This window comes from Salvia splendens, chromosome 17 (genome assembly GCF_004379255.2).
Source record: "Salvia splendens isolate huo1 chromosome 17, SspV2, whole genome shotgun sequence".
Taxonomy (NCBI): Eukaryota; Viridiplantae; Streptophyta; class Magnoliopsida; order Lamiales; family Lamiaceae; genus Salvia; species Salvia splendens.
In genome coordinates, this window is record NC_056048.1 from 9,414,747 (window position 1) to 9,486,835 (window position 72,089).

The window sequence follows — 72,089 nt, forward strand, 5'->3', positions numbered from 1 at the left end:
TCCATCTATTTCTTTTGGATTTGGTTTTTGTTAGCTAAATCCATTTATCTTCTTTTGATCTTTGTAAAATCTTACATGTGACAAATCTTGAGAAACAACTAATAAATCAATAAAATTATTTTCAACCAATTATATTAAATTCAAAATCATTATTCTATATATACAACGTCAAACATAAATTCCACTACAATAATTTTTAAAAAAAACTAAAACATTTTTAAATTAATACTTTATCAAATAGTAATTTTATATTAATCATTTACATTAAACACAAATCCAAAAAAATATTTCTTATTCACTCTGGTTTCATACGTTTTAATTATATGTTTATCTAAAGTATACATTAACTCCACGTTAGTTCTTAATCAATTAAAGTTCATTAGCCTATTAATTAAGTTAGCACAATTAATAAATTCCATTAGGTTTTCGTTCGGTTTGAAATTCAAATTCTATTAAATTGAATTGGAAGGAATTCCAAATATTTTGTTCAGTAAAATGATATAACTGATGTGAAATTGAATTTGAAGAAATTACATGTAGTGTGTGCGGTGTGTGTACGTGATGTGTGTGTGTGCGTGCAGTGTTGTGTTAGTATAGTGTGGTGTGTGTTTGTATGTGTAGTGTGTGAAGGTGCTCAATTTTATAATTATTTGGAATTCCAATGATCTACTTTGAATTATGAAATTCAAATTATGGAATTGTGAGGAATTTGAATTGTAATTCAATTTCAAATCAAATTTTTTATAGTGCCAAACATTGGATTTGGATTGAAAGATCCAATTCCAATTATTTTTAGTGTCAAACACTGGATTTGGATTGAAGACTCCAATTCCAATTTTTTTTAGTGTCAAACACTGGATTTGGATTGAAGACTCCAATTCCAATTCTACAGGCCTAATTCTATGATACCAAACGGAGTCTTAGCAGAATCCATATTTTACTTAATTTAGTGACCAGGCCCAGTTTTAAACTGATTAATTCCAATCCATCAACCAAGGTTTAATTAATTTAATCGCCAAAGAGTGTACTACCTGTAGCTATTTAGAAACTCGAGCATGTAAATATTGTTGGGTTACAAACCCATCCCACATCGGATGAGTAGGGGAAGTTGGAAGGTGTATATAATTCATGTCCAACCCCAATTAGTTTGAGGCCTTTTGGGAGTGACCCAAAAACAAATCCGTGCGGGCTTGACCCAAAGCGGACAATATCAAACTAATGTTGCAGTCGACGATCCTAACAAATATGTAATCCATCCTAACATATTTAGAATATTCGTAAAAAGGCGAAATTATAAGTTTTAATTTATTCTGTGATAAGAGGCTCATTTATTCAATATATTCAGGTTTCAACCAACTTCCATTTCACCATATTTAAGTGAAGAGGCTGACATTGAATGCAATTTCTTAAAGATTTTGCATTTGTGGTGTACAAATTTTCCAAAAATTAATGTTTTGCGTGTTGATTTGGAGGACGATTCTTTGCTACAAAATGAGGTTTGGCGCAGGACTGGAGATGATCTTGTAGTGGATAAAAAATATGAGTAGAATTGTGGGTAATGAAAAATGTGATTTGAGTGACTTGATTTCTTACTCTATTCTATCTTCTCTTCTATACATTATATTCTCCCTCAAAATATCCTTTTTTTCATATATCGCGGAAAATATTTTTATTGACTACAGTAGGAAGGAATACCTTTTGAAAGCTTAAGGGCCCATTTAGTTTAGGCCCAACCCGGAAGTTAAAGCCCATTAAGGAGCGCCTTTGTTTTCTTAGAGAGGTATACTAGCAGTGCTTGCTGAGTGTTGAATGTTGATTTTTTTAAATCAAGCAAGCCGGAGTTGGGTTTTATTCTATATTTTGCTAATTTGTTGACTTGTTTCTCTAGCAAAAATTGATTTTTATTTCTCTATATTATTATCACGGCTTTAAATAGGAGGCTCAGGATATTTAGTAGCACAAGAGCTGTTAATTAAACCTTAATGCATACTGCAAATTGTCGTTGGTGTAAGGAACAAGTAGTTATGATCAATGGGCATCTGGCTCAGCCTATTCGACTGCAGAATCTTTTCCACTCACTTCTGCTTAATGTAAATAATCCACACTCTTATAATGCGAGGGCGTATTAATCACCAAGTTGATATGGGACAAGATTTAGACATTTTAACACGTGAAGAAACATCATCGATGTGGGCCAGGATGAACATCGAACTTCCACTTGTGAGGTAGATTAGAGATAAAGAGATCCGTCATCGACTTGGGCTGCTCTGGTACCATATTATAAATGAGTCACTCACCCCCTCATTAAGGAGAGTTATTCAGGATGACATAGGATTATTTCCAAGTCGATATGAGATCAGATTTAGAGATATTATAAGAGGCTGCTTTTAAAACACTTGAGAAGAAACAGGGCAAGGTTGATGATATTCACAAAAATACTGCCCGCTCTGCAGAAGTTGAGAAAAGAGAGGATTCAGTGGAAATGCTGAGTTGGACAGAGATTTTGTCTTGCTAACGAAACAAACTGATCAACATCAGATTGAGCTTTATTATTTTTTTCCATTCCATATTTTCATGTCTGATTCCTACATGTTACATCATTTTCATCCATAACATTTCATGAACCCTGTCTTGTAGTGGGTACAGACTACTGAGGAGAAGCAGAATCAGCAATTATCGACAACAAAGTTCTGTATGATGAATTATGGTATATAAACTCAATTATAGACTGAAAGAGAGCGGCTTGTAATGGAAAAAGGAAGCAAATAAAAATAAAACTTATTTGAATAAGCACATTGATGATCTTACATCCCAACTCAATTCTCTAGAATGAATACAATGGTTTAATATCTAGAAAGAATATACTCTCTCCGTTCTCAAATAATTTGTCCACTTTGATTTTGGAACCGATTTTAAAAAGATGTAAAGAAAGGTGGATTTAAAAAGTTAGTTGAATATAGATATCGCTTTTATATTTATTAGTTTTATAATAAAATGTGAGTGAAATGAGCTATTAGAATGTGAAACCTAATTATCATTTATGGTAAAAAAAAGTGAAAGTGGATAATTAATAAGGAATGGAGAAAAATGACAAAAGTAGACAATTAATAGGGGACGAAGAAAGCAATCGTTATGGCCCACGGGCTTATGGCCAACAATAGTGCATTTGGCATGTGGGCTTGGGATTTACTTGCAACACTTCGCTATATGCCCATACTAGAAAATAGTGGAGTACTACTATGTAATAGTCCCTCCGTCCACAAAATGTTGTCCATGTTTAACTCGACGCTAGTTTTAAGAAATGTGAAGAAAAATAAGTGAAAAAAGTTAATGGAATGTAGGCTCCACATCTATATATTAGTTTTATAATAAAATGTGAGTGTAATGAGTTGGTGGAAAGTAGGGTCCATTTACCAAAAATGAAAAAAATGTAAATAACATTTTACGGACGGATCGAAATGGCAAAATGGGACAATATTTCACGGACGGAGGGAGTGCTAAGACTTTTTTTGTAAATAACATTTTACGGACGGATCGAAATGGCAAAATGGGACAACATTTCACGAACGGAGGGAGTGCTAAGATTTTTTTTAAAGTATGAGTCTCAATTTATTATACTCATTTTGTTTTGATTAATGTGAATGATAGTGAGTTATATTCTATTTAAATTTCTGAACATAGATATATAATTGAGAATAAAATATAAAAAATGTCTAAATAGGAAAGCTACAAAATATGCGCATACACGCTGAATGACCGTGTATCTTTTATTTATTCCAATAAATATTGTGTATCTTCTTTATTGTACATCACACTAAACTAATACTCTCTCCGTCCGTGAATAAGAATCCCGTTTTTTTCATTTTAATCCATCCGCGAATAGGAGTCACGGTTCATTTTTACCATAAATGGTAATAGGGTTCCACATTCCACTAACTCATTCATCTCACATTTCATTTAAAACTAATATATACTAGTATGACTCATATTTCACTAACTTTTTTCTACTCATTTTTCTTAACATTTCTTAAAACTCATGCCGCCAAGAAATGAGACTCCTAAGAATATCCACAACCTCATCCCGGATTCAGGCCTCAAGTCCCCTCCACGTTATCATTCCCCTAAATTTCTGTGCCAGGCCACAACTCTTCTAACCCTGTAGTCCCCAACCAGGCCCCAACTATTAATTTGCATTATTCACAATTTAAAACTTATTTTACGCGTGAAATAAAAACGTTGAGCAATTAAAACACAGAAAATTCAATCTTCATTCGGAAATTGAAAATTACAACATAGAAATTTAAAAATTAAAAAATATATATTAAAACATAACATCAATGCTGGAAAACATTGGTTCGCGTCCAAATTTATTAAGTTAGATCCGCTTGGAGGCGAGTGTGTGCTTCTTCTTCGCGCATCGCAGCTCCACGGGCCATGACATTGCGCATGTCGGGAGGAACGGTGACAACGTGGTTACTGGCGGTGCTGGAGCTTCCAGCGACGCTCCATAACGTGACATTTTCTCCCTCTTTGTCAACAATAATGTTATGCATTATGATACATGCATACATGATGTCGGTGATTAGTGGACGGTGTCATCCACGGGCCGCTCCTTTTACTATATCCAACCGTGCTTGGAGGACTCCGAATGTATGCTCCACATCTTTCCGAGCTGCCTCTTGCTTTCGGGCGAACAATGACCTCTTCGGTGTTGTCGGACATGTGATAGTCTTCACGAACACGAGCCATCGGGGGTAGATCCCATCTGCCAGAAAGTATCCCATACTATACCGACGACGGTTGGCCGTGAACTCTATGTTCGGCGCTCGCCCGACACAAAGGTTGTTGAACATTAGAGACTCGTTCAACACATTGAGGTCGAGCCAGATCAACAATCGTTGGTCGGCAACGGTCTCCAACACGATCGTCGGATATGTGCCTTTGTGCCCGCTAGTATAGTGTCTTCTCCAAGCTATTGGACAATTCTTCCACTGCCAGTGCATAGAGTCGATGCTGCCCAGCATCCCGGGGAATTCGTGGACCCGCTCGTGCATGTTCACCATCATCTTGGTATCGTCGGTCGTTGGCTTTCTCAAGTATGCATTCTTGAATGTTTCAATGACTGCCCGACAGAATTTAGCTAGGCACTCTCGTCCAGTTTGCTCGCTTACATGGAGATACCCATCCAACATATCTGCAGTAGTTCGGTAAGCGACTTGACGTATGACAGATATGCATTTCTACAAAGTTGATATACTTTGCTGGCCAACAGCATTGGTGGTTTGTATGAAATACGAGTCACGAGCTACAACTGCGTTGAAGATGCGCATGAATAAAGGCTTTCGCATCCGTAAACCGACGACGGAACATCTAATCACTCAATCAAGGATCTCTAGAGAAATAATCTGTGAAAATCCGCAAATGAGCTTGTTCACGGTCTCGGTAGATATACATCCGAGTCTGTGGTACGCGGACGTGTTGTTCGTGCCATGCTTGAACATTAGCTTGGTGGCGAGCAATCTCGTTGTTGATTTCCTCTTGGATTGCGGGCATCGCCTACTCTAACATTCTGGCAATTTGAGCTTCGATTGCTCTTTCATCGTCACGTCGAGGAAACATTTTTTACAGATATATTTGCAAGTGATATAGTTTGAGAGGGAGAGAAATGAAGTAGAATAGAAATGAAAATGGGGTGGAATTTATAGAAAAAATTCGAATTTAAAAAAAAGTAAAAAATTTGCAGCCCGGGTTCGGCCCGAACCCCCTCCAAGGCCCATCCCAGGACCATCCAACGCCGAGCCGTGCCGCAACAGGGCGCAGCCCCGGGACGCCACTGCGTCACCAGACGCGGCCCAGGCCGCGAAACTCCTCCCTCCAACGCGTTGGCCGCAGGCCGGGACCCAGGTGCGGTCTGGTCAGCCTGCGTTATGGATGCTCTAATGGCAGACGGAGAGGGTACAATTCAAAAAAGTTTTTCTAATTTTGTGTGCTTTATTAATTTTTCTATTAAACTTTATATCCTTAGCAAAATTACTGTGTTTAAAGGATGATAATTTTCGTTATAGTACAAAATGTTAACTGCCACGATACATAATTACATATAGTTATCAAGGTATTCTAATATTTTATGCCAACAGCATGTCTCGAAGCAATAATTTGGTAATGGTCCTTGAACTAAGGTGTAATCACATTTATGGTACTTTTTCATTATTTATCGCAATTTTGCACCAAAAATGCCCCTGAGACATGAAGGGCCTTTTTGGACTTTGAATCTGGTAACTAGATATGATATTTTCTCTATCTCTCTCTTGAGTATAAGAAATAATATTTTTCATTTCACTTTTTCAATTACTTTACATCAGATGCTCTTCCTCTCTCTTTCTCTAAAACTTTTAGAAAGTAAAAAATTAAATAAAATGTATTAAGAAATTCTTAAATAAATTAATTAAAAAAATTAAAATTATAAATATAATTTAAAAATAAATTGTAGCAAAATTAATTTTGATTGTGATTCAATTATTTTTTAATATTAAAAATTTTGGATTAATTAAAAATAAAAAAATTAGTTACAAATTATTTTAATAATTAAATTTATAATTTATAATATTAATTTTTTGTTAATATTAAAAATTAATCAAATTACAATCAAAATTAAATTTAATTCAAATTATTTTAATAATTAAATTTATAATTTTAATTTGTATAATTAATATATTTAAGAATTTCATATTAGTATTTTTTATTTAAATTTTTTAATTTATAATAATTTAAGAGAAAGAGAGAGGGGGGGGGGATTTGTCATAAAGTGGTTGAAAAAGTGAAGTGAAAAATATCATTTTGGGTATTTAAACTATAAGAAGATATCATATCTAATAGTACTAAAGAGATATAGAAAATATCATATTCAATACTTAGATATAAATGTTAAAAAATGCCCTTATGCCTTGGGGTATTTTTGGTAGAAAATTGTGATGAATAATGAAAATATACCATGAATATGATTATATCTTAGTTCAGAGACTACCCATGATATTTTTAAAGTTCAGGTATCGTTTGCGTGCGAAACGCATAATTCAGGGACTATTAGCGTAGTTCACTGTTAAATTGATGGAGCCTCTCACATTACATATATTACAGAGGTACGAAGCGATAGTTTGATCGAACATAAATTAATGTAAGGGCATCTAAGAGCATGCACAACGGTGGACGGACGGCGTCTGTCTGTCCGTGCCGCTGGCAAGAACGAGGTCCGCCGCCGCTGGCACGGCGCTGCTCGCTGCATCTAGCATCGATTGGGCAACGGCATAGCCGTTGCCTTTGAATTTTTTTTATTAAAATCGGTTTTTAATTAAAAGAACCGATTAAAAATAAAAAAAAAATATTTTTTCACTTCCAAAAAAAAATATATCCTTTTTTTACCCTTTTTTCACTTTTTAAATTTTTTTCCCCCCCAAAAATACACATTTTATCTATAAATACCCCACTTTCACACCCAAAAATTCACACCAAACTATACAAATCTCATCTTCATACTCCCATATTCATTCTCCCATGTCCATTCTCATCTTCATTCTCTCATATCCATTCTCAATCTTTCTTCCACTCCTACATCATAACAATGTCCGGCCAAGGCGATGACCCCCCGCCCTCCCACGGTTGGAACCCCGAATGGTTCGGTTCACAACCGTTTCCTAGTCCGGAAAGTGGAATATTCGGCCCCTCCTCAAACCCAAAGTTCGGGCATTCCGGGTGGCTACCGACCATACCCAATCGACGACCAAGGTGACCCCGAAGGGCGATACGGGTGGACACCGGAGCCTAGGCCGACCGCCCCCTCCCAAACTCCGACTCCTCCTACTCGCGGTGTCCGCCCACCGTACACTCCGGCGGAGATGGATAAATTGTTCACGGCGTACTTGGAAATCTCCGAAGATCCGGTGGTTGGCACGAACCAATCCGGCGATCACTTTTGCTGGCGCATCGCTCGCCGGTACAATGAAAATCGGCCGCCGGGAACGGTCGAGCGCAACGAGAGTATGGTGCGCAACGCCATCTTCCGAGCCAACGATGAAATTGACAAGTTCAATGGCTATTTCCTCCAGGAAGAGCGGAATGTCGGGAGCGGTCGGAGCGAGGTCGACATCATCACTGCCGCGATGAGCACCTACCAATCCATGAACTACAAGCCGTTCAAGTACCTCAATGTTTGGCAGGAGACGCGGACGCACCCGAAGTATATGGGAGGCGTAACATCCTCCTCTAGCGTCTCCTCCAAATGGTCAAGGTCGGTATCCCTATCCGACGCCGGCTCCGAAGAAGTGGCTAGCCAACTCGCCGGAGCTAACTTGGGTAGCCCCGACGCCGGCCCGAGCGGTTCCCAACGCCGACCGCAAGGAAGGAAGAAGGCGGCGGCCAACCGCCGTTGAGCCGCGGCTGCAACCGCCGATGCTCCAGTTCCCGTTCCCGTTCCCGTTCCATATGCGCCACCTCCACCCCCCACGAACTCGTTGTGGCAGCTTTTGGCCCAACTCAATATGGCCGATAGGTCCACTATGACCCTCTCGCAACTTCGATCGCACGAGACCATGATATTGGGCCTCCAAAGACAATTGGGGGTAGTGCCGCCGGATGAGTAGTCGTCAACGGGGGTATTTTTAGCTTTTAATTATGTAATTTTTAATTTTTAGGAGTTTAATTATGTAATTTTTAATTTTTAATATTTTAATTATGTCATTTTTAATTTTTAGGATTTTAATTATGTCTTTTTATTTTATTTGTAATTTGTAATATTTATTGTGATTTTTTTAATGAATTTTAATATTATGGAAATGTTTATGTTTAACTGAATTTTAAATTGAGTTGTGCTCGTCCTTGCGGAAGAGCACAACTGTGGGTGTTGTGCTCTTACCAGAGAGCAGGCAGAAAAAGTGGGGTCGGGCCCACAACCATGCTCGCTGGCAAGAGCACGGTTGTGGATGCTCTAAGGTTATATTTTAGTCACATTTTCAGTTGAAATAAGTGCAAACTAATAAATTTTTGTGATTTACATTCTGATTTGAACAGTATGATACAAATCTGACTATTTTGTGATTTAAGGTTTCATATGTAATATTACATTTTTTTTCTATAAACTAAAATTTATACTACTATGTATTTAAAATTATAAAAAATTATAAAAAACAAAAAATTAATTAAATGATTGAGTTTATGTACATCCCAATGATTAATAAAATAAAAAATAAATATAAAGTACTATTTTAAGCAATGATTTATGCATCAAATTAAACATAGCAATATTGATCAAATTCATAAACATAAGTTCACTTTTAGCATAAAACAAGGTTATTAATTAAGAGAAAGAAGTGAAACGATAAGAGAGAGAAATTACAGAAGTGAGAGAGGGTGATAAAAACAAAAATATGGAGTATATGGTTAAATTTTACCTTGAGGCTAAAAAGGGCAAAATGAAAAAAGATAGCCCAAAAAAATACTAATAGTAACTCAAATTAAATAAATTAGAAACCTTAGCTTAAAGAAATCTGATACATTTTATTTATATATTACTGCAAATATGCACCATGTATTCACTACGTACCAAATTTACAATTCATTCTATTTAATAAATGAGTTTTTAAAATTAAAAGTTACTCTATCTATCCCTTTTTAACTGAAACATATTTTTAGCAAGAGATTTAATACAATTTTTGTTGTCAATTGAATGGTGAAAGTAAAGTAGAAGTGAAAATAAAATAAAGATAATGATGTTTTAGTTTAAAGAAATTTGTGAACAATAAGGATACCTTGCGAGAAGGAAAATAATCCCACATAATATATAACCGTTAAATGAGCAATGACTAATGGGAATATTGAAATTAAAAGCAATAATAAAAGTAATATGGAGTGGTTGGCCACAATATCACGGGAGAGCGTATCAAAAGCTTGAGGATTCCAGACTGTCATCCGCTGTCCCAACAACCAAATATACAAAAATTATTAGATACAGATTACACAAAAATTTACAAATAGTAATGTCACATCGACATTACTACATGATATTGCATTTTATAATAATTGAATGCCTACTCACATGGAATATTTCATACGCGCTGTGCAAGAACTTGAAATTAATTATTTAATTAGAATTATTAAGTTTACACAAAATATTTATGTACCAGATGATGGGAGGTGATGTAACTAATGAGAAGATTAAACTGGAATTACCCTTCTTTAATTAGATGAGAAGGACATGTTACCCACCAAAAGAATCCAAAAGAAAATAACCTCAAAATTAAGAATTTGTAGGCCTACACATTTTGGAATATATTCAACTAACTTAGAAAAAATAGCAAGATTCCATAAGATTTCCTTGAAGCTTCATGGAAATTGTGACACAGAAACAACTCAAAGTGGGCAAAGTTGCAATCCTTTTTGACAAAGTTACAGCTCACTATTCTTCAATTATTCTATTTTATTTCTTCTTTTTATCAACTTTTTTAGATGCCTTTGTTATTTTGTTTTTTTGGTTACATATTCTTATGATTACACGTGTAGTGCGTGTCTGTGTGACGAGGGTTCTTGTAGTGAAAGTGAAGACATGGAATACTACACGAAATTGAACATTGTGCAATTTAATTAAATCGAGTTAGTATGTCAATCTTTTTTAAGTATTTTCTAGCCCCTTTTGGCTATTTTATTGTAATGTTAGTTAATTAAATATAGTACTAGAATGCTTTTTCGTGAAGGGCAATAAATTTATGCGGTTTCTGAAAACTTACATAAATATTATTGTTTCTTTATGCCTATTTTCATATACTCCACAACAAAAGAAACAAATTATAGAAGTTTCTGATAATAGTTCGAAATAATTTTTTCCAACTTCTTAAATTTTTTATTTTGATCTTTAGTGTAATAATAATTTACGACTTACTCTTTCAACGATTTTTTTCACTTTTGTTATTTTCTTTCTTCTTCCAAGAGATCCTTCTAGAATTTGAAGAATTTGTGTATACATATAGTATATTGTTTTCTTTATTTTACTTTCTCCATATTGTAATTTGCATTCGGTCATTGTTAAAACTTTGAAGTAATCAAGTTTAAGGAAACATTATTTCACTCCCATCCCCAAATATGAGATTTCCGCTAATTAAAACTATATAGTATCCCCTAACAAGTTAACATGTCGATGTTTGATTCAAATTCAATATGTAAATTATGTACTATTTCTTAGAACACATCATCATCACATCAAGCGTTGAGGAGTTCCAAGGACGTGCAATTGCATATAATTACCTTGATCAGGTCAACAATTATAAACATATTAACCAAGTCATCCGAAATACTTAGTTGCTCACCACTACACAGTTTCCATACTAATAACCATATCAACAGCTAGTACAAATTAATACGTCATTATTATTATACAAATATTAATAAAAATTTTAAGATAAATTACCGAAAAAACCATCAGTTTTTTTTTATCATTCTCGCAATTTTAAAAAAATTATCAATTATACCAGAACTTTTAACATTTTTTCAGTTGTCTTTTGATGAAAAATTTAAGTAATTTATACTCTTCTGTTCTATAAAATTATGTACACTTTCCATTTCCGTCCATTCCACAAAAATATAAGCATTTCCATTTATATAAAGTTATCCTCATTTCATTAACCATATACATCAATTTATTTACAATTTATACCATTATGGTCTACCTTTACAATTCATTGAACACTGATAATAATATGGGTTCTCACTATCCACTAATATTATATTAACAATTCTTCTCCCTCTTTTTTACTCTACTAATTATGCATTAATTCTCATATAATTTTAATTGTTAATATCTTTATAGGATAAAAAAAGTATGTATGAAATTATTAATCTGGCATGTAGATATGTAAAAGTTAAAAACACGACCATTATATGCCACCATAGGACGTTTTATATGCATAGTATTTTTCATCTTCCATATCATATTACTTCTCCCCAAATCAAAGATTATGAAATAATAAAAAATTAATAAAATTATGACATGATTAGATATATTTTGAAAAATGTAGTAATAGATCCAAAATTAGCCGAAATCGGTCCGTTTGGCCAAAATTAAAAAAAGAAGACGACTTCTCACTTATTCACACACATTGTAAAATGAATGAGCTACACATACACATGCACTGCTCTGTCCAACTTAATTATTTAATTCCTCTTCACGGAATCTCATCATTAGAGCATCCATCATAGGGGCGGGCGGGCGCCGGCCCCAGAACCGCCGCCTTAGCTAACTATAGCGGGAGAAGCGTCCGCTCCGATGCAGACGCTTTTTTTGGGGCGGAAGGGCGATAGGCGACTAGGCGCCGAGGACGCGCCAGGCACAGTGCGTCGCGCCGATAGGCGCGCCAGCCTATAGTGCGGCGCGCCGATAGGAGGCATAAAAATTTTATTTTTTTTTCGTTTTTAAAAAAATTTATTTAATTTACCTATAAATACACCTCATTTTCCTCATTATTTTCACACCATTCCAACTATTTATTCATATTTTCTCTCACTAAAATTGTGGATTCCATTGGTATTAAAAATGGACGCTTTGTGGAATGACGCGTTGGAAGCCGACGAGGAGGATGCGGCGCAGGCGGCGGAATTGGCAGAGGCCGCGCTCCGTCGTGCGATTACTGATCGTCGGACCATCCAACGAGACCATAGCGGAGCGCACCAGCGGCTAATGGCAGACTACTTTGTGGATAACCCCCGTTACCCACCCGAGATTTTCCGTCGGCGTTTCAGAATGTCGCAACGACTCTTCACCCATATAGCGACGAATTTGGCGGAGTGGTACAGGTGCTTCATCCTCCGGAGTGATTGCACTGGCCGGATCGGGCTGTCTACTTTTTAGAAATGCACCGCTGCAATTAGGCAGCTTGCCTATGTCGAACCGGCTGATATGTTCGACGAATACCTATAGATGGGTGAGACGACTAGCCTAACGGTGCTCAGGCAGTTTTGTAAGGGGATCCGGAAAATCTTTGGTCCGGAGTTCCTACGAAAGCCAACCTCTGATGAGTGCCAGAGACTGCTAGATATGCACGGTTTGGTGCACGGTTTCCCAGGGATGTTAGGAAGCATCGATTGCATGCATTGGGAGTGGAAAAACTGCCCGGTGGCGTGGAATGGCCAGTTCACTACTGGTTTCAAAAGCAAAGGTCCATCGATGATTCTGGAAGCCGTTGCTGACTACCGTTTGCGGATCTGACATCTGTATTTCGGTGTTGCAAGTTCGAACAACGACATCAACGTTCTGCAGTCATCGCCTCTCTTCAATGATGAGTGCCGGGGGGAGGGTCCAGAAATCAGCTTCGTAGCCAACGGAACGCAGTACCACAGGGGATACTATTTGGCAGATGGGATATACCCTCGTTGGCCCGTATTCGTCAAGACAGTTCGCCCACCGGTTGGACTGAAGAAACAATATTTTGCACGAAAACAAGAGGCTGCTAGGAAGGATGTTGAGCGAGCTTTTGTTGTGCTCCAAGCGCGATGGGCCATTATACGGTGTCCGGCACGAGTTTGGCACGAAGATGATGTCGCGAATATTATGTTAACATGTATCATATTGCACAATATGATAATAGAAGATGAAGGATTTGCTGCAGAGCGCGATGGGCCATTATACGGTGTACCACGTAGTAACGAATATTTACTCCAACGTTTCACTGATATGCGCAGGAGCACAACACATGCCACACTCCAAGCCGATTTGATTGAAGAGGTATGGGCACGTATGGGGAGGGGGCACAGCGTGAAGAACATGTGTGATTTTCTATAGATTAAATTTTCATTGTATAATTTTTCCATTACTTTAATACGACGAAAATTTTGTGTTCAATTTTAATTTATTTAATTATAGCCATTTTTTCTAATCATGTGTAGTTCGATAATTTTAATTATAATTGAATTAAAATATAAAAATTAAAAATTAAAGTGAAAAGTGGCTAAAAAAAGTGTCCACTATTGCCGCGAACACTTTTTTTGTGGGCAAAAAAAGTGGCGGAGCTATTGGAAGTGTCCACCTTAGTAGTGGTGCGGGTGTCCCGGCCAAAAACACCTCCTGAAACGTCATCCCACTGCGGATGCCACCTCATACGGACATCCCACTACACAATGACAGACATCTCCAAGGACATCCTGACGGACTTCCCACAATAATAAAAATTCACAAATTCACAAATTAAACAATTTCCGAAATTAAACAATTTAAGCAATTAAAATTTCGACACAAATAGAGAAAAAAAATCCATTAAATAAAATTTACAGAAAGAGCGGACGATGCATCCTAAAACGTCGCCGGAACATGTTCTCCCCATATCGTGGCTCCGGAGCGAAGTAATCCTCGTACAACCGACGGTGTGCAGCGAGGTGGTCCCGGGGTACTATAGATCGACGATGGATGGGTCGAGGTACCGCCGGCTCCAAGGCCGCTTGTTCCTCCCTATCCGCTGCCTCCCTCACACGTGCATGAATCAGCCGCATCATGTATTCATAATGCCCACCACTACCACTACCACTACCAGCCGTTACAGATATATAAAAGAAATTTAGAGAGAGAGAAACTTGTTAAAAAAATTAAAAAAAAATTAAACAAAAAAACGGGACGTCCGCACAGACGTCCGTCGTGTCTCCGTAATGGCTGACATCCGCACGGAACACCGTGGAATTCTGGTGTCCGCAGCGGACGTCCGTATCCGTCGCGACCTTGTACAATGGCAGACGTCCCGCGCGGACGTCCGGCACACCGATTGGACATCCGCCGGGGCAGGCGCTATTGCTGATCCTCTTAAGTTACGGTGAATGCTCTTATTAGGCCATCCGCAATGGGCGGACGATGGCACGCCCGATGGCGCGCATCGTCCGCGCCATCGATCGTCCGCGCCCATTGCGGATACGGACGATAGGTCGCGGACGATCGTCGCGGCCGATACTAAGGGCGCGGAGGATGGCGCGCCCGATGCCTATCGTCCGCGCCATCGTCCTCCCCATTGTGGCGTACACGGACGATGGCCGCGGACGATAGGCATCGTCCGCGCCATCGTCCTCCCCATTGTGGCGTACACGGACGATAGGTCGCGGACGATGGCACGCGGTTTGGTTTTCTATTTAAAGAGCGTTTGTCATTCATTTGTGCATACCTCTACATATTCTCTCTCACAAATCCAACCAATATGAATCCCGGCGACGACACCAATAGTTCTAGTTCCTCTGATGAGTCCAGTAATAGCATAGATATAGCATTAAATGCAGTCGTTGAAACGGCGATGACGCATTGCTATGCGTTGATGCAGCGCCAGGCGGCAGCGGCAGCGGCCTCTGAGCAAGTCCATAGACCTATTCGACATAGGTCGTATATCCGACGCGACCACGCGGAAGCTCACACACGTCTGGTTGAAGACTACTTTGCCGATCAACCGCGATGGGGCCCGGCTGTTTTTCGGCGCCGATTTAGAATTCGCGGTACCTGTTTCTCAGCATTGTTCGTACATTGTGTTCACGTGAAGAATACTTCACGTTTCGGGAGGACGGCATCGGGAAACCCGGCCTTACACCATTGCAAAAGTGCACGGTTGCACTCCGTCAGTTGGCCTATGGCACCACGGCGGACCTTTTCGACGAGTACCTCCACTGCGGGGATTCTACAGGCCGCGATTGTCTGAAGCGCTTTTGCCGGGGGATAGTAGAGGCTTATGGCGACACATATTTGCGCAAGCCGACTGCCACTGATTGCCAGGGTCTGATGCAGATGCACGAGACGGCGCACGGGTTTCCTGGGATGCTCGGGAGCATCGACTGTATGCACTGGCAGTGGAAGAATTGTCCGACGGCGTGGAGAGGCCAGTTCACAAGTGGATACAAGGGCAGCCACCCGACGATGGTCCTCGAAGCCGTCGCTGACCATCGGCTATGGATCTGGCATGCTTACTTCGGCGTAGCCGGGTCGAACAACGACATTAACGTCCTCAACTCGTCCACCCTCTTCACCGATCAATGTAATGGCAACGGCCCGGCCATCGAGTTCACTGCCAACAGACGCCAATACCATATGGGGTACTACTTGGCCGATGGCATCTATCCACGGTGGCCTGTTTTTGTGAAGACGGTTAGCTGCCCAATTGGTGAGAAGAGGGTTTTATTTGCGCAAAAGCAGGAGTCGGCGAGGAAGGATGTCGAGCGGACATTCGGCGTGCTCCAATCACGGTGGGCAATTGTGAAAGGGCCGGCTCGTTTCTGGTTCAAGGATGTCATCGCCGATGTCATATATGCGTGCATAATCATGCACAACATGATAGTCGAGAATGAAGGCGGAAGCATCACCGATTGGAATGAAGATGATCGTGCATCTAGTTTGGCCGGCGCGTCGACCGAGCCACCCGATAGAGGGTTACCGTTAGGCTTCAACGAGGTTCTATCTAGACAGGCCTCAATGCGCAACCAACAGGATCATGCGCAGCTCATGAACGACATGATCGAAGAAGTGTGGGCTCGCAACCGCCGTTGTTGAGTTCGCGTTTTTTTAATTCGCATTGTAATGTATTAATTTTTATTCAATGAAATGAAGTTTTTGAAATTCGTATTTTAATGTATTAATTTTGTTAAATTCGTATGAGTTTTGTAATAAATATTAAAAAAATGATGATGTGGCGCGCCATAGGGCGCGCCTTAGGGCGCGTCTTAGGGCGCCCCATTGAGGGTGGGGGTAGGAGGATAAAACTGCTGACGTGGCGCGCCATAGGGCGCGCCTTAGGGCGCGCCTTAGGGCGCCCCATTGCTAATGCCCTTAGTTATTCCCCACTAATCCCTCCCCCTCCCTCCCTCCATCCATCCTCCCTTTATATATATCTTCACTTTAATTGCTCCCTTTGCCCATCCCCAAACTTCACATTCTCACACTTCTCTCCAAATACTCCCATTCTCTCTCTACTAATGGCTTCCTCAACAGGACTCAAGCTCTTCCTCATCATGGCACTAATTGCCACGTCATGCATGGCCCAATCCCCTACCGGCGCCCCAACCGTCTCCCCTACCGCCGCACCAGTGGCGCCGCCCACCCCCACCCCAACCACCCCCGCACCCACCCCAGCCCCTGTCGCCGCACCAACACCCTCCCCCGCCGCCCCAACACCCTCCCCCGCCGGCGGAGAAGCCCCCACCCCAGGCGCTGCCGCACCGACCTCCCCCGCCCCCGCCGGCCCCGCTGCCGGACCAGGTGCCAATCAGCCGCCTGCCGACAACGGCAACAGCGGATTCGTGAGCACGGCTAGCTTCGGCGGCGCCGCCGTGGCGGCGGTGCTTGTGGCGGTGGCTTTGGCTTTGGCTTAGAGCTGCCACGTGGACGGCGTAGATCTGTTTTGGATGAGGGGTTGTTAGGTTATTTATTTTGTTTTGTGTCTGTAATTTTATTCGATTTTTGGTGAAATTTGTTTGTGGTTTGTTTAATTGATTTGTAGTGGGGATCATTTGTTTTGTTGTGATTATTATTTGGGTGATACTACACATGACTCTTGGATTATAGCTCGTGGACGTATTTGTTATCTAGCGGAGTCACATGTACATTGATGATCAGATCCATCCCTAATAAATTTTATTATTATTCTTTTATATTGTTTTTCTTCAATTGGTTGTTGGATTGTTCATTTTTATTGTTATGTAAATCCTTGAAACTCGATTAACCAAAATTCATTGCGAGTATACCAAGTACTACTACCTACTAAAAGCATAATAAAATAGAGTATTAAGTAGAACATAGTACTCCAATTACAGAGCTCTTCAAAATATTGTGAACTTAATTATTTTTTGAACGTCAATTGAACTTGCTAGCGCATTGATGAGAACAATTCGTTTGGAAATTGAAATATAAGGTACGTGCTATATTATCGTGATGTTTCATTTTCTATTTTGTTCCATCATATGGTATTTTCCTTTTGATTTGACCTAACATATTTGTACTGTTTGTACGTGTTAACTAAGCTCAACTCTAAGTAAAATTATGCTTTCGTAAAAGTAATGATATTTATCATAAATTTATCTATGACTAATTAAGCTAAACACTAATTAAAATTATGTTTTCGTAAAAATAATGACATTTATGATAAATTTATCTATTTCCCGATATGCAAGTTTAATGTTTAAGGTTTGTGTTACACGTTCTGCACGTCTTATTTTTAATGTTTTGGTGCGTTAAATAAATTAACCAAGTAGATAAATTAATTAAGCTACATTGAAAATTCAATCAATTATGATAATTAACTTAAATTAGTTTATTATCATCAAATTATTCACCCTTTTCATTTAATTGAGATTTGCTAAAGGTATTTTTGTATAATTATAATTCAAACTTAAATGCAAACTAATTTATCCACGCCCATTTGAAGGTCCCAAGCCTGCCCTAATCAAGACCAATGATATGTCGGTTGCACGACGCCAAAGCCCCACAAGTTCGTTGACTCGCGAAAGAGGAAGGAATACAAAAGTAAGAGGTATGGGAGCGTGAAGATGTCGATTGGAGTTCGAGCAATGGACTTGGGGGCATAGGACAACCAACAAGGGGTGCCTCCCGACCGGGTAGCTCGTGAGATGCCAAACCACCTAACCAAGTGCCCTACGCTGGATGCGTGCTTTGGCACACAACTGGATACCACAAGGCGACTCATCCTACTTGGTCGAGTAGGATCGACGGATGACCGACAGGGATGTCTACCCGACCGGGTAGACTTAGGCACATAGCCCCACTCAGCCGAGTTCTTTATTTCCTTAGGATTCACATTGCACACGTCATTGCACACGTCATGTATAAATATGATTTTTGAGCTCATTTGCTAGATTATGGTGGAATGAAATGAAAATAGGAATAAAATTATGGCGCACGAAATATAAGATGAATGAAATTGACATTCGTAGATTGATTTAGTTTCCATGCTTAGTAACAAGTGATAAGAGAAATACATTGCACAACACACACAACATACAATACACGCACACTACACACACAACCACATACATATAGACATACATAATACACACATACACAACATATAGATGGTAAAACACAATTCAGTTCGTAAGATATTTTCCCTCTAACTAATAGTTCGTGGCTTCAGTCACCTAAGAGCATCATTAACGCGCGGGGCCGGGCCGCAATGAGCGAGTCCCGGCCCGTGCGTGGCGTTGGAGGCGAGAGAGTTCTGGCCCAGGCCGGTCCCGGGGTCCGGCCTGGCCGGCGTTAAGTGTGCCTGGGCCGCAACGAACGCCTCCCGGCCCAGCGTTAGATGCTCTCCAGGCCGGGCTGCAAGTCTCCAAATTTTTTTTTCGAATTTTTGTCTATAAATACTGAACATTTGTGCACCATTCTTCCGCACCTTACCCATTTCAATCCTCTTGTATTCCCATATTTTCGGGTTCTATTGAGTGGTTTAACAACAATGAACGTCAGATGAACGGGTTCGTCAACGTCAACAATTGGTACGTGCTGTCATCACCCCCATCGCATACGACACCAAAGTTTCCGCCGCCGGAAACTACTCTTCGAGCGAAGGAGGTCCGACGATCGACCTCAACGTGACAGACGACGACGTCTTCTTCTCATCCCCTAGCACTCAAAGTCGTCCGATGGGAACAAAGACTGCAAAGAGGAAAGCGAAGGGGAAGGCAACTGCGAGCTACTCTGCTATGCCGCCACCGCCGCCCAATCAGTCTCTAGATAAGATCTCCGACTCTATGTCGGAGATGAGTATTACCTGGCGGATGAGCCAGCTGACGGAGTTGACATCGAGGGATACCTCGACAATGTCGGAGTTCGATCTCGAGTTGCACCATGAGATGATCGCCTATCTTCGCGCGCAAATGAAGAAGTAGAAGTTTTATCCCTTTTAAAAAAATGTATGACTTGTATTTTCATTTTATAGGATTTTTAATTTGCTTTGACTAGGATTTGTAATTTTAATTTCTACTGAACAATGTATTTTCCCGGTTTGAATTGTTCAATGTATTGCATTTACGAGTAAAATAGGTTGAAGTTGTGAATAGTGCAATTTATTAGTTGTGGCCCGGGTTGGAGCCTGCAGGGTTAGAGCAGTTGTGGCCTGTGACTCAAATTTAGGAGAATGATGACGTGGAGGGGACTTGGAGCCTGAATCCGGGCAGAGTTAAGGATGCTCTAATGGTTAAATAAGAAACCATTATTGACCATCTTTGAATAAAAAGAAAAAAGATCATACACAACATACATATATTGCACTCTCACACACGTATACACAACGCACACTATACGCATTCACCGCACACCACAAATACACACTACACATAATTAATACATACAAAGTTACAAACAATATACACATACACAACAGATTACACATCAATATATATTAACATTAAAAATGCTTGATTATAGAACTGAAAAAATGACAAAACTTGATAATCTATTGGAGATAATATACTAATGTAGTACATCGTGCTTCTTATTATTTTCACTAGTTTGTTAATAAATTTTGCTTTGTTAATATTAGGTAACTCAATGCTCCCTCCATCCATAAAAAATAGGGCAATTGGTGTATGACACGAGTTTTAATGTAGAATTGGTAAAGTAAGAGAGAAGAGAAAAAAGTAAGAGAGAAGGAGAAAAAGTAAGAGAGAAGTAGTGTTAGAGCATCCACAGTGGGACGGATGTCCCAGCGGACATCCCAACGGACTCCCAAAAACACCTCCTGCCACGTTATAAGGACATCCCACTGCACTGCCACGTCATAAGGACATCCCACTGTACAATGGCAGACATCCCCAAGGACATCCCGACGGACATCCACAATAATAAAAATTCAAAAATTCACCAAATTAAACAATTTACGGAATTAAAATTTCGACACGAATACAGAGAAAATACAACCACTTTATTTAAAACAAAAACATACATAATTATTAAAAAAAACATAGTTAAAAAAAACCTCAAGTTTCGACAAATGCGGCCCCCGTCTCACTCCTCGTCGTCCCCGCTGCCAGTCCCGTCGTGCCCGTGGCTGGTCCCGGTGTCACTCACGGGCAAGGATGGCATCCCCAAATCGCGCCGCATACTGTCTATGACATCCTTCAGAATCAACTTGTATAAGGGCTCAGTCGCTGCATACCACTTCTCCATGGTGTGTATCAAGGTCTCATACTGCCGATTGAACCTCGGGGGACCCGCTGGCGCTTCCCCTAGCCATCCGCATCGCGGTCTTTTGCCCAACCGGGCGACAGCGGTGGGAAGACGATTGAGGGGTCGGGAACTCTGCCTCGGCATCAGGGAGTTCGTGGGAACCAGTACTGCTACTGTACTCCCCGGAGGCGTTGATCTTCGTCTGCTTCGGCCAGCCAGCTTCAGCACCCGAACTAAACTTGGCGGAAGTCTGCACCACAAGATAGACCTCCTTAATATTTGAATTCCCTGAAACCCAATTCACTGTCGGGGAACTGCTGGCGAGATAGAAGCTTCACATCATCGGCGGACATGCTGCTGGTTGCCGTGCGGAGGTTGTTTTGGTAGATGCCGTCAAATCGGCTAAGCTGCCTCCTCAGCCGCTCCCACTGTTTCCGGCATTGCTCTCCATCGTGAGGCTTCCCACCTGGCGGTTTGAATTGGAGGTAGCTTTGGCTAATGCGCCACCACATTCTGTCGATATGCTGGTTAGTCCCGACGTAGGGATCCTCGACTACATTGATCCAGGCCTTCGCCAGCGCGACGCACTCCCATATGCTCCAGATGGTCCTCTTTCTCTGCCAGCTTCCTCCCCCTCCTCCTCTGCCCCCACCCCACACTCGTTCCCCGCACGCGAGGACGAGGTAGTGCCCTTGCCCTTCCCTCTCCCTTGCTTCTGCGTCCTCCCTGCCGCTAGTGGCATCTCAGTGGGAGACTCCCTGACCGGAAATAACCCCAGCTCCTCAAAAGAGAAAGTCTCAATGCCGGTGAACTGAATCTCCAGAGGAGTACTATGGGGGAATCACTAGACAATAAATCCATGTAGGGGCGATAGACATTGTCCCAAGGTGATTGGGCCCCCCCTGCCTGCTTCTTCCCCCCTCCCCACAGCGGCAGACATGCCCTGCATCATCCCGGGCATTTGGGGCATCATCCCCGTCATCGCGGCACTCATCCCCGGGCATTTGGGGAATCATCCCACACCAAGGGGGTACATATTGTAGTACCCGGACATCATCCCCGCCATTTGGGGTTGGGGCATCATCGACGCCATTCGGGGCATCATCCAGGACATCAGGGACGAAGCTAGGAAATTATACTAGGAGGGGCAAAAATATTAACATACAAATAAATAAATATAAAAATAATATATATACATTAAAATAACATATTATTATTTTAGAGGAAGATAAGCCTACGTGTATGTCAGGAGAGGAGCATGTAAAAATTATTTTTTTCTAAATTAGGGGGGTAAATTAGGTGAATATGTATATATTTAGGTTTAATAATATATATATTTACATGGTTATAAAAAAATGAGGTGGGGCATTTGCCCCTTCTCACCATATTATAGGTCCGTCCCTGTCGGACATCGGTGCACTTCCGCCGACATTTCTTCCAACTCTAACGGAAAAAGTCGATGTTTGTAACTCGCTCGTGGCGGGGGAATCACTATCGTGGTGCTCCATTTATCTTCAAAAGAAATGAAAGTAGAGAGAGAAACTCGTTAAAACAAGTGGTGCGAATGAAATGAAGTTCAACGAGCCGTATATATAGAGTTTTTTTTTAAATTAAAAATCAGGTCGTCCACCGGGACGTCCGTCGTGGCACCGCAATGGCGGGCGTCACGACGGACGTCCTCGGAACGGCCGCCGTTGCGGATGCTCTTAGTGTAAGAGAAAAAGTTATAATTCTAATGACATAAGTGGTAAATAAAATAATATGTGGGGATATTATTTTGTTGAAAACTTTCCATAAATGAATGTGCTCTATTTTTTTTATGGATGACCAAAAATGATAAATGTGCAATATTTTTTTTTGGAAGGAGGGAGTACTTTCCAAACCGACAGCATTATTGCGGAGTAGTAGTACAATTTTATTTTGAATATGACGTCTTTGACAAAGTACACCGCCCTATATTATTAAATTTCTATTTCTATAACTAATAAGCACCTTCATTTATACTACTATCGTAATTGTCTCTGAATTTATGTGGTTTAGAATGCTATTTTAAAAAGAATACAACGTAAAATGTAAGAAAAAGTAAATCATAGTAATATTTAGAAAAAGTAAATTATAATTTTACCTCCTTGAAGAATTGACTTGTCTTAACTTCTTCGAAAGAAGTTGATTTTTATTTATTTTGTAGAATTACAACATCGGATACCAAATAAATGGTTTGGTGGTCCACTATCTCAAAACAATTCTTTATGAAAATGCCGTGTACTCCAATACAAAATTTTAAAGATTAAAGGAAAATTTAACTGATTTTAAAAAGGAAAAGTTATTGTATACTATAATATTTTCGCAGTTCATTTCATTTCATTTCATTATTATTATTAACAGTAGTAATTGATTTGTTAAGGCATGAAGTCAGCTACCAGCAGAATCTAGCACGTGACCAACCAACTGTTACGCCGCTCAAAAAGAAATAGGTGTAAAGAGAACGCGCTTTCGTCTTCCTTTTTTTTAAAATTAGCGACTTTTATATTCGAATTAATAATCGTGTAACGTTCATAAAATGGGACAGCCTACCAAGTTTCAACGTGTATTTCAATTTTTTTCTTTCTGCAAAATTAATAATTTTATAGTTCAAAATTTGGAGCTCGGGACCACTAGCTAGAGATGCCCAAAGTTTTCGGTTCCGGCGATTAACTTTTTTCGGTTCCGCCGGTTCCGGTCCCGAAACCGGAACCGTGACTTTTTTCTTGAACCGGAACCGCCATATTTTGAACCGCGGGCCGGTTCCGGTTCCAAATTTTACAAACCGAAACCGTGCCGGAACCGCCGGTTCTGGACGGTTCCAAACCGGAACTGTGAAAAACCGTCGAAAAACCGTGAAATTTAGCTTGAACCGCGAAAAACCGCCGAAAACAGGCGGTTTGGAACAATGAGAAATCGTAAAAAAAAGCACAGGAAAACCGGCGGTTCGGAACTAGAACCGGAACCGTCGGTTTTTGAACCGAAACCGGAACCGTGAAATAGCCTCACGGTTCGGTTCCGGTTCAACATTTCTCGAAACCGGAACCGCCGGTTTACGAACCGTGGGCATGTCTACCACTAGCTAGAAAAGATAATTCGTATGCGTCTTCGAATTTCAATTTCGATTTAATTGGTAGATAATGAAAATGACCGTTATACGATTTAAATACATTAAATGAACTTTCGAACAATTAGTTCATGTATCTTATTTTTTTCCGTTAAAACTAATCCATCCATCATGATATTATATTTTCCATGCTCACAGTGAACATTTTGCAGAAAAAAAAAATGCTAAGTTAGATGGATGACTAACAACAGAAATAAATTGAAATTTCTACCACTATTAGGGGTCGTTTGGTTATCAAGGTGGGTAAAGTTTATAAACCTAGTTACCTTTGGTGTATAATCTGTGCACGTTGTGACTAATTACCATTGGCTGTTTGGTTGAATAGAGGCCAAATTAAACACAAGGCCAATCTTATCGTTTGGTTTACCAGTTAACAATCCGAAGCAAAGTAACCAGAAAATTAAATATAGAGTAAAAGCCAAAATTAGTCCTGAACATATGCTCATTTTACGATTTTGGTCCTAAACTTTATCTTTTGAATTTTTGCATCCTGAACATTTCAACTCGGATCACAATTGGTCCTACACTAACAATTCCGTCAATTTTTAAACGGTTTTAACCCGATTTTGACCGATTTTGATGGTTTTAATAGTCTCAATCGGGTTAAAGCCGTTTAAAAATCGGTCAAAATCAGGTTAAAACCGTTTAAAAATTGACGGAATTGTTAGTGTAGGACCAATTGTGATCCAAATTGAAATGTTCAGGACCAATTGTGATCCGAGTTGAAATGTTCAGGATGCAAAAATTCAAAAGATAAAGTTTAGGACAAAAATCGTAAAATGGGCATATGTTCAGGACTAAATTTGGCCTTTACTCATATAGAATATAATCAAAATATATTTTAATAAGAGCCTCAGAATTACAGAATATCATCAAGGGAAATCTCAGTCCCGAAAGATGGTGTTCTTTGAAAACTGAGGCAATCAATAAATCAAATTTAAGATAACAAAAATGAATGTTTTCCTCATGGCCAGTCCCAAGAGGTAATGGCGGCAACCCGCTCCACAAGGCGACAGGATATGACAACGCTCAGCTCCGGAAATCTCCGTCGAGGCCGGAAATCTCGACAGAGTCCAAGCTTGTAAACACAAGCCGAATCATACCGAGTTATACGAACATGGAGAGTTATTCGCCCCAATTTTCAATAAAACGTCGCAAAATCAAATTCGAATTAAATTGGAGAAGAAAGAACCATCATAGACCAAAATTTATCCACAAAAGCTTTGAGCTGATAGAGAATGGGCAATTGGGGAAAAAGGGGTGTTAATCCGGCACGCAGATCAACGCCGGGTTATAAACACCCAAAAAAATCGCCATTCTACCGCGTCGAATAATAAATCAATAGTGCGGGCCTACCACTTTAAACACGGGCCACGGAAAAGAAAGATATATTAACCAAACACTATGTATATTGCAGTTAAAAATTATAATCTGTCCGAAACCTAACAACCAAACGCGCTCTTAGTGTTAGTAATGTGGGAGTATTATATTTTCCACTAATCTCGATAGATATACTCAGTCATAGTTACTAGTCTCATTCAAATAAGAAAAGTATTGACAAATGTAAAAAATGTGCTTCAAAAACGTTTGTGAAACCCAAGTTTTATTTTACAATATTTTTTTTTTATAATTTGTGAGTAGAACAAAATAGTGAAATATTAGACCTATACTAACACAAGTGAAATGAGACGGACGTCCACAAAAGAATAATTAAGATTATAAATTTGATGTAAACATCCTTAAATATAGAACCGATAAAATAAAGATTATGAATTATTGTGAGTTTTTAGACCTTGAGTGTTACGTTCAATGAAAATGAGACTTAGAAATTAAAATTGGAGAATTAAACTCCAAATATACTAGTAATTGGTAGCGTAAAAAATATTTTTAATTGAAATTAAATTACAAGTCTAAATCCTACAAAATTTAATTACAATTTGAATATTATGATAAAAATAAGTACTTAAAATTCTACACTGCACACGCATACACACAAGACACACATCTCATTGACGTGCCATTTATATGACCGGTGACTTTTCACTCCTTCGGGTTCTGACCCCGAAATTGACCTGGTCGATGTTGGATGCGCACAACTTTGAGTTATATGGCGCTCATGCTTGCATCAATATTCTCTACTTTCTCAAACCGATGGGATAAGTTTAACTCACTTTAAGCTGATTGTAATATGGCTCTTTTTAAAATAAGGACCGCTCCATCTACTAATATGTTTTGCATTATAACGTTTTATTTTGCATTATATGTATTATGTGGCAGTATGACGTTATAAGTTTAGCTAATTTTTTAAGCACTCTACTTTTATAGAATGCCGAATGCTCTATTTATATTATGATTACATGGCACAATATTTTCAATTTATGCTATTCACTAAAAACCCAAATCGGTCCACTTCAATAATGGGTCTAGTACCAAGTCTCAAACTGAGTGGGCCGTTGGCTGGGGCTGACCTGGACATTTGACACAGCCCACAGGTAAATAAGACATTATTCTCATGGATAAAATTTAGTGTTCTTATCAATATATCTAATATTATGTTCCATCAAAACTTGACCCATATTGTAGTTAAAATGGAGTAATACTTAGGCCCTTCTTAGTATGGTGGAATGGAATGACAGTCCTACCTCCATTCCATTCCTTTGCTTGGTAAATATTTTTGTTAGAGCATCTCCAAGTGAAAGGGTAAATGGAGAGGTAAAGAGAAATAACTAACATATTTACCTCTTCTTCATAAAATTTCATGCTCCAATGGAAAGGGTATTTGAGGAGGTATTATACCTTCTTTCATTTAGAGAAGGTATCTTTACCTCTTCTTGATAGAAAAGGTAAAAAGTTAGTTATTTTGTTTGCCTTTTCAATTTACCTTCTTTCCTTGAAGTCCATTACTCTTTAAGAAGGTATAATAACCTTTTTGAGATGGTAAATGAGAAATATATACCTTCTCAATATACCTTTTCCTCTTGGAGATGCTCTTAGGAATCACCATTCCTTTGGAATGGCCATTCCATTCCACATGGGAATACCCATTCCATCCATTTAGCTAAGGAATGGCCATTCCATTCCATTCTATTCCATTTTCCTTTTTTCTTATTTTAAATTTGAACAAAATTATATAAATATTATTTTATAATATAATTAAATTTAATATAATCACAATTTTATAATAAAATTAAAATTTAATTTTTTTTAATAATTGAAAAATCCACACACTACACACACTTCACAAATTTCACACACTACATTTACTACACACATTTCACTCACTACACGCACTTCACATACTACACGCACTTCACATACTACACACACTACACGCACTTCACACACTTCACACACTTCACACACTTCACACACTACACACACTACACGCACTTCTCACACTACACGCACTGAACACACTGCATACATTTCACACAATTCACACACTTCACACACTACACACACTATACAAATTCAAAAATAGGATGATTGAAATGTGTGAAATGTGAGTAGTATTTGTAGTGTGTGAAGTGTGTGTAGTGTGTGAAATGTGTGTAATGTGTGAAGTGCGTGCAGTGTGTGAAATGTGTGTAGTGTGTGAAATGTGTAAAATGTATTAAGTGTGTGAAATATGTGTAGTGTGTGAAATGTGTGTAGTGTGTCTAGTGTGCGAAATATGTGTGAAGTGTGTGAAATGTGTGTAGTGTGTGAAATGTGTGTAGTGTGTGTAGTGTGTGAAATGCGTGTAGTGTGTGAGATGTGTGTAGTGTGTGTAGTGTGTGAAATGTGTGTAGTGTGTGTGAAGTGCGTGTAGTGTCTGTAGTGTGTGAAATGTGTGTAGTGTTTTTTTTGTAGAATCACATATTAATTATTCATATTTCATTCCATCCCATCTCTATATTAATTTGTAGTTATCTGACAAACACGGATTTTGCATGTTTTTAAGGACTATATTTGACTTGTTTTAAATGTCAATCATACAAATTATGTTCTTAAATTGCATATGTTATACATTTGGTATTTTTGACGTGTTTGTTGATAAATGATAGAAAAAGATAGAAAAAGGTGAAAAAAAGGCTAAAGTGCAGCAGCCTCTGTTCGAGACCATTCTGCCAGCGATTTTGAAGTCCAGTCAGTGCTTACTATATGCCATTCTCTTCGTCTTCGAAAGAGGTTCGCGTGGATATCTCGCATGTCTCAATCGGAGTTCTGTGGAGAAAGTTATGACAATTCTACGAACGTTGCGCAGTGAAGTCAAATCTGACGAAAATTAGGCGGAAATTCACGGAAGAAAAGAAATTATTATATTGTGAAGCCAAATCTCTCCTATTTATTGTAGGGCACGAAATTTATCAAAAATAAACATTTTTCTAGCTTATAAATACTCATAACCTAAATTATAATCTTCATCTCAGAGCCTCCAATCCTTCTCCCTCTCTACACTTCTTCCATTCCATATTCCACCCTTAAATTCATCCATCTTCCATTGGAGCGGAGCTCTGCAGATTCAGGCAAGAGAAGACTGAAGATTGAAGATTCAACCTTGGCTTTTATCAATTTCTTTCATGTCTCGTACTTTAATTGTAATTTTTACTTGTCAATGAGTAGAACATCTTTTGTAGAATTTTTAGTAAAGATATTCGATTGATTTTCCTTGTTAGCTCTTGCAGTTATTTGATTTATCTGGTGCTTTCTATGTTCAATTGACTAGCTACCTCTTGAATACATGTTAGAGTTGATTAGAGTACTCGGTAGACGAAATAGTTGACTTGGAAAATGGATAATTCACACTTTAATTCTATAGAACTCGGGAGAGTTGAGGTTTTGAGTGAGGTCTTTGATCTTATATGCTTTTAGGAGTTAGGGGTTTAAGGGTTAGAAGGGGACTTCAATCCTATCACATAATCTACAGGTTTCTCACCTCGGGAGGGGGTTTAATCTATAATTGTGATCGACTTAATAGCTCCGGTGACTGTAATTCAAGGAAATCGATTGTGTTTTTGTATCCTAAAATTCTAAGTACATTCTTAAGCATGCTTTGTATTATTTCTTTTTATGTTTTCCATTTTTTTGTTTGTTTCTTTCAGTCTAGTTTAATTAATCAACCCAAAAATCACGTGTCTCTAGATAGCATATGACGCTTAGTATATGGTAGTCAGTTGCAATCTTATTCCCTGTGTTTGATATCCGGTACTGACCTTTAGCTATACTAGATCTACCCTATAACTTGCAGGTATTTTTAGTGCTAATAAATAGTGCATCAAGTTTTTGGCGCCGTTGCCGGGGAATATTATTGCTTTAAGCTGATATTGTAGAACGATTGATAATACTAATTTGAAGTGTAATATTTTGTATAGTTTTGTTTTAATTGTTTTAATTGTATTTGTTTTGCAAGGAGCACGAAGCACAACAATAGATTACTCTGCGCTCCTATGGAAGATGCAATTATCTGCTACAACATTTGATATACTCCGTAGAGCGTGGGTGAGATATAAAATATGCTTGCTCTCTTGTTTTTTTTTCATTTAGTTTTCTCCTCCGTAGAGCTGAAGTTTTTCTCCATAGAGCTTAAGTTAAATAAAAAAATATTTTCTTTAAACTTTTTTTTCTTTTCCATTTGAATTTTTCCTTTTCTTTTTTTTCTTTTTCCTTTTTTTAAAACTTCTTATTCTTCGTTTTTTTTCACGAAAATCTTTTAAAAAAAATAGAAAAACTAGAACCTCCTTCCTTCTATTTTTATTTTATTTTATTTTCTCCACATAAATCACTCACACCCACTTCAAATTCACATCACTTAAGCAAATTCTTTGTACTCTACCAATTATTCATGTGCTTAGCTGTCAATCAACACAAGGTATGTTCTCTTTTAATTTCTGAGCTTTGATCTTGAATTCTTTCATTGAATGGCTTTGTTGTTGATATATATATATATTGGGAGTTTGGATAGGAGTTTGATGAGTGATGATTTAATTGGTATTTATTCTTGGTGAATTTGTTAGTCTTGGATATTTGCGAGAAATAGTTGTTGGGTGTGCTTGAGTATGTTTGATCTTTGGTGGATGAAAATTGAATATCACTTTGGCTTGATTGTTGATACACATAGTTCATGTTCATAGCATTGCGATGCTATTTTATCTTGCATGAATTGTGTTTTTAGGATCTTAAATTGTTTTGCGTGATCTTGGTCTATTGTTGAAAATTTTTGCAATTAATTAGGGGATAGAGAAGATTACGGAGGATGAAAAATGATCATGTTAAGGTAGATAATTTGATTTGCATATTTTATGCCTTGATATGATTAAAGTTTAAGGGATTGCCACATGTTATGCATTGTACTCTACTATAATTTTCTTCATTCTATGCTCACATTGCGAAATTTTAGGTACATAAGGCATCCCAAAGAAAATCCCAAGAATGGGGGATAATTTATGAGCTTCAAAGAACGTCAAGCTAAAGACGTTAACCAAGCGCTTGTTGGGAGACAACCCAACATTGGTATATTTTTTCATATTTATTTTGTTTTCGTAGTTTACTCACGTCCCTACCGACTTTTCAAATTTATTCTTAACGTAGTTTTGAATAAGTTTGGGGGGATGAAGTGGTGGACCGTGAGTTTAGTTGTTTTTGTTTATTTTTGTTAGTTTTTTTAAATAATCCCGAGGTGAATCTTGTCACGAGCATAACATAGAAAATTTAGAAATACTTATGTTTAGGAACATCAGACCGAGTTGCGTGTGATAAAAATTTCGTTTATGTGTTGGTTTAGTTGACTTGATGCATTGATTTGAAGGTTTAGTGAAAATGTGCATAATTAATGAATTGCTTGTTTACCTTGAATCATGCTTATACCTTGTGAGACTTGAGCTATATGTTCTTTCTTGTGTGATTTATCTGCATTCATGTATTTGTTTCTAGAACTTGCTCCTAGTCTGCCTAAGTCTACATAGTGTTTAAATGATAAAAGAGGACGTTAGGCCATCCTTCTTAGCTACTTTACATATCCAAATTTATGATCTTATTCAAAATATTTTTCCCTAGCTAGCCACTTTGAGCCTTTAAAGCCTTTTTCTTTGGAAGCTAAATAAAGGGGAATATCCATACGCTCTTTGGTGAATTTTAGTTTATATTTTGTGAAAAGAGTTGGAGAGATAAGGTAGAAAGAAAAGTAGTGTGCTTACTTGTGAAAAGTGCGTAGACACATGTGGTTTGAATGACACATTTGGTTGTGCATAAAAGAAAAAAAAAGAAAAAAAGGATGTACAAAAGAAAAAAAATGAAAAGAAAAAAAAATCAAAGGAATTTGGGAAGTGAGAAGAAATTTAGACAAAGTCTAGAATTTACTGAGATTTGAATTGTTGGTGGGGTGCTAAGTTTGATGTAGTAGAAATTGATCACTTTTGCTATGTTTGAGTTTAGTCACTTTATAGCCATATTTCCTCACCTTACCAAAGAGCCTACAGTATAACCTAAAATAAAGACCTTTCGGATTTTTGATTTTAATCACATCAAGTAGAGGAGGGATTAGACTTCGAGCAAGCCTATGGTAAACTTTGCATGTTGCATGATCTGAGAGCATATACTTTTTCCAATATACACTTTGTGAGTGAGTGATAAACATACTTCTAAACACTTGTGAGCGCATGTACTTCAAGGTGATCAACGAGCTAGTAATTAAAATGCACTAATGAGCTTTGCTTGATTTGATTTGTATTATTGTCGAACTCTTTATTTCTTGTTACAATTTTTGAGGCAACTATGAAATCTAGTTCTTAGCATCCGTGTTTCTTTATTAGTTTTTCTCTTGTTTTGTTTGAGGACAAACAAATAATTAAGTTTGGGGGAGTTGACAAACAAGGATTTTGCATGTTTTTAAGGACTAGATTTGACTTGTTTTAAATGTAAATCATGCAAATTATGTTCTTAAATTTCATATGTTATACATTTGGTATTTTTGACGTGTTTGTTGATAAATTATAGAAAAAGATAGAAAAAGGTGAAAAAAAGGCTAAAGTGCAGCAGCCTCTGTTCGAGACCATTCTGCCAGCGATATTGAAGTCCAGTCAGTGCTTACTATATGCCATTCTCTTCGTCTTCGAAAGAGCTTCGCTTGGATATCTCGCATGTCTCAATCGGAGTTCTGTGGAGAAAGTTATGACAATTCTACGAACGTTGCGCAGTGCAGTCAAATCTGACGGAAATTAGGCGGAAATTCACGGAAGAAAAGAAATTATTATATTGTGAAGCCAAATCTCTCCTATTTCTTGTAGGGCACGAAATTTATCAAAAATAAACCTTTTTCTAGCTTATAAATACCCATAACCTAAATTATAATCTTCATCTCAGAGCCTCCAATCCTTCTCCCTCTCTACACTTCTTCCATTCCATATTCCACCCTTAAATTCATTCATCTTCCATTGGAGCGGAGCTCTGCAGATCCAGGCAAGAGAAGACTGAAGATTGAAGATTCAACCTTAGCTTTTATCAATTTCTCTTGCCTGGATCTGCAGAGCTCCGCTCTAATGGAAGATGGATGAATTTAAGGGTGGAATATGGAATGGAAGAAGTGTAGAGAGGGAGAAGGATTGGAGGCTCTGAGATGAAGATTATAATTTAGGTTATGGGTATTTATAAGCTAGAAAAAGGTTTATTTTTGATAAATTTCGTGCCCTACAAGAAATAGGAGAGATTTGGCTTCACAATATAATAATTTATTTTCTTCCGTGAATTTCCGCCTAATTTCCGCCAGATTTGACTGCACTGCGCAACGTTCGTAGAATTATCATAACTTTCTCCACAGAACTCTGATTGAGACATGCGAGATATCCAAGCGAAGCTCTTTCGAAGACGAAGAGAATGGCATATAGTAAGCACTGACTGGACTTCAATATCGCTGGCAGAATGGTCTCGAACAGAGGCTGCTGCACTTTACCCTTTTTTTCACCTTTTTCTATCTTTTTCTATAATTTATCAACAAACACGTCAAAAATACCAAATGTATAACATATGAAATTTAAGAACATAATTTGCATGATTGACATTTAAAACAAGTCAAATCTAGTCCTTAAAAACATGCAAAATCCTTGTTTGTCAACTACCCCAAACTTAATTATTTGTTTGTCCTCAAACAAAACAAGAGAAAAACTAATAAAGAAACACGGATGCTAAGAACTAGATTTCATAGTTGCCTCAAAAATTGTAACAAGAAATAAAGAGTTCGACAATAATACAAATCAAATCAAGCAAAGCTCATTAGTGCATTTTAATTACTAGCTCGTTGATCACCTTGAAGTACATGCGCTCACAAGTGTTTAGAAGTGTGTTTATCACTCACTCACAAAGTGTATATTGGAAAAAGTATATGCTCTCAGATCATGCAACATGCAAAGTTTACCATAGGCTTGCTCGAAGTCTAATCCCTCCTATACTTGATGTGATTAAAATAAAAAATCCGAAAGGTCTTTAAAAAAAGGTTATCTCTCACAATAATATAAATATTTTATTTTCTCTTTCCACCTAACATACAAAACTAAACCTCATAAACTCATGTACCGTCCGACAAGTGTGATATCTTTTGTGTGACGGAGGGAATATAAAATAGAAAAAATAGTTAAAGTTAGACGGGCCGGTCAGACCGCTCACACTGGGTACGAATCGACACTAAAGTGCAAATCTGCCATCTTCTTGCGAGCTAAATCGGCTATTTTAAACCGATGAATTTAGACATCGAATTCTTAAAATTTTAAACTCTATTTACTTTCAAATCGTATAAGAACTACATTATTCAGCCACATAATCGTCACTATCCAAACTTGAAAACAAATCGAAAATACCAAAAACATGACTTTGCATAAGTACATTAAAGTACCATGGCCCATCCTAATATTGTGTACCAAAACCCTTCAATTAATTATTATCGGAAAACTGACAGATCATTTATTTAACAAAAAAAATAATTAAGTATTGTGGATGACCAAATAGAAAAATAAAATTACGTATTGTGGACAGAATATAAAACCCCTGCCAATATACCTATTTTATTCTTTAATTGCAAATGAACATTTCCTCTCCTCTTGTTACGTCAACTAATTTGTTCAGTATCACAAATCACAATTTAAAATCATTTTAATATTTTCCTTGTAGCATTTTTATGGTAAAATAGAAAAAGGAGAGAAAGCCAAAACCAAATCGATTGCTGGTATTCAATGAATACGAAGACCGACAGGCTAGCCTTATATGGTTTTAATTTCAGCACACAATTTTAACAAGCACACATATTTTTCTTTACTTCAAACGTTGTTACGTAGTTGATATTTTCAGAACCGACACATCACACATGCATTAATTCCTCTCTCACTTCAATGACCTCAATCTTTATTAATCACACTGTTTATGATATTCGAAAAAAAACTGAATAAATAAGCAGCAATAAATAGGAGTAGTTCACTGAACAAAGCACAAATCAATCAAAAGCAATCTAACAAAGAAGTAACAATCCACAATAAGACTACAACACTTCAACATCACTATTCACGACAAATAAACACTAGCAAAGTTACGTCAAATGAAAACTCTCCGGGATAAAGAAAAACAAGACCAAAAAGTTCACAAAAAAAATTCTTATTCCTAATTTTATCAAAATTTCGGAATGGGACACCCCCGTCAAGTTCGCGAATGTTTATATATATTTAATTATATATGTGATAGGGAGAGTTCAAATAAAACTCTTAAATATAGTAAGAATAGAATACAAATAGTCGATATCCACTTAAAAGGTGGATATATCTTCTTAAACCAAAAATAATGAACCAAATAAAAAGCAAAAAAAATATTTTTACTCCCTTCATGGAGTGTACTTACACCTTATTAGTGCAATGTTATAAAAAAAATGAATACTCCATTCGTTATTCATGAATTGCTTCATTTATGATTGGTGCAGATTTTGAGAAATACTAAGGAATGTGAGAGTAGGGTTGTCAATTTTTTGCACGACACAAATCAGCACGAAATTAATGGGTATGTGTCAAAGCTTATTGAGTTCATGTCTTTATTGTGTTGACACGATAACGACACAAAAATTTCGTGTCGTGTTCGTGTTACACGTTAAGACATAATATTATAATATCATTATTATTTTATTTATTTTAAATTAGGTTTAGTCTAATGGAGCACTTAGTATTAGTATAGTGTGGTGTTCGTGTTACACGTTAAGAAATAATATTAATATAGTGTCGTTATTGTGTCGTGTTATATATGTGTTGTTATCGTGTCGTGTTGACCCGAAGTAGTTCGTGTCGTGTTCGTGTCTGAGGGTAGCGGGTCCTGTTCGTGTTCGTGTTTAGAGTTTTCTTAACGGGTCATGTTCGTGTTTGTTGTTATCGTGTCGTTATCGTGTCGACACGATAACGACACAACACACACGATTTGCCACTCCTATGTGGGAGTCTATGCTAGTGGGTTAGCGACCTCCTAGCTTGATCATTTAAATTGAATATTAGTGCCTCTTTAAAGAATGGGTCGGGTTATGCTTTTGTGTGAGGTTTGATTAGAGACGTACGGGATTATAGAGGTATGGCTTTGTAATTAATATTGGAGTTTGTTCTATTTTGACTGTAGAGTTTTGGTGCTTGTTTCACGGCCTACAATTAACGAAGTCTGTAGTTATCCACAAGTTGGTGATGGAACATGACAGTTTTGTTGGAGTGACCATGATCTTGGGACACTTTGAAACTTCTATCAATTGAGTATGTAGGCTATCCAGGATTTCAATTTTGTGGTCCAACAACATGTGCATCAAGTACGAAACTTTGCTGCTGATTTATTTATCGCATTATGTTTATTCTTATCATACAGATGTTCATGAGCTCGAGGTTTCTCCGTCGGGGTTCTCTAGATGGATGCTACATGATATACTAGGCGTTTCTTAGATTTGTTAATTTTGTCTTGTGTTCGTGCTTTCCCGCTTTACTTACCTAAAAAATGTTAGTGGAATGTGCGTCTCATTTTATATAATTACTTTTTGCTATTTCATCCGTCCCCAAAAATTAGTGAACTTCCTTCTTTTAAAAAACCTTTTCACTATAAGTTAAACTACTACTGATGTGAGTTTAGACGTCACCACGGTTCGGAACCGCCGGTTCCGGTTCAAGATTTGGATGAACCTGAACCGGCCCGGCCAAGGTTCGGCAGTTCCGGTTCGTGAACCGTGAACCGCCGGTTCATGTGAACCGCCAAAACCGCCGTGCAAATCCGGTTCCGGGCCGGTTCGTCCGGTTCGGCGGTTCAAATTTTTTTTTAATTGTAAATTTGAAATTCAAGTAAAAAATGTAAATATATTTGCATAAATAAAATTAGAATAAAACGATGTACAAATGCAATTTTATTGATACACATTACAATTTCAAAATTACAAATTACAACTTTAAAATTACAAATTACAACTTAAAATTTACAAATTACAACTTTAAAATTACAAATTACAACTTAAAAATTACAAAAGACCTAAAGTCTTGATTACAATTTACAAATTACATATTCGAAACAAATGGGAGAAAAAAAAATAAAGGAAAAGGACTCGAGCTCAACTTAAATTTAAAATTTAAGTTGAGATGCATACGTATCCTCAATGCTCAATTGCATTTTGGAATCAAAGTCCACGTAGTTCTCTTACCTTGCTTACCTATTTGGCTTGATCGGAGGAATTGGCGGCGCGGCTACTCTTCTTCGTCGGGGAAGTAGTCTTGGTCGGGTTGTACTACTTGATTGTTCCAATCCGGTTCTTGGTCTCTAATTTCGGCGGAGCACCAATCATCAAGTAACATGGTGGCTTCCATGTTTTGCCCGGTGAGTCTACTTCTTCTGTCGTCCAAGACGTTGCCTCCAACACTAAAGGCGGACTCGACGGCGACAGTGGAAGCCGGAACCGAAAAGATCTCCTTGGCCATTGATGCAAGGATGGGAAAATCTTTCTCGTGTGATCCCCACCAATCTAGGACGTCGATTTGTTGGGGAACGGGACCTCCTTCTTCCTCATTGAATGAAAAGTGTGAGTCAAAATATAAGTCTAACTCACTTGTCAAATTTGCCGTCCTTCCTCCGCTGCTGAAGCCGTATAGGTCCGCCAATTGGGATTGGGCGTTGGGGTCATCAACTTGGAAGAAGCCAAAGTTATGTGTTTGGAGGGGGGGGGGGGTCTAGGTCTCACTTGGTGGGTACGGTTGTACTTGGCTTCGTAATCGTGAAAGAGAGCCCGCAAGTCGAACTCAAAACTTATTTGGAGGCTTGGGAGGTGGGGGATGTTTATTTGGAATGTTTGGGCTAGGTTTATGTAGTTGTCGTCGTCCTCGTCAGTTTGCAAAGCTCAGAGTGGTTCAAGATCAATAGAAGCCAAATTGTTGTAATAAAATTCTAAAATTTTGAAAGTACCAACTAGTTTCCACTTTGGATCCAAAACTTTGGCAAGCAAAAAAACCGTGGGGATCTCGTTGAAATACTTTAGCCATTTTTCAACCATATAATATAAAACACACATTAACTCAAGATTGTTTGTAGAATTTTTCATTGCAGTTTTAAAACCAAGTGATATGATCATGCAATGTTCTAAAACACGAACGGATGTGCAATAATACACACCCGATAACTCAATAGTGGCATTTCGAAAACCTTTGAATAACTTAAACAAGCTCATGCTTTGATCCCAACAAGAAGATGTTAGATATAAATCATCAACAGGGTAAGTTCTATAAAAATCAACTAAATATTCTATATGCTCCAATGTAGATTGCAACATATCATATGTGGAGTTCCATCTAGTAGACACGTCTAAAGTAAAAGTTGTGTACCTTATTTTCTTCGAGTGGCAATACTTCTTCCACGCCTTGCCAATTTGAGGCTTCCAGTGGATCAAGGATACAACTGTAGTAATAGGTTGAATATGTCTTTGCCATAAAGACAAAACATCTTGTACACATAAGTTTAAAATATGACAAATACATCGTTGGTGAAAATACTTACCACTTATCACCGGGGAGCAAGCCGCAATTAAATCGGCTATACTTGCGGTGTTAGCGGTTGCGTTATCAAAACCAACCGAAAATATCTTGTTGCATAACTCATACTCATTCAAAACTTGAATAATTAAAGATGCAATTGCTTGTGTGGTGTGTGGGGAAGGAAATTGTCTAAAACCAATTAAACGTTTATTTAAAGACCAACTATTGTCTATAAAATGACATGAAATTCCCATGTAAGAATTTCGTTGGAATGAATCCGTCCACATATCGGAGCAAATATTAACTTTGTGCCCCAAGGTGGAGAGGAATTTTCCAACCTCTCGTTTTTTGTCAAAAAACTGACGGTTGTTAGATCTTTGAGCAATAGAGGGGGGAATTCTCTTTGTAGCAATATTAAAAACGGTTTGCATAGTAACTTCATTTTTTTTGTCATTAAAAAAATTGAACAGCAAATGTTTCATTGCCGCCCATCTTACCATAGCATCGGTAACATTTTTCGGATCATATTTAAATAGCGGCGTACCTGTTTGAGACGATGAGCCGGCGAGGAAGTTTATTTGGCTTTGGGACTTAGTATGCCCATATTCCACGAGGTGTTTTGACTTCAAATGGCGATGGAGAGTACCATATCCCCCACCGATAATAAATGGATAGACTTTATCGCAATAGTTGCAATATGCTTTGAACTCACTTGTCTCCACGGTAGTGGTCGGATCATTAGGATTTGAAATTACCACAGGGACCTTCTTGAAATGTTTGGTGAAAATCTTGGATTTCAACTTGGGAGGCATCTTTTTCTTTTGTCGTCCTGCGGAAGGAGGAGGATCGGCCTCCTCCTCATCATTGTCGCCAACTTGGCCGGTGCTAGAAGGGGGGAATTGATGCGATCCATCATCGCCTTGTCCGACGATAGATTCACATCGTACTCGAAACGCGAAGCCGAATGTGAATGCCCCTCTTGTTGGTCGTCGTCGGCGAGGGCAAGTAACAAGACCGCATTTCGATCTTCTTCCTCCTACAAAATTATACAACTAAGTAAAAATACTAACACAAAAATAAAACACATAGACACATAGATGTTGAAAAATGAAATTATGAATTTAATAAAAATGAATTAACAAAAAATTTAAACATATTATAACTTACTTGAGCTCGAAGAGCGCCTAGCCTTCCCACCTCCTCCGCAACTTGTGCTCTAGAAGGGGCACGTCGACGACGAGTATCACTTTGACTTTGATCTTGGGCAATTCCCTTGCCCCGATCACCACCACGACGAGATGAAGACATGATATAAATATTTATGGAAATTGAAAGTGAATAATAGAGAGTAGTGTGATTGTGTGAAGATGATAACGTGAACAACGTGAGAGTAAAGTATGAGCGCAAATAACGTAAACAACTTGAGAGAATGAGGATGGAGAATAGAGAAATTGAGATTGAGAGAGAAATTCTTATTAACACAAGAATGTGGTGTGTTGAAATGAAGAGGAGGGGGGTATTTATAGGGAAAAATTGTGATTAAAAAAAAATTAATATTTGAAAAAAAACGGCCGAACCGCCGGTTTACCGCCGGAACCGCCGGTTTTCGGTTGGAACCGGCGGTTTTTCATCAAATTCAAAATTCAAATTTTTAAAAAAGCCGTTGGAACAACCGGTTTACCGCCGGAACCGGCGGTTTTTCAGCCGAAACCGGCGGTTTCCGTCAACGGTTTCTGCCCAAACCGGCGGCCGTGGGAGCGGTTTCTGAAAAGGCTAGGAAGTAGGCCTGAAAAGGTGTCGGGAGGTGTCGGGAACCGCCGAACCGGCGGTTCCGGCGTGACCTGCGGTTCGGAACCGCCGGTTACGGTTCTTCAAATTCTGCAAACCTGAACCGGCCCGACGGTTCGGGCGGTTCCGGTCCCGGTTCAAACCGCCGCCGACGGTTCCGGCGGTTACGGTTCTTCAAATTCTGCAAACCTGAATAATTTTTAAAAATATCTGCAAGTATACATGGTAAAAATAGTATAGCTAAAGATCAGTACCGGATATCAAACGCAGGGAAAACAGACACAAATTGTCTATCCTATACTAAGCTTCTTCCACTATTTGGAAAACCGAGAGAAAATTGAATTTTTGAAAATAAAAAGCGGAATGAAACAACTTTTGCAGATAAAACACAGTTGAAAATATATGAGATAAGGGAATTCCAGGGATGTGCGTTCAAAGTTATGATTATACAAATTCCAACTATAATACCCTAGCACAATTCTTACTTCAGTAGGACGAGTAGCCTAAGTTATGCTCATGCGATACAAACGTAGATTACTAACACTAGGGTTGTCAATCCTAGATCCGTAACTCCTAGAAGCTCTTAAGACCCTTGAAAATTCCCCACTCTCAATTAACAGTGTCGTTTTAAGGGAAGCTAATTGTAGTGTCTACTAAGCAGATCTAACTCGCCAACCTCCTCTCACGATTATGTAGCAAGTTATATTACATCATCACGGAATGTGTCACTCAAACGTTAAGCAATTATCCAATACTTAGAAAAGAAACGAAGTAAGAACAAAACGGATATTAAATAGCAAAGGAATTGTATAACCAAAGTCGTTACTAACACATCCCTAGAATTCTATGAGTTTAGTTACACATGATAGAATAAGCAAAAAAACATAGTTTGTAGGGAAAATAAAGGGAACATAAGAACTAAAGCAATAAAACCCAAATGTTGAAACCTTATAGCCTTGATCTTCTCTTGATTCCTTCTTCAAACTCTTGCACTTTGATTGACAAAGATGAACTCTCAAAATATATGCTCTAGAATTATGTAGCAGAAAGAAGATGTCTCTTTGAAGAGGTTTGAGGGGGTATTTATAGCCATACTTTCAAGCGGCATCAATTAAGGCAAAAAAGGCTATGTATGGTAAATCGTGCGCCGCGTTTTCCCAGCAGGCTGCTGCACCTTGGCTAGCGGTCGCTGTGGTTTGATCCGTAGCTTCTACCTCTCGAACAGCGGTCGATGGCAATCATCCCGTAGCTTCTGGATCGCTTGGAGCGGTCGCTGCGCACACCCTAGCGGTCGCTGGGCGTGTTCATCTTTTCAGCACAACTTTCTCGGAGTGGACCGCTACTGGCTCAGCGGTCGGTGGCTGCCAACGGTCGCTGGCTCGGTTGCAGCGGACCGCTGGACATCTCGAAATCTCCAGATTTCCATCTTCGACTTTTAGCTATCTTTTTAGGCTCAAATATGCACATTTTCCACAAAACACGTCAAAATACCAAAATAGACAAAATATGCAATTAAAGGACGTGTAATGAAACTTTGACACTCAAAATAAACTAAAAGACGGTCTTAAAACAATGCAAAATCCAAGCGTATCACTGTCTCAACTTAAATTATAGCACTCAAATCATGCATCATGCAAAGTTTACCATAGGCTTGCTCAAAGTCTAATCCCTCATCTACTTGATGTGATTAAGCATCAAAAGTCCAAAAGGTCTTTATTTTTTGTTGTAATGTAGGCTTTTTAGTAGGTGAGGAATATTTGGCTAAAAAGTGACTCAAAAATAAAATATCACAAGTAGAGTAAAATTGACTACTTTTCTAATAACTCAAGACACTTTTAACACTTATTTTTCTCCTTCAACTCAATTTCCCAAACCTTTGATCTTCTTTTTTTGATCTTCTTTTTTTTTCACAACCCTTTTTTTTCATAAGCATCCTTTCTAGATCAAGCACACTTTTGCATTTTTTCCTATTTCACAACTTGTACTTTTCTCCATTCAAGCACACTACTTTTTATAATTTTCGCAGACTAGCAGTAAGTTCTAGAAACATATACATGCATGCAGATAAATCACACAAGAAAGAATTTAAGGCTCAAATCTCACAAGGTATAAGCATGATTCTAGGCGAACAAGCAATTCACTAATTCCTCACCTTTTCATCAAACCATCATATCAAAACGTCAAGCCATACTTAATCAAAGATGAAAAGAACTTCATATCATTGGCAACTCGGTCTAACGTGTCTCTAAACATGCGTGTTTCTAAGTTCTTCATGCTATGTTTATGACATGGATTCACCTTCAGGATTTTAAAAACAAAAACAAAAACTTAAACTAAAAAAAACTAAACTCACGGTCCACCACTTCATCCCCCCAAACTTATTTACAACAAAGTGTAAAATAAGTTTGTAGATTCGGTAGGGACGTGAGTAAACTACGAAAACATGAAACATATCTTAAAATTTATAGCGTAGAGGCTGGACGGGGCAAAAATTCAAAAAATTACGGCTGGAGTGCGGTGAAAGGCCAGCGGGCAGTTGTAGATCTCCAGCGGTAGCTGGGAAAGGTCAGAACCGTTCTAGTGAGTAGCCAGCGGACCGCTGCGCGTGCCACAACGGTTGCTGGGAGGAGTCCAGAACCTGTGAAAAATTTCAATCAACACAAAAACGAAATTAAACACAAAAACTACTTAAAACCTTAAGGAAAAACTGTTCAAACATAAAAATAAAAATTATCTTCCAAACAAAAAGTAACTAAAATATGATACAAATGCTCATTTAAAGTCATGAGCTTGACTTCTTCAAAATTCATTCTTGAGGAGGAGGGAAGCGAGTGTTTAGGTCGTCGAAGGCGCCAATGAGATAGGCAATGTCGTTGCTCATTGTTTGGCGCTTCTCTTGAGTCTCGGCGATTTGTTGACGTTGATTAACATCCGCTAGCCTTTGAGTCTCTCAAAAATCTTGTTCCGCCATCTGCCAATCACCTTGAGCCATTTAACCTTGACGGTTGAAAGCATTCTCTTGTTGGTTCTCCGCCCAACGGTTGTCCCAAGTGTTGGACATATTTTGCATATAGCAGAACATCTCTCCTAAGCGGGCGAAGGTGTTGTCTTCGAATTCCTGATTGGTGTTTAGCCTTCTGCAATGGCGGTTGGCTCGATCGCAGTTGCGGTGGCCCTCTACGTCTTCTTCTTCTTTGTGATGTTGCGGTGCCCCACTCCCATGAGCATGTGAATTCCCATCGCCTTCATGATATTGATCAATAGCATCAAAGACGGAGTCCTCCTCGGGGTTAAACGTGGGGATGTGCAACGGGATGTTCCTCTTTCTAAACTCCCCTTGAATGGGGTTTGCTTCAATGGCTCTTCGGTGGGCGGGAGTGTCGAGCTTCCACGTGACTTGGTTGTCCCACGTGTCGACCTTGGTCAAGTATGGAATAAGAACGATTAAATGATTCCGCTCTACTTGGAGGAAGAACACTTGACCACTAGAATCGGTCTTTAAAAGCCCAACCGAGAAGAGCACCTCATAAGTGACGAACATCTCCCTCATATTCCCGGTGAAGTCCGTAGTCGGGATCACAATATGTTCGGCAATCGACGTGATCAACCTCCTGCAACAAATTGCACTTCCGTCCTTCTTGGAGATGCGGTCAACGTAGGTAGTGAAAAGGATCCCAAAGTTGATCCCCTTCTTGGTGAGAAGACACCAAATCACGTCAAGCTCGGTTTGGGACACTCCTCCACCGTCAATCTGAGCAAACATCGATTGGGTCATAGCTCGGTGGAGGTACCTCAAGACGGGGTTGCGGATGGAAGAAGACTTGGGGTAGGACGAGATTAATTCTTCCCCTTCCACGGTCATTGCTCCCCAAATATCGGAGTAGTCATGCTCAACTTCTTCACCTGGAGTAGGGTTGAAGCAGTGGAACACCTTGTAAAGATCCTCCATGGAGAATGTGTGGTTGTGGTTGCCAAGGCAGAAATCGATCCTCTCGGGGATGTGGGAACAGTGGTTTTTGTGCACCTTTAGTGTGATAAGGAACTCAAGAGTGAGTCTCCTATATGATGGCCATCTTCCTTGGAACATGTGGATGAGGCCGTTCCCCTCCTCGATGTTGCACAACGGCCAAAAATCTTCTAGTATCCCCAAAGTAGTGAAGGGTAACTCATGTGGTTACCGTGAAGGCACCGTGTCTCTAGTCAAGACTCTCTACCACATTGGTTTGTGGTCATCGGTGAGAAGGCTAACTTCGTAGCTCTTCGCATTCTCAGACTTTTCTCTTGTTGTCATTTTCCTATAAAAGAAAATCAAGCTCTTAATAGAGCATCATCAAACAATAGACAAATAAAGGTTCCCCCAAACTTGCACCCAACAAAACATACCTCAAACAATAATCAAGAAGGGTGTGCAAGTTTGTAACAAATAAGCATTCTAAATCGTAGCATGTGAACATGTAAAACAATATCAACAATTTAGAACAACAATAATCCATCCTCCAACGTGAATTAATCTCCCATGCAGAGACGTATCAACATAATCAATACAAAACAACAATCTCTGTAATCTACTCATGTATCACAATTCATGGAAGTAATAATAGCCTCACAATGCTATGAATATGATTGAAATGTATAATCAACAAAGAACAAGAGGGAAAATCACCAACAAAAATCAACAATTCACCACCCTAAGATTTCTACCATGAATCTCAAATAAAAACATCATCACAATCATCCCCCATCCTAAAACATGCTTTTTCATCCGAATAATTCATCAAGAAATAGCAAAATCCTTGAGGCTCCGTTTGATACACGGAATTGGAATTCTATGGAATTGAATTGGAAGGAATTGAATTATAATTCAATTCCAAATCCTATGTTTGGTAAAATGAGAATTGATATAAAATTGAATAGACATGTTTGATAACTATACACACAGTGCTTACTTTACTGATACGTTCGGATTTTGCACGATTTTAAGGTCATTATTTGGTCCATTTTGAATGTCAAAGTTGCATTACATGTCCATTATTTGCATATTTTATACATTTTGGTATTTTGACATGTTTTGTGAGAAATGTGCATATTTGGGAGTCAAAACGCGAAGTAGGAAATCTAGAGTTTCTGGGAGCGACCAGCGACCGCCGCAACATTACCGGCGACCGCCATATCTGTAGCGGTCCGTTTTGGAAAATTTGTGCATAGAATGAAGACACGCCCAGCGACCGCCGGGCAATGCGTGGCGACCGCCACCCAAGAGTCAGAAGCCTCGCATCAATGCATGGGGACCGCTGGCCAAGGTGCGGCGGTCCGCCACAAAAGAGCGGCGAGCAGATTTGCCCTAATTTTTCTCCAAGATTTACCATATTTTGTAACCCTTTTCCTTATTTGAGAATAGGTGATTTCTCCACTATAAATAGCACCTCAAGCTTCATCAAAAGGATCCTCTTTTTGCAACATATTTTCTAGAGATTAAAAGTTAGAGTGCTTCATTGTGCAAGGAGTTGAAGAAGGATTCAAGAGCTTTAAAGCTACAAGGATTCAACCCTTAGGTTTTATTTTCTTTAGTTTTATGTTCCAATTGTTTTCCCTTCAATCTATGTTTTTAGATTATTCTACTATGTGTAACTAAATTCATAGGATTCTAGGGATGTGTTAGTAACGACTTTGGTTATACAATTCATTTTCTATTTATTATCCATTTTGTTCTTAATTTGTTTCTTCCTTAAGTTGTTGGATAATGCTTCACGTTTGAGTGACACATTCTGTGATGAATTAATATAACTTGCTACGTAATCGTGAGAGGAGGTTAGCGAGTTAGATCCACTTAATATACACTACAATTAGCTTCCTTTAAAACGGCACTGTTAATTGAGAGTGATGACTTTTCAAGGGTCTTAGGAGCTTTTAGGAGTTACGTATTTAGGATTGACACCCCTAATGTTTGTAACCAACGTTTGCATCGCATGAGCATAAACTAGGTGACTCGTTCTATCAAAGTAAGAATTGTGCTAGGGTATTGTAGTTGGAATTTGTATAACCATAACTATGAACGCACATCCCTAGAATTTCCTTATTTTTATACTTTTTATCTCCGTGATTTATTTGCAATTAGTTGTTTATTTGCTTTCAAATTGTTCTTTGTTTTAAAAAATTCTTCAAATCTTTTATTTTTTCAAATAGTAATTGAGTTTTAGCAGAGGGTAGCTAGTCTGTGATTGTTTTCCCCGTGATTGATATCCGGTACTGACCTTTAGCTATACTATTCCTACTCTGTATACTTGTAGGTATTTATAGCTCTAATAAAAAGTGCATCAACTACACACATTTCTCATATTTCACATATTTCACACACTAGACACACTTCACATATTTCACACACTTCGCACATTTCACACACTTCACACACTACACACGGTACACACTACACACACGTCACACTCTACACATACTACATACACTACGCATATTTCACACATTTCACACACTACATACACTTCACACAGTTCAAATGTGTGGTGTGTGTAGTGTGTGAAGTGTGTGTAGTGTGTAAACTATGTGAAGTATGTGTAGTGTGTGAAATATGTGAAATTGTGTGTAGTGTGTGAAGTGTATGAAACATGTGAAATGTGTGTAGTCTGTGTACTGTGTGAAATGTGTGTAGTGTGTGAAAAATGTGAAATTTGTGTAGTGTGTGAAATTGTATAGTGTGTGAAATGTGTGAATTTGTGAAGTGTGTGAAATGTGTGTAGTGTGTGAAATGTGTGAAATTGTGTAGTGTGTGAAATGTGTGAGTGTGTGTAGTGTGTGAAATGTGAGAAAAATGTGAAATGTGTGTAGTGTGTGTAGTGTGTGAAATGTGTGTATTGTGTGGAGTGTATGAAATGTGTGAAATATGTGTACTGTGTGAAACATGTGTAGTATGTGTGTGTGTGTGTGAATATTTGGAATTCCACTACTTTTGATATGGAATTCAAATTGTGGAATTGGAGGATTTGCTATTGGAATTCAATTCCAAATCCATGAATTTTTATAATACCAAACACTGGATTTGAAATTGAAGGATTCAATTCCAATTCCACACCTCCAATTCCGTGTACCAAACACAGCCTAAAAGAATTCAATCAAAACTCAGAAATTAAGAGTAGGATTCATACCTTGTGTCGGAGAGAATTGGATGATGAAAGCTTGAAAAAGTGGATTGCAAAGGATGAATGAGAGAGACAGAGAGAGAGAGAGTGTGTGTGTGTGTGTGTGTGTGAATTTGTTGACATATTGGAGTGGGGGTCGTGTGCAAGGAAGAATTGAAGAAGATGGTGGAGAAAAGAATGAGAAAACATACATTTTAATAGGTAGTTCGTGCTACTGACTCTCGTGCAGCGACCGCTGCGCGTCTCCACTGGGCTGTTGCGGCCAGCACATCGACCGTTGCAGCCTACCCTAGGGCCCGACCTGTTCCTGCACACGTGTAAAATGGACAGGGACCGCTATGGATTGTGTAGCAGCCACTGTGGATTAAATTTTTATAATTTTTTTTATGTGGAAAGAGCACGAAAAATAAGGAAAAAATGAAAATAATGAAAATAAAGAAAAAGAAAATGAGTTGGGTTGCTTCCTAACAAGCGCTTTTATTTTAAGTCTTTGGCTCGACATGAAGTGACCCAACTAGGTGGGGGGTTCAACGAATCTTGTGCTAAATACCGTGAATGGGACCAATTTGTTGCAAATCTTTTTCCGCCACTTGTATTTCCCATTCGAGGTTTTGATCACGTAAACCTCGGAGTCGACTAGATGTTGACGCTTTTTTTTCCTCTTGGTTCTTTCCTGAAAAGGAGTCTTGGTTAGCTTAGGCTTATTTTTTTGGGAACTTGTGGTAAAGGATTAATGATAAAAGTAGAAGATTGAGAAAGATCTTCCCCTTCTAATGGTCTATAAGGCTTAGATTTGTCGCTCATCATGACCACCCTGCATTCGTGCTCCATTTTGACTTTTTGTGTCTCTTCGTACTTAAGCATTGCACTCTCGATTCGGTAGGTGGATCTACTGTAGTTGTCACTTATCGTGATCTCGCCTTTACCTACATCAATAAGAGTTTTGCAAGTGGCTAGAAAATCTCTGCCCAAGATTAGAGGTACATTTTTATCTACTTTCATATCAGGTATAATGAAGTCGGCAGGGAAAATAAAGTCATCTACCTTTACCAACACATCCTCGATCATACCCACTGTTTTGATTGCGGTGTTATCGTTCAACCTTATGATCACATCTGATGTTTTGAGTTGCCCGATGTTTAGCATAGTACTTTAGTGGCATGATGTTCACACTTGCTCCTAGATCGCAAAGGGCTTTGTCCACCTTGCCATTTCCAATAGAGCACCTAATGATGTCTTTGCTTCACGGCCCTCACCTTTTGAATGATCTCACTGCAGTGAAGAGGCAACTTTAGGTCGGCCTTTGTAAGCTTTTTCTTCTTCGTCACGGCTTCCCTTAGTACCTTAGCATATCTAAGAATTTCTTGGAAAGAGTCAACAAAAGGGATGTTAGTATGTACTTTGCAGAACATATTTGGGAAGTGCCTGAATTGCTCTTCAAGCTTGAACTTCCTCTTTGGCTGGAAAGGGAGTACAATCCTATTGAGCCGCACGAGTTCCTGTTTGGTGGGTGCTTCTGCCTCATCGGCAGCGGCCCGTTGCGGCGTGTGCAGTGGTCCGCTGGGCGTCGGACAGACCCCAAAATTCGTTCCAGAGGTGCTGACTTCATCCTTTTTTTGCTTCACAACCCACTTCTTGTTGATGTCGACCACTCGTGTTGCTGTCTTTGCCTTGTCCTCCTCTATCTTTTGTTTGACTTGGTCCATTTGATTTTTAATGTTGGTGACGGCGGTGGCAATGGTGTTAATTCCGGCCTCAAGGTTGTTCAATCTTGCTTCAACGACTCCAATCTTGGTATCATTGGTCTTCCTATCTTGCACTAGCACTTCCAATATTTTCATTATCCCTTGGTCGTACTTCTCTTCCTTCTTGATCGGCTCAACTACCCCACCCTTGCTCACATTAAATGCTGCACGGGGTTGCAAGAAATTATTTTTAGAATATGAAACGTTAGGATGAGGACGGTTCCCGTTGTAATTATTGAAATTACTAACCCCTGACCAGGGCGATAATTGTTGTTATAAGGCCTATTGGGACTGCCTCCTTGTTGGACATAATTGACGCCCTCAGTAAGAGCAGGAGGAGTGTCGGGTTTGGTGACCGCAATGGCGGAGGTCGGTGTAACTGTATCCTCTCTTCTCGATGTGTCCATTTGGCCTACCCCGACTCTAATCTCTGCCAATTCCTAAGAAAATAAACTCTCTTAGGCCTCTTCGATGGCTGCTACCCTTCTCGAGTTGTGTCTTTCTTTCGACCACTCCTTATTATTGGTGGCGAACTCCTCTATTACTGCCATGGCATCCGGTCCACTCTTCCGCAAAAATCATCCGTTTGCCCCTGAATCAAACATAGCACAAAATTTTTCATTAAATCCATTATAAAGTATGCCTACCTGAAGGTCAACGGTGAAGTCGTGGTTGGGGAATTTACGGAGGATGCCTTTGAAGCGAGCAACAGCCTCGTAAAGGGGCTCGTCATGGCCTTGCATAAATTGAAAGATCTCGCTCTTGAGCTTTAGGATCGTGCCCGGCGGATAGTACTTATCGAGGAAAGATGTCACTATATCATTCCACACGTAGACTTGCTCTGTGGGCAAACACTCAAACCATTCTTTAGCAGAATCAATCAAAGAGAACGGGAAGAGTCTTACCCTAATGGCATCGTCGTAGACACCATTCAATTTCAGAGTGTTCGCAATCTCCACGAACTTAGAGAGGTTGCGGTTGCCATCTTCTGTAGCCCTGCCTGCAAAAGAATACTACTCAACCCTTCGTATAAGGGGCATTCGCAGTTCCAAATACGAGGGCCTTCAGGAAAAGTAATCATGTTCCCGTGATTAAACATATGCATCACGGGTACTATCTCCTTATTTTTCATTTCTTGTTCCCCGCGGGCATTCTTCTCATCCGTCAATTGCTTCACTAAGATCTGCAGTTTCTCCAACTCAACTCTAGTTTCGTCCTCCATTGTGTTTCGGTCACTTCTTATTCTCCTACGGGTCTTTCCATGTTCGAGATCGAGTGGCTCTAAGATGTTCTTCCCAGTACGCGTTCGCATACACAACCTCAAAAAGACAGAAACAAAAATAAAAATTAAAAACAGAAAGCAATTAAAATCCAAATTAACAAAATAATCCTTTTGAAGATATCAATCACGTTGTGAATGTTATCCCCTGCAATGGCGTCAAAAACTTGATGCACTTTTTATTAGAAGTAAAAATACCTGCAAGTATACATGGTAAGAATAGTATAGCTAAAGGTCAGTACCGGATATCGAACACAGGGAAAACAGACACAAATTGTCTATCATCTACTAAGCTTCTTTCACTATTTGGAAAACTGAGAGAAAATTGATTTTTTGAAAGTAAAAAGCGGAATGAAACAACTTTTGCAGATAAAACACATAAACAAATATATGAGATAAGGGAATTTTAGGGATGTGCGTTCACAGTTACGGTTATACAAATTCCAACTACAATACCCTAACACAGTTCTTACTTCAGTAGGACGAGTCGCGTAAGTTATGCTCATGTGATACAAACGTTGATTACTAACACTAGGGTTGTCAATCCTACCGTAATTCCTAAAAGCTCCTAAGACCCTTGAAAAGTCCTCACTCTCAATTAACAGTGTCGTTTTAAGGGGAGCTAATTGTAGTGTCTACTAAGCAGATCTAACTCGCCAACCTCCTCTCACGATTATATAGCAAGTTATATTACATCATCACAGAATGTGTCACTCAAATGTGAAGCAATTATCCAACACTTAGAAAAGAAACGAAGTAAGAACAGAACGGATATTAAATAGCAAAGGAATTGTATAACCAAAGTCGTTACTAACACATCCCTAGAACTTTATGAGTTTAGTCACACATGATAAAATAAGTTAAAAACATAGTTTGTAGGGAAAATGAAAGGAACATAATAACTAAAACAATAAAACCCAAAGGTTGAATGCTTGTAGTCTTGATCTTCTCTTGATTCCTTTTTCAAACCCTTGTACTTTGATTGACAAAGATGAACTCTCAAAATATATGCTCTGGAATTATGTAGCAGAAAGAAGATGTCTTTTTGAAAGGTTTGAGGGGCTATTTATAGCCATATTTTCGAGCAGCATCAATTAAGGCAAAAAGTGGCTAAGTATGGTAAATCTTGGAGAGAAAGTACGTCAAAATCGTGCGCCGCGTTTTCCCAGCGGTTGCAGTGGGTTAAATAAAAATTGTTAGTATATTATTTTTTTGTAGTGAATATAATAAAACTCAAGTTAAATAATAAATATGAAATCTATTTGATAAAAATAATAAATGTGAAATCTAGGATTTACAAAACTATCTTCGACCATACACTAAATATATTTTTTTTGTTAAAAACTTCACCATTCATACGGCAAACCTCATCTTTTAAAACATGTGTAATTTCAAAATGTGTTATTAAAAGATGAAGATAGTAGTACTAAATACTTAGTAATATAAAATCATGATTGTACATATACAATTATGTCTTTCACCATAATATAATATATAATCTAACCTTTTTTTTTTTGGAATAATCCAATCTATTTAATAAGTACTACAGTACTAATAATAAAATCTTTTTTGTCATCAAAACGTTATTAAGTAAATATATTACCGAAAATGGAAGTAATTAAAATTTTCTTTTGTTTGTTAGATCAATTTAGCGTCAATTCCCGAAGTGTTATGAACTATGTTCAATTTTTTGGGATTAATAAATATAATATTGATGTTTATTCCCAATATGTATTTCAGTTAATGTTTTATATTTTTCTATTAAGGAAATATTAATGGCAATCTCTTTCTTAATTAGCCTGGAGAGTGATTATGTAAATTGAAAATTTTAATTAAAACAAAGATTTCATTATTTTAAAAATTATGTAAATGAAATTTTTTTTCTCAATTATTGTGATAAGTACACGTATTACGTATATATTATCTTCTTTTTTCTTAGAACTTTTAAAAATAGGTACACATTTCTATGCATGCATGTTTAATTTGTACGCAAAAGAATTTATATTTGATCCTTTATTCCTTTTGACCTATATATACATAAACTATACAAAATAAAAATGGGAAACAGGAAAGGGAATAACGCAAGATCAATAGTAATGTTTTACCCGTGAACCAAAAAAGGTGCTACACTTTTCTAGCCACAAAAGGAGCACTTGAGGACCGGTCAAATCTTAATTATTTTTACCCGTCCACCGATAGTCCGATACTATTTACATTCGAGTTCTTGCGGGTTTGGATCTCCTGCTGTGGCATACATGTATTTTCTAATTGTTAAATTATCATTAAAATATTAGTTTTATTTATTATAAAACAATTAAATGTATGTGCATATTTGGCACGGATATGTCTGACAATGCCGAACAATAGGATCGCAAATTATAGGTATTATCCAAAAAAATTTAACATTTTACATTAAAAATTGATTATAAACATTAGTTGATTTAAAATAAATTCCATACTAATCATTTTGCAACACTTTGAAAAAAAGTTGAAATTTGAACTTAAATATGTGTATATTTAAGAAAAAAAGTATTTTCTTACTAAATATTGTATAATTAATTTGAGTCAAACTCGAAATGATGTTACGATTTGACATAAAATTCTTGTATCACTTTTTTCTTATTGCTACATATAATCAATAAATAACAAAACTATTTTTTAATTGAATTAAATTTAATTTAAAAATTTAAGGATATTATGTACATATAAAAGTTACGTACATCTATCATTATTTGGTAAAGTTTAGGGCTTAAAATAATCGTAATCGTTTTTTTATTATGAAAACCTTTAATTATTAGTACCAATTCTTATGGTTAATTTATGTAACTTCGGAAATAATCACAAGTTCATAACCATTAAAATACGAGATAAAACCAGATCAATTATAATTTATAAATCAAGCATCTGCAAAATCAATTAAATCGCACACACACTTGTTGCATATGTGATGTAGGCCTATTCAAGAAACAAATCATCCTTACTATTCCATCATAAAAAGTAGGAAACTGAAGTAGAAAATAAAAAATAAAAACTAGCGTAGTATGTGTTGCGTTTGTTGGCCTAGTGGTAGTGTGGTTATGCCAAAGTTCTCGAGTTCGAGTCTATTGTGATGCGGCCTTGAAATTTATATTCATTTATTAATATAAAAAACCGCCATTTGTATATATATAGAGGCAGTTTATATTTTTTGAGCTTTGATCATCAAAATCTAGTACTGCAAGAGAGAATATATTCGAGAATCTAGATCTCGTAAAAATGATTCCTAAGCACATGCAAGAATGGCAGGACTATCACATTTCATAGTATGGGAATAATCCATTCCATGAAAGAATGTTTTTATTCAAATCTTGGTCTGCTCCAAACAAGTTTTTAGAATTCAAGAAAAGTGTTGAATAAAATAAAATAATTGTTTATATAAACAGCAAAAAAAAAACTTAGACGACGGAGTCTTTGGAAACTGCTATTGGTGTGTTCACCATATAATATTAATGTACATGAAATAGGTTTTGCAGATTTGAGTTTAATTTGTTTGAGTCTGTTTGTTTTGTCACAGGATTCCTTCCACACACATCCATATTTTTTTCTGACCGACTTCGACTTTCTGTTTCTCTTTTTTTATGCATCCTCTATTTTATTTACATTCAAAATAATTTGACATTTCTTTTTAAGCAGAAGATGACAACCAAAACCCTTCAATGTGCCAAAATGCGCTAGTATCATTGTAGGCCCCGGAGAATATGTTGTGGTGATAAATATTAGTACTAATTTGGGTAGGGTTTCATTGAGAATTCTTATATATTGTGACTATGGAGAATCATTCTTAGTTCTTCAATCATGAAGATCTATGCTGCAATATTTTCTTATATTGTATAATTACAAGAATAAATAGCATATATACCAATTAGAAAATTAACACTCCAATGATTAATCATTCACTAAGGTCTCCACCGCATTCAAGCCTCAATATTTTATATTCCACTTGTGACCAGTCATAATAATGCATATAATCTCTCTCTGACTGTCTATCTATATTAGAATTAGATGCCACTACACATACAAGACAAAGCCTCACGTGTGATTGATGCAACTTGTTTTTATTTTGTAATAATCCCAACCCTTTAAATCCATGATGACCTACTTCATTCTCCCTTGCCTTAATTCCTACTATTTACCACCTACATAGAAAAAGAGAGAGAGATGGCACTAGAGGCTGTCAATATTGTTGAGCAAGATCCGTTTATTTACGGGTTCGGCGCGGCGCCGTGTGAAGAAGAGAAACCAAACCCTCAAACTGTTGATATTTATGATGGAGGATATTGGCCGGAGAGTGGGAAGTGCCGGCGCAAGAGACGGCGGGTGAGGCTGACGAAGGACAAGGAGCAGATGGAGAACCAGAGGATGACTCATATCGCGGTGGAGAGGAACCGCCGGAGGCAGATGAATGACTACCTCGCCGTCCTTCGCTCCATAATGCCCCCTTCATATGCGCAAAGGGTATGCACAAATCATACTCTCTATTTTCGCAATTGTCCTATAGTTAGTTATTCTGATGAAACCCGTGATGATGTGAAAACCAGATTTCGCAATTATCCCACCATCTTTTCTTGGAAAATCACATAACGTCGTTATGTGTCATCATTGTTTTGTTCACGTTAATAAATCTGGTTGTCATATCAACGCAGGTTTCAACGAACAATGGATGTATGGATAACTGCTAAATTTTGAAACTTGGTGATCCATTAATCCGGTTTTGAAAAATATGAGATAAACCTGAATTTGACTATTTTTCGTGATTTATTCGACAATTATTCCTAATTTGAAATGGCTGTTTTAATGTTTGTATGCATGTAACTTTTAGGCGTTAATATATACTCCATGTACTTGTGTACGACATTTAATTGCAAACATTTAGTTTCAATTAGCTGGTGAACTCATGATATAGTTATCATCGACAAAGTAACTAATTATTTCACTTAACTAAAATCATCTATTACTTCAATTTTTGTTTTCTTAATGTACTACTTCAGTTAGATATTATCTTCGATATCTTCAATTACATACCATAAACTAAAATCATCTATTACTTCAATTTTTGTTTTCTTAATGTACTACTTCAGTTAGATATTATCTTCGATATCTTCAATTACATACCATAAACTATATTTAATCTTTTAAATCTTGATCATCTAATCTCTTTAAATGATAAATACAGGGTGATCAAGCTTCCATAGTTGGGGGCGCAATAAATTTTGTGAAGGAACTCGAACAACTCCAACAATTTCTAGAAGCAAATAATCCAGCAAATCAACAACAGCCTAACCAAAACCTATTCTCCAACTTCTTCACTTTCCCACAATACTCAACTCATCCGACCACGTCCTCCTCCGTGGACACGGTGGCGGTGCGCGGATCGAGCGTCGCCGACATCGAGGTGATGATGGTGGAGAGTCATGCAAACATCAAGCTATCCACAAAGAAACAGCCGAAGCAACTACTTAAATTAGTGGCTGGATTTCAGTCAATTGGCCTAACAATTCTCCATCTTAATATCACCACAGTTGATCAATCGGTGCTATACTGTTTCAGTGTTAAGGTGCGTGCAAAAGTTACAATTTTGTCCTTGTTATATTATTTGTTAATATAACTAAATGAATTTAGATAGAACAAATTCATGTGTCATGCTCACACATGACATAGTAGAGTGTAAATGGAATCAATCTTAGTCACGGAAATTAATTAACAAGGTTTATAATTGAAATCTAGAACAACTAAATCATTATACATGTCTCAATCATTTAATTGTTTATTTACTTTGATTTAACTATGTGTAACTTAATTGCAGGTGGAGATTGAATGCCAGCTAACTACGGTGAATGAAATAGCCACAACTGTGCATGATATAGTGGGATTGCTTCAAGAAGAGTCGATTTGTAATCATGTCCAAAATTTTTAATTAGTGGGCAAATAATCCAATTTGTTATTGTCAAATCATTGCGGCCTACTTTTCGCATTATAAATTAAGAAATTTAGGTAGAACTTACTCCGCTTTCAAATAAACTGTTACTACTATTTTGTTTAGGAATATTTATATACTATATTGTTATAATTGTAGCCTGTTCGGGAACATGTTTGATTAATTTAATGCGAATTGCCAGTTTATAATTACTATTAATGTGGGTTTATTCTATTTTATTTAGGATCGGAATATTGAATATATTACTTGTGCGTACAAATCAAGGCAGTGACAATATAAGTTCCAAATATCACTTGTTTTCGGGATTTAATTAATTAAATATATGATTGATCGAATAATAACAAAGCCTCCCGGATTTTCATTTTCACATCTTTTTCTTTCAATTTTTCGGGTTGTCTGACTTTTCGTGGAATTTTTCGAACTTTGCGTTTTGGATTTTTGTCAAAAATCTCTCTACCTCACAATCTTTGCCACACATTTTTATTTTTATGATTTTCAAAGTCAATGTAGAAACAGATACGTGCTCCAACACCAAAAGTCCCACACACAAACACGGGCTTTAGCGAGAAAACTTTACGTAGCAACACCGTGTCTTGGTGCTCACCAGTGCCGTATCCACCTTGGAACAAGGGGTACAGCTGTATCCCATAAAAGAGTATTAATACTCCCTTCGTCTCAAGATAAACGACTCGCTTCTTTTTCGCACTCGTTTTGGAAAAATAATATAAACTAGTTGAAGTGGAGAAAAAGTAAAGTAAGAGTAAGAATTATGTAGGGAAGACTCTCCTCTACATAATTCTCTCTCTTACTTTACTCTCTCTCCACTCTAACTATTTTATATCATTTTTCCAAAAGGGGGCAAAAAAGAAGTGAGTCGATTATCTTGGAACGGAGGGAGTACCATGTATTGAGGAACTTTTATAAGAACCGGCCTTTGGTCAAGTGGTTGTGCTCCTCATTTTCGACGCCTAAGTTCTGAGTTTGAATCCTCCCAATTGCTTTACCTAAGTTATTTTTGTTTTGATTTCTATACCTTTTTTTATCTCAATTCTTTTTGTTTTTGTTTTGATTTCTATACCTTGTTTCTATATCATTTTACTTATTTCAATTTTTTTTATGTTTTGTTTTGTAAATACAATTTGTTTACTATTTTCATGTTTTATTTTGTTCAAACAATTAAAATTCTATAGCCTTTTACTTCTTTAAAATAATGAATTTACTTTTGTTTTGTTTAGTTTTATTCAAACAATTGAAAGAATAGATACTATTATTTTTTGGTTAGCTAAAACAATTGAAATAATAAGCTAATATACTTCTTGATCAAATCCTCAAATAATCAAAAAATTTACTTATAAACTAATTTATCAATTGTGTAGCAATTATATTCATATCTATATGAAACATTTATAATTAATAAAATATCTATATTTTTTATTTTTTTAAAAATAATTGACATTTTGCTTAAATTATTTATGTTCACAAGGTTTTCAATTTTCTTATAAAATGCAATTAAAACCTTACTCATATATTTTATATCCAAAAGATTTATTTCTAAACTATATAATTTCTTGTTTAGTTGTTATATTCATGTTTATACAAGACATTTGTATCTAAAACAATGGAAAAGATTGTTCGAATTTTCAAACTCTTATTACTAATTTTCGTACCCCGAATCCAAAATCCTGGATATGCCACTGGTGCTCACTAAGCATGTTAGAATGTGGCTGTACAAATTAATTAGCTCAATAACAATTCAAGGAATACTATATTTATAACTACTTCTCTTATCGACTTATCGTTGGTTATGTTCTTAGCTCGGTACCAAAGTTGGACGTACATATATAAGGTGAAGAAAGAGGAGATCAAATTCAATATTCAAGACTAAAAAGAGAGTATGCAGAGTTCCTATAGAGCGATCCGTGGCTAAGTGTTCACAAATCATCTTGTACTATAATATTTGCTCTTGTTCTTGAGTTATCTTCATATTTTGCATTTGTATTGTTTGATTGATTGAAGCAACAAAGAGAACCCTTCTATCTATGGACGTGGGTTTTTACAGCCGAGCCACGTAAATTGCTTTAATTTGTTGTTTTGTGTTAGTCATTGCATTCAGTTTCACAGAGCACACAGTGCAGCGATAAATCTATTGAGTGGTTTTTGTGCACATGTGAAATCTTAATTTGTTGTGGGAATTTTGAAGTACATACCATGCAGGTAATTACCAACATGTCCAAGCACTTACCGAATAACCGTTGGTTTAGCTCGGAAGAATTGTCGCCAAAAAAAAAACTCCAAGACTTCGTTCAGTATCATGGAATCGGGTCTACAGAATTGGAATTGAATCCTTCAAATCACACTCCAGTGTTCGGTATTGCAACATCTTTAGACTTAGAATTGAATTATAATTATAATTCCTCTCAATTTCATAATTTGAATTACATATCAAAAGTAGTACTCCCTCCGTCCCACAATAAAATGGTGTTGGCACGGGTTTTAAGGAATGTAAAGAAAAGTTGGTTAGAATAGTTAGTGGAATGTGAGATCCACTTTTTTATATTAGTTTTATAATAAAATGTGAGTGGAGTGAGTTAGTAAAATGTGAGACCTACTTACCATTTATGGTAAAAAATGAAGTGTGACAATTATTGTGAGACAGAGGGGGAGTAGTATAAAATTGGGCACCTTCACTTACTACATACAAACACACTACACACAAGATGCATGTATGCATGTGCTGCGTATACAAACTTTGAATTATAATTCAATTCCTTCAGATTCAATTTTGTAGAATTGTACGTGTAATTCAATTTCAATTTCGTGTACCAAAGGAATCCCATGTAGTCAACAAGCTACTACATGGCCGAGAAATTTGCTAGCATATGTTGATTGTACTAGGCACAATTGGCGCAAAAAAAGGTGGGAAGTTTGGCCCCACGGTCGTCGGTATGTTTCGCAAGAAAAAAAATGGTGAATGTTTACTAAAACATATGTACCATTAGTCTCATATTTTATTCACAATAACTAGCAAAATGTTGCTCATATTTATTTACAAACACCGATCCACAACCAATACATTATGATCATAACACAATATCTTCGAATCAGTTGGTGTGGGACCCTAGCCACGTTTCGATGCACGCCACGTGGAAGGCGTGGCCGCATTTCTTAAGGAGGAGGCTGGCTCCGTCTTCGAACTCGCTCAGGCAGACCGAGCAATTGCTTGTTTCGATCAGTCCTTCTTCCCCTTTCTTGTAGCTAAGCTTCGGGATTGATTCTATCACGGGCTCCGGGAGCCCGGTAGTGCGGATAAGCCATATGGGGTGGTCAATCACATTCACGGGCCCGTGATCGAATTCTTGTGTACTGTTGTTGAAATGAGGTGCGGGCGGAGGAGAGATCAGCCGTCGCGACGCGTACTAGGAGAGGATGAGAAGAGCGGCGCCGGCGATCCCGAGGGAGAGGACTAATGCTGCCGGAATTGGATACTGAGACTCCATTTCTATGCTCTGTTTTGTGCTGAAATTAATCTACTCTGTTTTTGAAAAAGATAGGAGTGGTATTATTTAATAGTATAGAAATTATGGTAGAGAATGTGTGGAAGGAAATTTCGTTGTGATTTGGTATGTCAGAGTGATGCGAGTATTTCTATTATTATTAATAATTTGTTTAGATATTATAGGGATTTAGCATATCTTCTTTGTTTAGATATTATAGGGATTTAAAACATATCTTTTTGTATCCACACGTATTATAAATATGTGTGGAGTCTTCCATAATATTCAGTCGATCAATATATGAATTTATTCAATTGGCTCATTATCGTGTGCTTCAAGAAACTATCATCAACGCTGCCGACGAGAACCTCCCTCGCGCCCAGCACCCCCCTCGACCGACGTCATCGCCGACCCAAACCTCTTGGGCGCTCGAAGACTACGGTCTCTGTTTCTTGATTGTGAGGATTCCGACCGATTAAGGAAAGACATTCCTTAACAACTGGTGCTTTCATTGAGAGCTCATCCTCTGTCTTCGTCATCCATATTCCCCAAATAAATCATCAATATAAAAAAAATTCAGTCACAACAACTGGCCGATCACCTCCCACTGTCGAGCTTCACCGCCGCCGTTCAACGTCATCATGTTACGCAACTACACCGAAGTGGGGCGTTATGAACAACTATTCGATCAATTGGATGCCGCTATCTCCAGGTTGGAAACACGTTGTGAAAAAATCGAACGGCGTAGGACAAACTTGCTTGCGTCTAAAGCAACGTATGCACAGCAGGCGTGCTACGATTCCCGCAGAGAGATTCGCACTCGTCTACTGACGGGGCCACCGCCACAGTCGGCTCAAGACCTGCCGTACTATTCGCTGCCTCCCTGGGACCCTCCGGGCCATCGGCAACAGTTCGGTCGGGCCGCATATGAGCCGCTACCTGCTCGCCGAATGTCGCACCACCCTGGTCGCCGAAATCCAATGAGATTTCCCCCTATGAACAGCCGGAACCCTGCCGACGACAACACAACACATGTGCGTCCAATCAGCTTACCTGCAGGGAGACACAGGGACAACACACTTTCCGTGGGTACTCGGCATATGAACAGCCCCTGCCTAGTTGCTGGGATCCGCCGAGAAGGTGGCAGCCGCAGCGGAAATCATCCACACCCTACGGGGCGCCGACTTAAGGACCACCTACCTGCTAGGACTATCGCGTGCAACAAGGCTGCCAAGCATATGATCAACAACACCCCACATTAGGTCCATTGGAATTGAATGATCCGATTTCTGATTTTGCAACTATCGGTGACGGAGGGGGTGATTCCGTATTTTATCGTGATGATTATTGGGACTCTGATGAATGTGAAGGTGAAAAACGACCTTGCCATTATAGGAGACATAGTAATGAGCGAGATGAAAAGTTGTTCGATCTTAATGGGTTATTGAGGCAGCAAGATGGTGACTTTGCTCTTGAACATAAGAGAATAGAGTTGCTTACTTTCAACCTAAAGAACAGAGAAGAAGAGATCAACAAAAAATTTTCGGGGCTGCTCGAGAAAGAGGAAAACGATGAACCTCACCGATCTAGTTTAGAGGCGAAAGAAACAGATTTCAGTGTGTTGACTGCAGGAAAAAGAGAGAGAGCATGGAGATTCAGAGCCTTGTTGATGAGCACAAGGTTGGGTTTGAGATAAAACAACAGGACAATCAAGTAGAAACGGAAGATAAGCTAAGGTTGTTTGAGGATGAGCTTCCATTAAAAACGGAAGAATTGGTTACGAAAGGAGGGGCTCACACCAGTTTGCGAGCACTTGCTTGTGTCTATGTGGATGTGAATGTCAGTGATATTACAAGCATGAATCCTCGATTACCATCGCTCGACGCCGATGCAAGGTTGATTCCTCCGCGAAATAACACGTCGTGTTTGAGCATTCATTACTGTGTGGCAGAACTTTCCATTTTAGCGTTGAATTTGGACGACCACATTAGTCTACCTTTGTTGATTTTTTATGGAGGTGAAGAAGGGAGACGTTCAACTGTTCGGTGTGTGTTTGATCCAGGAGGAGTTGCCTCGCCGAAGCTTCTGATTTCAACTCTCCCTTTTGCTTCGTGGTTCCCACCTTGAGGACAAGGTGGATTTTAACCGTGGGGGAGTTGATACGAGTATTTCTATTATTATCAATTTGTTTAGATATTATAGGGATTTAGCATATCTTCTTTGTTTAGATATTATAGGGATTTAGCATATCTTTTTGTATCCACACGTATTATAAATATGTGTGGAGTCTTCCATAATATTCAGTCGATAAATATATGAATTTATTCAATTGGCTCATTATCGTGTGCTTCAAGAAACTATCATCAACGCTGCCGACGAGACCCTCCCTCGCGCCCAGCACCTCCCTCGACCGACGTCATCGCCGACCCAAACCTCTTGGGCGCTCGACGACTACGGTCTCTGTTTCTTGATTGTGAGGTTTCCGACCGATTAAGGAAAGACATTCCTTAACACAGAGTAAATTTGATGTTGTGTTTGTAACGCGTTGCGTATACAATGGGGTGCAATGACTCCAATGTCGTGGTTTATGCTCGTAAATATTTTGTTCCGTTACTGCACGTTATTTATGTATGGGTTTTTCTTTTTTTTTTTGACTTCAATGTGTACCGAACTCACCTTTGGCGGAATCCAATAATCTTGCTCGATGTCGATATTCTCTTAGTGGGTGACGGGGTTGGAACCCACCACAATTTTACGATGCCAACTGTGCTACGACCCGTTAGTTATATTTCAGTATTTAGTTTTATATTGAGTACTGTACTAGATAAATAAAATTGATACTACATCTGTCTATTTAAAATAATATCATGTCTAGATGATACGGATTTGAATAGGAAATTGGTCCAATATGAAAAATAACATGGTAAAATGAGTAAAGTAGGAGAAATAATGTGATAAAACTTAAAGCATGAGATAAAAAGAGAAAATGTGGATAAAATATGAAAAAGAAAATTAAAAAATGAATAATAAATTGGGAGTAACTTTTCACTTTTATGACAGTAATTTTAGTGGATAGACGAAAATAGAAAAGATGAAATTTTTTTAAACAATGGATATAATAAAATATGGTTGATTTATATTGATTATTTAATTTCGTGTTTGGTTATGCTTAAAATGCAAATAAAAGTTTAAGAAAATTTTACTGGAAAGGTTATTACAGATTTTAAGAAAATTTTACTGGAATTTCTACCATGTTCTTAGTCGGTTGGACTAATTAAGCTTTGTGATTTATTGCGACTTTGAAATACAAATTTTAATTATGATAATGGAATTCATTAACATTCTTTAAAGATTTTAATAAAATTGATTGATTTAATTAAGACACAAGTTTTGAATGAAGTCAATCCTAGTCTCCTTCGTTCTCTAACCAAAATCAATAAATACTCCTTAAATTTGAAGGAGAACTAAATCACGATACATTCATAGAGCATGAAAGTAGGGGGGAATTATATTGCTAATTTTAAGTTGCTAATTCTGCTAACTTAATGCAGTGTATTGAAATGTCAACACGATAATATTAAAATGTCAACACAATATATTGAAATGTCAATAAAGTTATGTGTTGACATATTAATGCCATCGTGTTAATAATATTAATACATTGCGTTGCAGAGTTAGCAATTGATCACATCCTCTATCAAAATATATAGTATATTATATTAGACGTATACTAGATATATATCTGACAATACACATGAGAATAAAATATGTGAAAATTCCATCTCCTAAAGAAGATATAAATGGATCCATGTCCTAATAAGGCATCGAGGATCGAATTTACATAGTAATTTCCAAGCTTTCTAGAAATTCCCAAGCTGATATTTTTCTTCTACTAGATTTAGAGCTTTGATAATTTACTACTCACGCTATATTCAAAACTCTTGAGATTTGTAATGAAAACCCTCACATAATTCCTTTTTTCACGCATTATAATTGAAAATCAATTGAAAATAATGTATTTTCATTTTTTTTCTTTGATATCACAAGAACAATTTTCTTACAATGGTTGCATGGCATCCCACAAAATCTATTCACCCAAAGAGTCTTTCAATAAATTGGACCAATATTAACTTTGGCACAATCCTCATTGAATTTCAAATGAACGTGATCCGGTCTTATGATTTGATTTCTTTAATCACTAATGTTGTTCTTGTAAAAGGTTGAAACCCAATCCCAAAAGCACCCCCTAATTCTTCCGACAGTATTATAAGGGGTATTCAATCAGGGTACAAAGTGGCCCGCTAAAAGGGAGGATCATAACTCACTGTCTTGCCTAGGGCCGGGGAAAAATACCGAAAAAATGTATATCGCTCGTATCGTATTGAAAAATGTCAAAAAATTATCGAATTTTCGGTATATTGTAATTTTCAATACGATACAATACCGTATCGTAAGTTTTGAATACGATAACGATATGAATTTCCTAATACCGCGATATATCGTTTTATATCGAATATACGATATATATCAATATTTCCGGTATACAGAATTATATTCAAAATAAATACATATTGAATTATCGATATATACCGTATATATCGAAATATATTGAAATTTCAATACGATATTGAAGTATCGATCATTGATACATCGTTTTGAACGGTATACCGAATTTCGGTACGATATATCGAAATATCGATACGATAATGATATTGATATTATCCATATCGAAAGTTCGATATATCGAAATTCGATATATCAAAACTTTCGATACGATAACGATATGAAATTCTTTCATACCGATATTTTCGCTATGATACACGATACAACATTTTCGACACGATATATCGTAACGACCCACCCCTAGTCCTGCCAGAAGTCAACCTCTGAAGGTGTTCAATCACTAATGTTGTTTCTCCATTATCGTGCAGTTGTTCCTCAACAAAATTGTGTACGGCATATAGTACCACCCTACTTTAGGATAAAACCTGAAGATATCTTTATATTGAATCCACGGCTTTTTAATTCATGTTTATCTTGTAAGTTGTGGAATTTCATAATTCACATTTTGAATAGTATTATTTCCGTCCCACAAAAGATGTCACACTTATGGGATGACACGAGATTTTAGGGGGTTTTGTTTTATATGTTAAATAGAAAGAGAAAATATAATTTTTATATTTATGTGAGAGATAACTTTTTCAAAAAATTAATGTGACATCTTTTATTGGATAAACTAAAAAGGAAAGTGTGACTATTATGGGACGGAGGGAGTTCTTTTTTAACTGTGATTAAAAAGAAATTGCCTGCGGCCCATGCAATAAAGAAAGAGGCGAGCCAGAATGAATTGGACTGTGCGGACTGTTCGTTATTGGGCTTAAGTCTCCAAAACCATCGAGCTCTTACATTAGTTTTATCACCTAATTCTGAGGTCTGAACTCATAATTGATTTGAGTTAATATTCACCAATTACATAAATCGAACCTAACAAATTATGCTTCATTTTAATATTTTGTTCTTTTATTAGCTACAATTTATTTCATTCTTAATTTGCACTATGGACCTTTTTGCCGCAAAAAGAACTCGTCGTAAACTATGTAGTTATTGTAGCATATCAAAATATTCCTGCTGGGAGACTTTAGGCCTTAATCCGCAAGCCCGGTCGAGCAGGATTAGTCAGATTCCGTCAAAAGGAGGATTCGGTACACCTGTGGTTAAACCAAAAAAAAAATATTCTAAGTACTAACACTCATTTTTAGATTCAAACACGTCTTTGGTGTACTTTTAATTTTGTGTGTGTAAATTTAAATATTCCTTATTAGTACAAATATCAAATGGGTCCACTCTTAGAATCAATGTTGTGAGTAGGCTAGTTCAAATTAAAATAATCTCCCACTACACTTCTCTGCCACATTCCTACATTCTACGGTAATCCAGCTTTCATTTGAACACAATGGCGAGCTCGCAGCGATCCGGTGGAAGCAACTGGATGTCAGGCAACAATGGAGGTGGGGGTAATTATAATATTTGCTGTTGTTTATTTTCAAATCGGTGTGTGTCATTCCAAGTGGACTGAATACGTTCGTATATGCAAAATGCATGTTACATTATAAGTAGGTTTCCCCACAAGTGGGCGGAAGCAGGGGAAGTCGGACCAGACAGGTCGTAGCTGGACTGAAGCAGAGGAGCTGTGAAGCCGGACCTCCAGAAGTCAAATTTCACTACTTTGATCTTTTTGTGGTGTGCAAGAATTGACAAGAACATGGCAACTTGTTCTTCTATCTTCACATACTTACCATCAACTAACTCCCCTGTTTGGCGTAGAAGAAAGCACAATCGTCCAAATGTCTTGATGGTTTGTATCCCCTACTCTGCAACTCGCAGCGCAGAACCCCCAATTCCGATGGCTAAAATGGATATTCATAGAAAATGATATGACGAAAACAATAAGATAGTGGGGTAAAAAATTTGTAAGATAATTACAAAATGTTTACCAACAGGTTCGATCGCCGGAAATCACCTCCTTACTCTCCAAGTTTGGAAATTGCAGATTAGAGGGGCACGGTTGGCATTTTGCTCCTTAATCCTGGTGGAGGCGGTGACTAGGGTTTAAAGTCCATCAAAAATTGATGGACTATTTTTGCCCATTTTTTCAAACCCAACAGTGAATAAAACAGGGTCATAAGTAATAAACCCCGGATCTTTAGGAAAGCAGCAGAAAGTTATCAAACGATGGATTATGGTGGGACCCTCACACTTTAACCTGGGTTTATGAAGCAATAAAACGGGATATATGGAAAATATTTATTTTTAAACAAATTAAATTCAGACTAGTTTCTTAATATAATTAAGAAGCCAATTTTGACAGTAGTAATAAATTTTGGAAGTCTAACCTAGTGTACTGTGCTTGTATATATAGAATTATAGATACGAATGCAATCTCTACAACAAAAATATAGCGTGTGATAATTTGATTAAGGCCTACTAGCTAGTTTAAATATGAGGATTAATATTGTTTTTTTTAAATCGATTTTCAAATATGAAAGCAAAAGTTAATATGAGACGATCCTAGGTCTACTTTTTACCCAACTCTTTTTTGGAATGAAACGATTTTTGTTGTTTTTAAACCACACATGTATGTCTGTAAATTATTAACATAAGCTATTGGGTGTGCCATGTGGTAGGTAACTTAATAACCATATTCTATATAAAGTCTATTTAACTCTAGCGTTCTAGAACGATAATTACATGTTGGATATATATTGTGAGTTAGTAACATTCTCTTTCCTATATAAAACAATTAAATTCATGAGTTACACACTTACAAAATAAATTCTTATCATAACATAGAGTATTTACCTATTTTATATGGGTCATGATTTTGAGATATAATGTATTTACCAAAATAGGGTTTAATTAGTAATTTTTAATTTTTTAAAAGTTTTGATTAATTTTTAAATTTAAGTATTTTATTTATTACCTTCTTACCATCTACACATATTTAAATAAAAACTATAATATGATTTGAATTTTTAATTTAAAAATCGTTCACACGATCAATATGATTTATTATTAACAGAACAAGAACAATTAAAAAAGATACTTTCTTCAAATGATAAACATGTTTAACTAATTTTTATATGTTTTTAACCCTCTAATAAATCATTCATAAGTTAATATGCTTTTATTTTTTAACTGACTCGCGAATGTTGATGCTTTGAACAATTACTTGCTATTATTATCTTTTTATGAAAATAAATAGTTTGGATAGTAAAAAGTTACTTACTTTATTTTTTTATTAATAAAATTTGATAAGATCATTTTTTTATCAAAAAAACGGTGAGGTTAATTGCTTTGATATTGTATTAATTTCTACAAAATCAAATTTCTCTAAATTTTGGTTTGCACACTATTTTCAAAACATGTATACTACTTTTAATGTTCATAAATTTGGCATATAGATTTTAAAAACTTCTTCCGTGAATTTGACTATAAAACGATTTTTTCTGCACAATTAAAAAATGATAATAACATATTATGAAGGTGGAAAGTCAAGTTTATGTTTGAGTCAAGTAATTTTCAAAATAAAGCAACTAATCTTATAGCTCTTCGACGTGTAAGAAGTGATAATTTAGTGAATTGTTTCATCTACAATATTATATTGTTACAGAAAGCATTTTATTGGATAATGATATGAGTTCGTTAATTCTCATATTTCTTGGTTCCGATTTAGATATTTGGACGTTGTAATGAAACCTAACATGTGCCGATTGTTCCAATTCAGCACGACCAAAAAAAACATTGCTATCAACAACCGTGACCTAGCTAGCAAGTGTGCAAATATGTTAATATGAATCTTGAATTCTTGGATTTCCTAAGAAGGCTGTCGTGAATAAGAGATTTTGCATGAGACATTGAAAGTTTTTTAAACTAATTCAAAAACGATTTATAAAGGTTATGACAGATCATGATATATTGACTTTTACCATCTAAAATTTTAAACTGGCGAAAGTCGGCAACTAAACAACTATGCCATAGCTGGAGAGCAATGCCTACAAATTAGGGATTCTTGCCTCAATTTTGTTGGCCTAGTTTAATTTATTAGTTTAGCATGTTTGGCTACTTCAGTTCACATCGAAGGAAAGCAATGGCGGATCCAGGATTTTTGGTTCGGGATACGAAAAAATAGTGAATTGGATTTTTAAAATTTCCACCAATCTTTTATATTCTCTTTAATACATTTTAATCATCATAATATATAGTAGGAGTGTCATTTTAGAATTAAGAAATTTTATTATAGAAATAAATGAGTTGGGTTTAGTATTATTATTTGGATAGCTTTCACTAACTAAAACGAATCGTCTGAAATTTATGTATGATAAAAAGGATATAATTTTTTAAATGAATTAGGAACTGAAAATATAAAACTCTATATTAAATTAAAATAATGTACAAAGAAGTGAAAGAAAAGAACATTAAGAAATGATTAAAAAAAGTTCAATGTATTAGAACAAAATTAAAAAACGTAATCAATAAAAAAACTATATGTATTAGAAATAGAAAAGTTAAAAGAGTTAAATATTGTAATTATAATGCTTTATAGGAAAATAAATGCTTAAAAGAGTTACAAAAACAAATCCATTAAAGGATAAATAAATGCTAATAATAGCTAAAAAGCATAATCCGTTACAGATTAAACAAATGCACAAAATTCAAGATCAAAATTAAAAGACAAAAATTGCTTCCGCTAGCAATCGAAGCGTGTTCTCCACATCGAATAAGTGTAATTTCACCACTGCGCTACTAATCAAATTGGAATTTGGGGTACAATTGTACCCTTTTGTATTGAATTGGATCCGCCACTGAATGAAAGTGAGATGTGCTAGAGAATTTTCAAAAGCTAAATAAGATTGTGATAGGTTCTTGACCTATCGAGCCTGACCACCACGGGTTGAACGAACAAATAGAAGAAAAGATAAACCTAGTTGAGGTGCTAGGGGGCGATTTCCGCCACAACCGAGAATGAGAATAAGTTTATACTTTATTTCTCAATTGAATGAAAATACGATAGAATTCTATTATATAGAATTCTATTATATAGAATTCTAAACCCTAATACAAGTCTTGCTAATAAAAAAGATAATTAAAATAAAAGATTAAAAAAGATATGGAAAATAACTAAAGATAAGTAACTAAAATAAGAGATATGTTAAACCAAATAAAATTAGAAAATATATATTGGATATGATTTTCGGTGAGATTTGCAAGATCAAGGACCCTACCAGATTGTCATGGAAATTTGACGCGAAAATATATATATATATACGGGACGAACATGGAAATTTAACGCGAAAATATATATTTATATATATATATAGTAGTGATCAAGATATAACTAATCTTAAGTGTATAACTAGAGAACAAATCTCAGCCACACATCTTAATGGAACAAATATTATTTATTTTAATAATACAAAATAGGCCAAGGGTATTTTTGGAAATTACATTATCAAATTTAAATGAACTTATGCAGCCAAGTGCGACAAGGCCAAGGCCGCCAGCTCCTCTGCCGACCTCCTCTGCGCCGCCTCCGAGTACGGCAAGCTTGACTCCACCCAGCTCTTTTATGTGGTGATCGTGGATCCGATTGATTGATAATTTCTGAGGAGGAAAGAGCTCTAACCGACGCATCGATCGGCTGATCGACGGCGCGGCAGATACTGATTCCGGCTAGATCTCTCTCGTTTTCCAACAGCCCGGAGATGTACTCCGCGGCGTCCGATGCCTGAGAATCGAAGTTCGATGAGTATTTCGGCGAGAAATATCCTCCACCGGAGGAGATAATACTACTGGAGGCCTCGCCGCAGAGGAGGTCGGAGAAGCAGTCTGAGCACGACGACAGTGACATGGCGAAATCGAGCGCCGAAGACGACTCGTCATTCCCTTCGAATCATATTTTGTAGAAATTGAGCTTTGTATCGCCGGATTGGACGGTTTATCCGCCGGAAAACGTGAGTCAGAGAGAGGATAGGTGAGTGAAGAAGAGAGAGTGGGAGAGGGAAAGACTGTAGGTTTTGGTCAGTGGAGACTTGAGATTCACTAAACATTTGATGCTTTCAATATATAAATAGCTAAATATTAACAATCACTCTTATTCTGATTTTACTTCACTCTTGTTTACAAAACACATCACTCTTATTCTGATTTTACTTCACTCTTGTTTACAAAACACATCACTCTTATTCTGATTTTACTTCACTATTGTTTACAAAACGCATCACTCTTATCGTGATTTTACTTCACTCTTGTTTACAAAACACATCACTCTTATTCTGATTTTACTTCACTCTTGTTTACAAAACACATCATTCTTATTCTGATTTTACTTCACTCTTGTTTACAAAACACATCAATCTTATTCTGATTTTACTTCACTCTTGTTTACAAAACACATCACTCTTATTCTGATTTTACTTCACTCTTATTTACAAAACACATCACTCTTATTCTGATTTTACTTCACTATTGTTTACAAAACACATCACTCTTATTCTGATTTTACTTCACTCTTGTTTACAAAACACATCACTCTTATTCTGATTTTACTTCACTCGTATTTACAAAACACATCACTCTTATTCTGATTTTACTTCACTCTTGTTTACAAAACACATCACTCTTATTCTGATTTTATTTCACTCTTGTTTACAAAACACAAAGAACAACACATAAATATGAAGTGATCTAATTCAAAACTCAAGCACCATCAAGATTCAAGAAATCAAATTCTCATAATAGTAGTGATAAAAAAATAAATCCCACTGCAGCAAACACAAAATTGAAGCAAATTAAGTGCATTATTTAGCAACAATTATCCAAAACTGAAACTCTAATCAACAAAAATCAATAATTTCTGTGAGCATGGAAGTAGAATATGACAGCAGCAGCAGTGGCAATGGCTGTGACCATCCACCTCCTCCTTCCACCGCCGATCTCCCTAATCACCATCTCCTTCTCATCAAAGCACCTCTGCATTTCCTCCTCCGCCAAATCTTCGGATTCTAATTTCTCCACAATCCTTTCCAAAACTTGGATTCGCTCATCTCTAGCATCCAATTCCACCATCAGTGACGCATTTTTCCTCCAATTCAGCGTCCGATTCCTGCAGAACGTGACGGCGACGCCAACGGCGACGAGAAGGTTGAATCGTGCGAATTTTGCAGAAGAGAGAAGAGAAGGTTGAATCGCGCGACGAGGTTGAATCTCCTGCCGCCGTTGCGACGACGGCGGGTACAAGGCGGCGATGAAGATGGAGAAGAGGAGAAGAGGAGATGAATTCAATTAGCCGACGTAACCTATTTTTGGCTATGCAATGACCATTATACCCCCACCTTGTTATTATGGAGTAAATTTGTAATTGAGGGAACTAATTTCTCCTTAAATTCGAAAATTACATATATTAATAATAGCCCTTGATTTTCTTGATCTTGTGGATGTGATTTGTTCTCTAGTTATAGGTTTAAGGGGCTCTTGCCCTAGATCACTACTATATATATATATATATATATATATATATATATATATATATATATATATATATATATATATATATATATATGGTTGCGTTAGTGTGCTAACTAATTTACAGTAATAACTAATAACTTTCAATATTGTGTATTAAAATTATCAACACAAAGACATAATTTATCAACACAAGAAAGATTGATAAATTTATGTCTTTGTGTTGATATTTAGTTATTAGTTATTACTATAAAAAGTTAGTATTTGATCACACATCTTTAAGTGATGTGTTCCACGGTTAAGTGATGTTTCTGTGATATATGCGTATA

At 37.4% G+C, this 72,089-nt stretch overlaps 3 protein-coding genes and 1 non-coding gene across 4 annotated transcripts; 2 read left to right on the forward strand and 2 right to left on the reverse strand.

Moving 5' to 3' along the window:
* Window positions 1–4,595: 4,595 nt before the first annotated feature.
* LOC121774279 lies at window positions 4,596–5,192 on the reverse strand. Its single transcript, XM_042171180.1, has one exon. The coding sequence runs from the start codon at window positions 5,190–5,192 to the stop codon at window positions 4,596–4,598; it is 597 nt and encodes a 198-aa protein (XP_042027114.1).
* Window positions 5,193–16,851: 11,659 nt separating this feature from the next.
* Window positions 16,852–17,643, forward strand: LOC121775139 (classical arabinogalactan protein 7-like). The gene has a single exon (XM_042172123.1). The coding sequence runs from the start codon at window positions 16,969–16,971 to the stop codon at window positions 17,362–17,364; it is 396 nt and encodes a 131-aa protein (XP_042028057.1). The 5' UTR covers window positions 16,852–16,968; the 3' UTR covers window positions 17,365–17,643.
* Window positions 17,644–25,171: 7,528 nt separating this feature from the next.
* Window positions 25,172–25,256, reverse strand: LOC121775626. The gene has a single exon (XR_006045173.1). It is a non-coding gene; the product is annotated as a small nucleolar RNA SNORD96 family (small nucleolar RNA).
* A 29,013-nt stretch (window positions 25,257–54,269) lies between these two features.
* LOC121775136 (transcription factor bHLH96-like) lies at window positions 54,270–56,443 on the forward strand. Its single transcript, XM_042172119.1, has 3 exons — window positions 54,270–54,765; window positions 55,484–55,864; window positions 56,114–56,443. The coding sequence occupies exons 1-3, from the start codon at window positions 54,469–54,471 to the stop codon at window positions 56,222–56,224; spliced, it is 789 nt and encodes a 262-aa protein (XP_042028053.1). The 5' UTR covers window positions 54,270–54,468; the 3' UTR covers window positions 56,225–56,443.
* Window positions 56,444–72,089: the final 15,646 nt, after the last annotated feature.

Excerpts from the sequence above, each read along its gene's own strand:
- LOC121774279 (XM_042171180.1), bottom strand. The coding sequence starts at position 5,192 with ATGTTGGATGGGTATCTCCATGTAAGCGAGCAAACTGGACGAGAGTGC.
- LOC121775139 (XM_042172123.1), top strand. The coding sequence starts at position 16,969 with ATGGCTTCCTCAACAGGACTCAAGCTCTTCCTCATCATGGCACTAATT.
- LOC121775136 (XM_042172119.1), top strand. The coding sequence starts at position 54,469 with ATGGCACTAGAGGCTGTCAATATTGTTGAGCAAGATCCGTTTATTTAC. Across the intron at positions 54,766-55,483 it reads CCCCTTCATATGCGCAAAGG|GGTGATCAAGCTTCCATAGT; the intron begins GTATGCACAAAT and ends TGATAAATACAG. Across the intron at positions 55,865-56,113 it reads TATACTGTTTCAGTGTTAAG|GTGGAGATTGAATGCCAGCT; the intron begins GTGCGTGCAAAA and ends ACTTAATTGCAG.